Source organism: Lissotriton vulgaris, chromosome 7 (genome assembly GCF_964263255.1).
Source record: "Lissotriton vulgaris chromosome 7, aLisVul1.2, whole genome shotgun sequence".
In the NCBI taxonomy this organism is placed as follows: Eukaryota; Metazoa; Chordata; class Amphibia; order Caudata; family Salamandridae; genus Lissotriton; species Lissotriton vulgaris.
In genome coordinates this window covers 658,284,928-658,357,016 of record NC_141695.1, presented here as the reverse complement: position 1 = coordinate 658,357,016, position 72,089 = coordinate 658,284,928, and positions in this window count along the sequence as shown.

The following is a 72,089-nucleotide window of genomic DNA, read 5'->3' as shown; positions in this document are numbered from 1 at the left end:
TCACTATCAAAAGTAAGAAATGCAAATTATATCAGGACTCTGTGGAATATTTGGGACATACTGTATCCAAAGAAGGTGTGTCGCCAAAAAAGTTACTGGTGGATGCAATTTTAAAAGCACCTGCTCCTGATTCCAAGGATAAATTACTTTCATTCTCAGGACTATGTGAGTACTACAGTAAATTTATCAAAGACTTTGCTACGAAGATGGAACCATTGAGAGAATTGTTTAGGAAAAATGTTGAGTTTGTTTGGGGAAAAAGACAACAAGAAAATATAAAAGCTGAAAGGGTAGCTGCACCAACTCTTAAACCATATTGTATGAATAAGTTATGTGTGCTTACGGTTTATGCTAGTCTGTATGGTTTGGGATGTGTTTTGTCTCAACGTGCTGGAAAAGAAGAATGGAATATTGCATTCGCTTCCCGTACACTCAGCAACACGAGAGAGGCTATGCTGTAATCGAGAGGGAGTTGTTGGCGTGTGTTTGGGGAGTCGAACATTTTCACAATTATATCTGGGGAGCGAGATTTATGATAAGAACTGATCACAAACCGTTGGTTTCCATTCTTTCTTCAGGTGGTGGTTTTAGAGCTACTGCTCGCATTGCTAGATTAATGTCACATTTACAAGAGTACAGTTTTGACATAGAATATGTTCCAGGGAGAATTATTGTGAGCGCTGACTGTCTGTCCAGACTTCCTAGTTTGAGTGAAGATAAGTGAGAGAGGGAGGAAATAATTGCTGGGATAGCAGAAATAATTTCTGAAAAGTTTAGTTTCATTTCTGAAGAGATGTGGAAGAAAAGTATCGATGAAGATGAGGTGTTGAGAAAAGTCTTGGAGTATATTAGAATAGGGTGGCCTTTAAAATGTGACATTCCTGTTGATATTGTTCCTTATTGGAATGATTCTGGTGATTTGGTCACAGAAGGGGATCTTATTTTCAGAGAAGGAAAGTGTATTCCACCATCTTCAATTCGTTATGTCATTTTGTCGATGGGACTTGAAAGTCATTTAGGGATGTCGTCCATGAAAAGATTGATCAAATCGAATTTATGGTGGCCTGGTTTCGACAGGTTCATGGACAGAGTTGTTAGAGAATGTCCAGACTGCATCAGGAGTGACAAAATGTGTAAATGTGATCCTGCTCCTTAGATTCCTGTAAAAAGGCTGGATCAACCATGGCAAAAGTTAGGTCTTGACATTGCAGGCCCATTCAATTTTCTTTCGCAGGAGTGTAGGTTTGCTATTGCGGCTGTAGATTATCATTCTAAATGGCCAGAAGTCAAGTTGATACCACATCCTACCACTGAGAGTGTGATACTGTTTTTGAAAGAGATTTTTGCCAGAGACGGGAATCCAGATGGTCTTATTACGGATAATGGTGTACTATTTAAATCTAATAAGATGCTGGATTTTTTAAAATTCTATAACATAACGCACATCACAACGGCATTGCATGAGCCACAAGGAAGTAACCAGGTGGGGAGATATAATCGGGTGCTCAAACAAGACATTTTATGGGTGCGAAATTTGGGTCATCAATGGAAGGAAAAGTTAAGAAAAAAACTTTGGTTGTATTGGATTACACCCCATGCTACTACTGAGGTTTCGCCTTTCCGCTTGTTGAGCGGAAGGGATCCTGTGCCCAAATTGTGCCCTTGGTGGTTCAAAAAGAACAAAGATATTCATCAATCGGAAGTCTTGATCAGTGACATAGCTCGAAAAGTGGAAGTCAAACAGAACAAAAGAAAATGTGATTATGACATTAGGATGAAATTTAAAATACCTTCTTTTACTGTTGATGAGTGGGTAAGAATTCTCAAACCTGGGTATGTTTCAAAAGGAGAACATAAATCTGGAAAACCCATTAAAATTATTAAATCAATCGTAATAGTATTGTTGCACAAGATGGTAGAGTATGGAACGTCAGGCGTGTTACTAAATGTGTTAATAATTATACTTAATTTTCCTTAGGGGAAAAATGTGTTGCATTGTTATGTTTCTTTCTTTATAAATGCCATTTCCCTTTTTAAGTTATTATTTCTCCCTTTATACATTTCCCCTTTAATAATATGTATACTTTCAAGTATGGCACATGCTGCTCTGTGGAGAATTCCATTTAGAACTGTATTTTTCTAGCATTGACTTCTGGCATTGTAACTGGAGATCTGCAGCCTGAAGTACTGTGCTTAACTTCATTAAATCTTCATCTTTATTACATTGGATTACTTCTTCCTTTTTAAGAAAAAGGACTTTATAGCGCTGTTTTAACTTAAAAAAATAGTGGATAGTCCTTTGACTTCCAATCGGCCTGACTAATCGTATTTTCATTTGCATGTATGTCCTCTTGTGTAGGACCATCTTTTTTCTCCTTTTTAGTTGCCCCTCCTCCTTGTCCACTAGAGACCGGTTGCCCTCATTTCCATTCTCTATTACATCATTTTGTAGGGCAAGCTCTTCCTCTGGCCTTGTTCCTTCATCTGGCCACCCTTGTGGTATACTCTTCATGGCTGGACCCCTCATTCCAGACTCCTGTCTGGACTCCAGTGTATCCTCTACTGAGCTCAGAGGACTTGAAATAACCGCAGATGCGCATCTTGATTTTCAGCTATGCTCGGCTCCTGCTGAGGCTGATGCTGCCTTCTATGAGCTGTGCGGGCTTTTATTTTTTGGCTCTCCGTGGTTCAACATTGGCTGATATATTTAGGATTTTTAAAAGCATCCCCATTATGTCCAACCCCAGGCACCTCTGGGAGGGAAAAGGAACCAAACACAGTGACCCACTGCCAGGACCCTCCTCAAACGTATGAGCTCCCTTTGTTTTTTTTTTAGCTGGTGTGAAACCTGGAGGTACCCCTTCCCTTCAAATGCGATATTGCTCTTCATTAAAGCGTTGTACTTAAACTATTAGGCATGAAATCTCCTCAGGCATCGGCTCATTTAAAAGTCAAATCAAGGTGGTAGCCATACAACTTAACAAATACTAATTGATGGTGTTTAAGCAGTGTAGACTGCCATGAAACAGAATCTCCCGCTATCATTCATATATGTGATTAAGGCTCCAGCACTTATCACCTTTGTTGTGCTGTGCCTCCGTTTTATATGTTTTTTTTCTTCCAAGCCTGGTATAAGTTGATCCAGTTGCTAGGGAACAGCATGAAGGCCGGAAGGGAGCCATAACCAGGGTCTCCAAACAGTGCTTATGTTTTAAATATTCTCTCCTTTAACCAGCTGCCAGCCACTCTGAAAGGTAGCCCTGGATAACGTCGCTGAAGAATTCACTATTTGCCGCCTCCAGCTGCACTTCGACGTCCTCTGAATCACCGACAGCATTGACCCGAAAGCGGACGAGGGGGGTGGAGCAGAGTGTTCACACTAGCGGCAGAGCATGTAGGATTCACCTGCCACCATAAAAAAATGTCATTCAAGTTATCAAAATGCTAGTTATGATGAATCAAACAACGTGTCACTGTGTGATTTATACTAACTAACACAGAAAATAAGTTATTTAACTTTCTTTTCTGTAAGCCAAATCCAGTCTTCTAGCTGCTCTCTCCTGATTGGTTAGCCTCTGCCAGGCTGAGCCAAGCTGTCTTAATGAGGTGTGAATTGGCCTGTTTTGAGACAATGGGTTTCCAGTGGGTGGAGAAATATGGCTGCAGAAGCAGATGGCAGGATGAGGGGGGGTAGTCAAACTGATCGTCAAAGTGAGAATGACACTTTAGGGCAGTACAGGCTCATCCCCACATCATTCAACCCCAGCCACACAGGAGCCCCTGTAACTAGATTAGTGAAGCAAGTGGAAAGGGAGTGTTTTTGAATCTTAGACTCACCATTGGGTGGCTTAGATTGATCTCACCTTCAAGGAGGGAAATTATCGATGCTGGATTTTGGAAGAAAGGTGCTTTTTGGGACAAGAATATGCCACCCTTTGGAGGAAGTGGTCATACACCCGGGTGGCACATTGCATCCCATTGGTCAGGGGTCCTACCTTGCTTGACACTCAGAAACTGTGAATAAATATGGAAGAGCTCCATTGCATCCTGCTGCCTGAAACTACAAGGAGAAGGACTGCCCTGCTGGGGATCTGGATCTACACCCAAAGGACTGTACTCTGAAGGACTGCACCTGCTGAAAAATTTTGCAATACAGCACTAAGGATTTTTTCTTGCTTTAAGAAGGGTTAAGGAGTAGTCTCCATGCAATCTACAGGTTAAAAGAACCCACCTGCATCATTTCCACCAAGAGTCCCCATCCTGGAATGCATCACGTGTTCTTTTTCGGATTTGGCCAGGTGTATTTTGGGAACTGTATTGCAGACATCCCAAGGAATATCTAGGAGATTCTAGAGCCTTGGATTTATGTTGTGGACACGTTACACCCTCAAGAGGAGCTTCAGGAAGAAGTTACAGAAGTTTGAAAGCTCCATAAGGTAATCAACTCAATGTCGGGAGTCCAACCAGCTACCTTCGACCGTGACCCGGCCTGATTTTCACATTTGTCCTGATGAAAGCTCTGGAGTGCCAGACTTCCACGACCTGACTGAGGGCTCACCGAGAAGTAATCCAATCACGTTGCATCAAAATCAGCCAGCTAGAGGAGAGTTTGTTCTGATCAAGCGTAACGAGATGCTCCAAAGCTACGCTATATGTTTTTCAGCACTAGAAAGTGTTTATTCTTTAAAAATTCATCTCTCTGGTTCCCTACACTGGAGGTGCAGTTTGGGTGTCTATTTCTTCATAAAGGTAAAGTCTCTTTTTATAAATTGGAGTTAGATTTTCTGTTTAGTGTTATGTCTTACTTATTTAATGTATTGTTTTTTTTAAATGCTTTACACACCTGTCTCGTAAGTTAATCCTACCTGCTTGTTTTCAGCTACCAAGGGTTGAGCAAGGAAATAATTTATTGAGACCCTAACTTAACCTTTTATTGTTTTTGTGTCCTTACTAATAGTGGTAAGTTACTACTTATCACTACTAATAATGTACTTTCCAACATCTCCCTTCACTCCTTTTATACGCCAAGCTACAGCAGAGGTCGATCCTTTTCCTACCTTATGGTCAAGTCCTGGAATTACCTTCCTCTTCACCTCTAGACCTCACCCATCTGGAATATAGGAAAGGACTCAAGGCGTGGCTATTGGACTGATCCTCCTCAAGACCCTCAGTGTTTGAATGCCCACATGGGTGATAAGCTGTGCTATATAAGTCCTGTTTGATGTTGATGAAAAAGAGTTTAGGGGTGACCCTGCAGAGAGGGCCAAGTCCAACAATACATGCATGTAAAAGTACATCTACAAGAAGGCATACAATTGTAAATTGTTGGTATTCCCAATGAATGCATTTGTAATATTATACAAACATAAACAAATGTTGAACCAACCTCATTTATGTATGGAAAGCATGAGTTCAATTCAATTCAATATATACTTTATTTGGCATAAAATGCAATACCATAAAAGTACAATTTATAAAAACAATCAAATATCACAATATCAAAGGCCTAGCCCAAAAATACATATGCAAGCCGTTCGCAAATAGGGCCCCTTCTCCTCTATCAATCTTATGCAAGTCATTAATAAATATAATGGTTTTATGAGAAACGTCACCAATTAATAAGTTGGTAACACATGTAAAAAACAACCTCCTAATCAGATACACAAATAAATGATCACTTGTTTACAAAGTACCCTCACCCACCGAATTCATTGCTGGGACCTTTAACCTGCCAATACTAGTGCCCAATATAATCACCCCTCTCCTCTAGTTTTTCTAAGTCTCAGTGCTGACCTTAAAAAGTTTACAGTGCAACAAAGTGTTAAAACCTCTGCGGACAACACTCAAAAACAGTAGGGCCACCTTAGCCTGCTTATAACCAGTGTGTTTTCAAAATGCTTTATAAAAATAGCTACCTCGGGCGCGCATAGTAGGGACACAATAAACAAAGTGAAGGGTATGCTGCGAAGACCCGTGGTCGCAGCCACACGGGCCCTTTAAATCTGTGGATTTAGTGTAACCTGCCGGCAACACTAAACAATGATGTAATAGATTTAGCCTGAAGCGTGTCATTAAAAATCTGTTTTGAGCATTGTGGGTAAAAGACAAATAAGGCTCAATACCCAGACAAGATTTGGTCAAAAGGTGTGCTCTCACAGAGGGTTTGATCACCTCGCTGTCTTCCCTGCGGGAGGCCACATACTTCTGAAATTTTGAGGGGTGGTTGAAATAGTCTGCTTAACCCAGGACTGTCAGGGTTTCCCTCACATACTTCAGAGAAGGTATGTTCCTGCCTTGGTCATGAGCACTACAATCCATGATAATCTTCTTGGATAATACAGTCTCAGGGTTTGTCCAAATTTTGATCCAACATGTCATGGGTTTTAAATCTAGCCTGTCTCTAATGTGACTGACACCCAATTCCTACTAAATAAGGACGAGGTGCTCTGCGGGACTTTCAGCAGCCGCCGCAGATATTTATTCTCTTCAATTTGGAGATATTGCGATTCAATAAATCCCCAGACCTCACTACCGTAGAGTTTTTTGGCACAGCAAATCGAATTGTACAATCTCAAAATTTGTTCCTGTGACCAGCGGCCCCATCTACTCGCAAAATTCTTAATTGCACCAGAGCACCTAGCTAAAGTGTGACATTTCTCATCTATCAGGGCTTTAAAACTAAGACAGGTATCAAATAAAATCTCCAGGTATGAGAAAGTCTGTACTTTTTCCAGGCAGTGAGCGCCAATCATATATTTGTATTTCCTTTTCGGGGTTTTCCCCACCTCCATGATATATGATTTTGAAAGGTTAGCAAACAGGTCTAGACTCTCCATGAAACGGACAAAGCCATCTATCAGGCATTGTAGGCCTCGAGGGATCCACGCGAGAAGCACCGCGTAGTCCGCGTAAAGCAGAACGGGGATCCCTCTTGTTCCTATCCTTGATGAATCCACCCCAAGAGCATCCAACGCCTGCCCCAGGCCATTTATATGCAGGGTGAATAAGAAAGGTGCCTACATGCAACCCTGTCTTACCCCCCCTTGAGCAAGGAAATTGATCAGTAGTGCTCCCCTCCTCATTGTATCTGACTTGGGCGAAAGTATTCCAATGTAGTGCTCTTAAAAAATTTACTAGACCAGGGTCCACGCCAAGAGCCCCCATGAGTTCTCACAGTTACTTGCAGTTCCTCCGGTCAAAAGCTGCAGTCAAGTCCATGAAAGCCAAGTATACAGTCTCTTGACTAGCAATAGTGTAGTTGGCTGCCAATAGATATAAATTGAGGCATTGATCGGCAGTTGATCGTCCTGACCTAAACCCATACTGTGTGTCAGTGATTATATGGTGTTCCTCCACCCAATCCAGTAATCGGTTGAGGATAACCCTGCCTAAAACTTTCACTGTCACGTCAATGAGAGAAATGGGATGGTAACAAAGTGGGCTGTCCCTGTTTCCCTTTCTGAAATTGGGGACAATTGTAGCTGTGGACCAGGATGCAGGCATACCCGAATCTACTGCAGCGTTGATAACCCTGGTCAATATAGGCGCCCTAAGTTCTACCTGACTCAGAAAAAGGTCAGGGGGAACCCAATCGGGCCCTGGGGCATTATTCCTAGTCAGACCCTCAATGCCCGCCTTTATCTCTCCCAAAGAAAATGTTGTATGGGCCGCAGTCTCACCCCCTTCCTCAACTACTAGTGGATCCTCTGACATGCCATGATTATATAGGCTGTTAAAGTGCCCGTACCAAGATTCTGGCAAGATGTGATTTGCTATCCTTGGTTTATTAGCATCTTGAAAGCAGGGGTCATTAATTACCTTCCAGAAGGATATTGTGTTCTTAGACTGAATTGTTTCCCTCAGATTCTCCCATGCCGGCTGTTGCAAGGAGGTTTTGCGTCACTTTACTGCTTGTTTGTAGAGAGCCCTATATGTGGCCATCCTTGTCTTGTCCTTAGGGACTGCTGTTAGTGCTAGCTTCAGCTCCTTCGAAGCAAGGGAGCAGTCGTGGTCAAACCATTTGTGGTCCTCCTTTCCCTTTTTGTTAGAGTTAGTCCTAAGAAGACCGTCAATATGCTTGGTGACACCCTCAAAGGCTTTTACCAATTCTGCCCCGTCCACTGTTGGGTTTAGGTACTTCCACAAATACTGTTGTTCGTCCGCCATTAAGGCTCTATAAAAGGCTTCACCATCCACCTGAGACCATCTAAGCCTCCTCCCTTGATCAGTGGCGTTTATCACACCACTCTCCCCCAGTCATACAGAATGCTTAATTAAATTTGGGTCCCTAAACAACATGACCAAAGGGTTAGATGTATCTCAAAACCTAAAAGCCACAGCTTTTAAGTGTTAGAAACAAAAATAAAGTCAATAAAAGAGTCACAGCCTCTACCTTTAAAGGTTGGGTGGACCAAGCCATCCTCCCCTATTTTAGTCAGGTCCATAGTGTGTGTGAGGGTATGAGTACCTAACACCTTATTTAACTCATTTCCCTCTCTTGTGTGCTCTAAATGCAGACCCTCTTCCAGTGGGCATGAAGACCAATCCCCCTTTCTGAATTTCATATTTGGGCACATGAGGCAGTTAAAGTGGCCAAGTAACACCAACTGGGACACCCGTTCCTCATGATCTTGTATGCCTGCTAGCCTGCTCTCCAATTCATTAAATCTTATTGTGGGCTGACCCGTTAAAACAGCATTATAGAAATTAATAAAAATTAACTTATAACCCTTAATACACAATCTAATCCCCTGCATCCCAATTCGTCCCACCTCCCCTGAAGCCTCAGATCCACACATGTAATCAGGCCTCCCCTTGCTCTTCCCGCAGCTCCCTTGCGAGCCGGTACAAAATACATTTTGTAGCCCTCCAGAGAGCACATGCTACTATCCATCTCCCATGTTTCCTGGAAGCAGATAACCTGGAATTTCGTTATATAAGCTAGCCATTCTTGGTTAAATATTTTGGATGAGAGCCCAGCTATATTACATGAGATTATCTCAGTATTACCCTGACTAGAGACATCTGGGCTGTCTAATGTCGCGCAGCTAATAGGCCTGAGAGGTACAGTAGTTACTTGGGTGTTCCCTTCAGTGGCGGGCCCGCTATGGTCTCCCAAAAAAGACGGAGAAATAAACTCCTTGGCCTTTGACATGGGAATCCCTCCAATACCTGCATTGAGAGACACGCACTCCAATCTGTGGCAATCCCTGAATGGGATGCTCATGTTACGTCAATCTATATCATCTAGGGCCAAAACATAAACAATAGGGGCATACCAATTAGTTAGCGGGACCGGGGGACCCCCTTGAGCAAGTCCTACTCGCCTCCGGCTGTCATGGATATTTTCTCCCATCGTACCCCTATAAAAAAAACACAGTGGTAACATTCTAATAGTCGATCCGCCCTCCTCCTGGAAGGACCCCTTGCACTGGGTGAGAAGATCATGAATCAGCCATGGAAACCTAAAATTTAAAATCACAGTGTCTCCCGGAAAGCTCTTCCTGCTACAACCAATCCAGGACACCATTCTCGCCATTATTATGTGCCTGTGGTTTGTGATGTTAAAATTTAAATTTCTTTTCAACCAGTGGGCCGCCTTATTAATCAACATTCGTAGTGTTTCTTCTCTATTTATACTGAGGGCCGGAACCCCTGTCAAGACTATTGTGTATGGGCAGGATGCAGGCTGTAGATCTAGTACCGGTAAGCCCGCAGTACTCCTAACAAAGTCTCCTAAGGCTGGGGCAATTTCCTGTGATGCAAGTGCTAAGCCCCCTATCTCATTGGGGCATAAATCAGGGGTCAAATTCTGTACTGCGGTTCCCCCTCTCATTTGCCTAATATCTCCCCCAGTAACTCTTATTCTCGGGGGATTGTCGTCCCTGGGCCCCACCATTTGCTTTTTATCTACACCCTCCTTTGTTCCCTCCAAATGTTCACATACGTACGTCCCGCCCACTATTCTCTCTAGGCGGAATGTAACCCTTGGCGGATTGGGAACATCTATTACCCCCAAGCTATTGGCTGTGTGCCCCGTAACCACATTTGACTGGGAGCTATTCTGAGCAATCAACAGGGACACTTTTCCTTCTATCAATTTGATTTTCTCGTGTATGGGCACCAGGTGACTAATTAACATATTTTCCAGCCTAGACCACAATTCCAATTCCGGCCTGTTGTCTCTCTGTGGGAACTTCAGTATCTTTAGACCTGGTCAATTTTGGTGCACCCTTCTTCTTGGTTTGAACATTAACAGTATGACGCCCCACCCGGGTTCGCTTTGCTATCGGTGCTTCGATATCGCTTCTGTCTAATAAAGCCCTTTGGGACCGGGTAACCACCTCCCCGCCTTCCCTCTGGGCAATTTTGCACATGTTGGGGGCCGTGGCCAGTGCAGAGACTCCCTCTACCTGGCCTGTCCCACATGCTAGTACCGGGTGTGGTTCACAGCCCTACTCACTCTCTTCTACAACAATCTCTGTCAGACACAAATCAGCCTGTGCTAACTCGAGTGTTTGAATTGGCGATCGCCCCACCTGTGGTGATGCAGCAGCAGAAATCAAGCTAATTACAGTGTGACCACTTTTTGCTTTATCTTGAACTGCTGGGCTACCGACATTTGGTTACCTAGCTGTGGCTAAACCCCCCATTGACGACCTCTTCTACGACACAATAGAGTCCAATTAGAGTCTCTTCTCGGGCAACTGGATCTCATGCACTAATAGAGACTCTGCCCTCAATAAGAACGCATCGAGGTTCCCATTTACACTCCCCCCCACCAAGAAATCCTTCGCCTTCCCCTTACTCATCCAACCAGATAACCACTTTGGCTGACCTAATAGAAAGGGGACAGTCCAGATAGTTCAGAGCCTTAAAAGAAACTTGGTGAGTTCTGTTCTGAGGCCCTCTGAGTTTTCTTGGGCCTAAAATGTCTGAACTAACCTATAGCCACCACCAAATGATAGTAAGGCAAGAGACAGTGATTAAACATCTTTGCCTTGCCTCACCTCCTCTTCCAGTAAGCGGCTAGTAAGTAGCCGTGCAACAGGGCAGTCGTTCAGAGTTCTGGTGATGTTAGAGGGGTGGCCCAGCTCAGCCTCTTCCGGGCCTTGACGGGCATGGGCCAAGGGCGGGCCCAGGCTTTGACCGGGCACGCCCGCGCGCGCTCCGAGCTGCCAGAGCTTTACCCCCCTTTTCAGCACCTCCTGGCGCTCACAGTGCGGTGGGTGGAGTGCGCTCTGCACGGAATGCTGGGCGGCTGGCAACAATGGCAGTTCTCGCTCCTCTCGCGTTACATGGATTGGTGCAAGTGTCCCGGCGAGTCAAACAGCAAATGAAGATGGCCCCCAACAGCAGCTCCGGTGAGTTTTGAGATTGGGCTCAACATGAGTTAATTGCTGTGTGTCTGATTTTGTGAACACAAGTCATGAATTGTAAGGTACATGTGAAAATCCTGCAAACGTGCAGAGTACTTCCAGGACTTGATGTAGACTTAATATTGTATAGTGGAGATAAATGTTGTAAAATATTGGAGGAATAGGAAAATAACTACACCTGACTAAAATCGAATGCACCAGACAACAATAGCAATCTAAAACCATAAATAAAAGTACACTCAGTGCCCGGCCCTCTTCTCCTTGTGCCTCACATAAGTACAGCAAATGCAATACTGATTCATTGATTGTCTGAATTAATATCAGCCAATGACAATCGTGTTCCATTCCATCGTTTTTCAGCCACCATGAACACAAAGTCCTGCGCACTCAAACAAGGTATAAACAGCAATGTGAGAATAAACAAGTTCGTAAAGAAATCTGTCCATTGTCGGTTCTTGGAGTTTATGTATTTCTCCTTTTTATTTGATAATTAGATCATAGATAATTTACAGCCAGCCAACACGTGTTTCGTTGTAGCACTGTACATACACAGTTGCCACAACTCTTCAGGGCTCAATGGCTGAAATTTCAGTAGTTGGGCCCAAATCCGGTGATACTTCCAACCCTGATGGGAAACCCCGTGGAGTGGTTTGAGCCGTATATTGATAGCAGATATGCATTATAAAAAAGTCCCAATTGTCTGAGGCTGAATCGCCCACGCTTCACTGGCGTCGTCAACCCGGAAGTGTAACACTTCAGGGTTGGCGACGCCAGTGAAGCGAGGGCGATACAGCCTCAGACAATTGGGTCACACGTCCCCGTGTGTCCCAGAAGAACGAACTGGGTTTCACTAGACTGACATTTCCAAACCAAACTTGACATTTAAGGTTATGGATTAGCTGGCGCCTTTGGACTTTTTTATTTTTCATGTTAATATTGCTTGAGCCCCTACACATCCTGTATACTTAAAACCCTATTCTTGGTATTATTGTTTTTCATTCACCATGCCACTCTTGACAAAGACGCGCCTAAGGCAAACCATCCCATCCCAGCTCCGCATGTGAACAGTCCATCCAAAACAGCCTGGTGATGTCCCCTCCAGAAGTGATCTCAAGAAACACCATACCAGTTTCACCATGCCTTGGGCTCATGAGTAGGTTGTTGCTGGAGTATCTGTACCATACACATATTGACTGTCAATAAGTACAGCACACAAGAAGACACAAATTATAAAATACTCTTCGACATGGTCAGATGTTAGTAACAATTTTGAAGATATTCCAGGAAGCCACGCTCCGGTTTCACAACTAGGAGCTATCCCCAAAGTAAAAATAATTAAGAATAGTCAACTGAATAACAAAAAAGTAAGAAGAATTAAAATACCAACATTTTTATTAAATGGCTCATTGATTACAACTAAGAGGATCGAAGTATTATTACATGCTCCACATATGGGCAAATACATTAGACAAACTTTGATTTAACAAACATTCATAAACAGCAAAGCCCAGAAGAACATTAGTAACCTTAATATCTATAAAGAAAATTGATCACATGAGTTCAAGCTTATCTCGGAGTTTGTAAATGGGTAAAATGTGGTAACACCACATGGCTATTACATAATGGCAACAAATGCAACATTAAACAGCTGTATCCTAAATATCTACAGTGCTTTAGAAAATTAGACAGAGCATGTTGCACTGCATACGTAACCTATGCATGACATGGTCTATCATACTGATAGAGCGTGCAAATCACCCGACTCAGATTACCATACTCACCTGGGCCCATAAACAACATATGATGAGATTTAATCAGGTAACCTGTGCACTTACTCTAATCAGTGATTTATAAATTTTGTTTAACACCTATAACATTCGTCATCGGTACCAAAAGTCCTAAGGGATCAAAGATGTTAGAATAATAGGTAGAATAAGAACATTTGCACTCATAAAATAACTACAACTCGGGAAAGGTTTAAACTCTTTATCTAAAATCTTTAAAATGTTATAATCAAAGCATTAAACAATAGAAAATTCTCAATTAGGAAAATATGCAGAGTTTTTATAAGGCAGCTTTCACACATTTGACATTAGGGGGGAAGAGAGAAGGAAACAATACAATGACATACCCACATTGAATATTTACCTAGGACGGTGTGAAGAACTAACCCTGGCCACAGGTCCGTCTAAAGGACAAAACCCCGAAACTGCAGGCACCATAAAGGCAAGCAGGTGCAGGTCAGTATCAGGACAGGTAAAGCCAAATTGGATCAGGACAGGACTACCAAGGGCTAAGACCAGCACCCGCAGTTAAAGTTGCAATGCCTGCGTTACTCCCTTTCTGCAGCTAACAGCCAGAACCCGGTAAGAGTTATCGATTTCTCTGACACAGTGCTTCACCAGCACTTCAGCTCTCAAACCCCGATCTGGGTTTCGAACCTTCTGACAGAGTGCTCCACCAGCACCTCTGCTCCTGATCACCTATTTAGCACGTTGGGTCAGTGACAGGTCAGCTATTCGGACAAGTCGGACAAATCAACAAGCTAAGCCTACCCTAGTTATACTATTTTCTAGGTCAGTGTACCACCCCCCCCTAATGTTGCAAGTGTAAGGATCCCCAATTTTGATTGGAAAAAAGAATGAGGAGAGGTCATCACACCATACCAAAATGAAACTTTTAGAATGAATATTAATGTTTGCGTCCCACCCATCAATTTATTTTCCCATGTATGTTTTATTCCACCCAGCAATGAATGTTCCAATATTGGTTAAATTTTAGTTCATATTTTAGATCAGCTTCCTTCACAGAGGTCAGGAGTTGAACTTCCCAGGCGCATCTTGGTCAAGACTGTCCCTGGCACTCATTCAATGCCATGACTTGATGGTTTTCAGACTCTGGTGCGCAGGCTCAAAGGTTTCAATATGGAGTGCAGTGGGTTTCAAAATGGAGTATCTGGTACATGTCAGGCTCAGAAGCGTGATTACATGAAAGAATAGAAAATAAACAGTTTTAAAACAAGACTAAATGAATGCACTTTATACCACTTATCTCTACTCTATTCCCATTACATTATATTTAACTGTTGTGTTAGAGTTAAGCAGAACGAACAGCTTAGCAAAAGCATCAGTGCAAGCTTCCTGCATGTGAGGACATAGAGCACCCATCTTAGTTCTAGTGCGCAGAAGCAAAAGATTCCCTCCAAAGCAGAAAGTACGTCATGTCACGTGAGTGTGACAGATGCATGCGCAGTAAAAAATCCCGCTTAGCAGCGGCCATATTAATGCAAGCAGATTATCGTTAGTAAAAGCACATATGCAAGCTTCACTTAAATGTCAAGCAATGCAATATTAATAGGACAAAACATGTTGATTCGTATATTAACGTTATGTCGAGAGGACTGAATACAAGCAAGTCACATTACGTGCGAATCCTTGCTCCATCAATGCACATAGAATTGAAAAGTCAATCTATTGCTCTGCTTCTCCTGCTCTTACAGAGGAACATGAGGCTCTGACAAGGCATCACTGCAAGCCTCCAATACAGTGAGGTAAACCAAGTACTGGACTTCCTCTGGAGCTGGGAAGACCTTTGAGGGATATCCAGTGCATTGAGCCTAGAAAAGTGCCTGAGGTTCTATCTGTGTTTTCCACCTTCATGGACTTTCCTCTATTGTGAACCCCACCAAAGAATCTATTCTGGTGATATATTATCATATGGTTCTTCTGGCCTTGGAGCTCAGCTACCAGTTCGGTACCTGCACAGCTAAGGAACTTATGGATGGCTCTCATCTGCAATGCTAACTTCATCTTCAATTAAGATGCTGGCCACCTCTGTTCCCTCATAAGCCATTGAGGGAACACTTTAGGACGCTGAAGAGAAGGGTAGAAAATTATATCTTGTTTCAGGTATGTGTGGTCATTCAATATTACATTGATGGCTAGTTTGATGTTGATAGAGGGGGAGGAAACCCTGAAATTATTCACGCATGAACATGTAAGTGTAAGTTATGTTCTCACTTTCAAGAAGTTGGAACCAGTTAAACATACAATGAAAGTGGCAGTGTAAAATTGCACAATGTATAGGAATAAGCATGCACTGTAGACAGAATTTCTAAATGAAGTAGATGGCAGAAAATATGATTGTGAAAAGGCAAACGAAAAGGGGTAAATATTTCGGAACATAACTGTTAGTATATGTACATGTGTTTTATGAAAATAGTATTGGTTGAAATATTCATGAAATGCATTAGTGTAAATCAGACAATGGGATACGTTGATTGTATGTATTAATCAATGTATGTCCACAATTCATCATCAACTTAACACTGTCCATTCAGTCTGCCTCAACACGCAGGCATGCTGTTCTCTTAAATTCACAGACCACTTTTGGTTGCAAACATGGATACTCTGAACTGTGTTAAATGGCGTGACTGGTAGAGTTTGAATTAAATGGAGTCCCGGGTTAATGTGTGTGCCAAGTGATAAACAATATTGTGCAATCTGTTAGAGGGAAAAATGATCTTGCTGACAGCCAAAAGTGAGTACAGTAGCATTCCATGTCAATTCCCAGAGGAAACTTTGTGCCACAATAGAAAAAAGTAATCCAATTAAAAACCATAAAAGAAGACCATGGGACTAGGGAGATTGTCTCCCTTGTGGAATAGCAATTCCGACAGAAGATTCAAGAATCCTCAGTGCTCTGATTGCCAAGAAAAAAAGATATTGCTGCCCAACATAGTACACGGAGCACTGCGTTTCGAAAAAGAAAAAGAAACAGAGCATAAGGAGGCAGGTTGAATCTACTCTGATCACCAGGCTCAGGTAGGGGTCCCAAAATGGCCTCCCAGCAGCACAATTCTTATAAAAATCATATATATTTTTTATCATGAGATTGGATTTGGGAGTTTTGGATCCACCCAGGGTTTAGGATTTGTGAAGCCAGCTTGGAATTTGGAAATCCTTTAAAAACAAGTACTTATTGAACTACTCCTCTGCTTGGCCAATGGCCACACGTGAGGGTTGTCTGCATCCGACATGGTGGGAAGAGGGCCTTGCCACAGTTCATGCCCTGCTGCCAACCTGCCACAGTGCACAGCTTATGGCAGCTAGGGATGAGTGCCTGATTAGAGTTGGGTGTAGAGCCTGGCTGGAGACCAAGCCTTGTGACAAAACCTGTTGAGCACAGCCAAAGGCCATGTCCATTGGAGGTGGCCACTTGAAGAGGGTATGGAACAGGACATGGACCATCATGCCATGTAAACAGCCGAAGGTCTTGTGCAGTGAGGTTGGAAAACTGCAGTGTGTTAGCAGCCGCGGCCGGTAATGGGAGTACCGGCTGGGCGGTGATGTGGGGCGGGAGAGGGGCAGGGTGGGGGGTAGTAATGTATGGATGACGGAATGTAACAGGTAAGTAAACATATAAATAAATAAAACAAATTTTGTTACTCGCACTGCATCACATTTGGTGATGCAGCACATGCAACGAAATTCGTTTTATTTATTTATATGTTTATTTACTTGTTAAACTCCATAATCCACATGTTACTATACCCCCTGCCCCTCCCCACGTCACCGCCCGGCCGATACTCCCACTACCAGCTGCGGCTGTGTGTTAGGTTCAGAGTCTGGTAGTGTATTGAACCCCTGCTTCCTATAGCTAAGGGCCATGTGCAACAGAGTTTCAGGCAGGCTTCCGCCCAAAAGCTATGGACAGAGTTTCCCCTGCTGGCAGTAACTGAATCAGCCCGGAGGCACATGGACCAAGGCGGCACTACAGCAATTATTTTGCTGGACCTTAGTGCTGCCTTCGACACTGTGGATCACAACATCTTACTCTCACGCATAAGACACCTCAGAGTCACAGGACGAGCCCTCACCTGGCTGCAATCCTTCTTGGAAGGCTGGGTATTTCAGGTCTTGGAGGGTGCTATTCAATCCAAACCCTGGCCCCTCAACTGTGAGGTCCCCCAGGGTTCCCAACTGAGCCCAACCTTTTTCGATAGTTATATGGAGCCTTTAGCAGAGATAGTGCGCCCTTTTGGTATTGAAATTATCACTTACGCAGACGATACCCAACTGGTGGTAGCACTTAACCATCGCAAGGGCACATCAAGCAATCTGGGCAGCTGCCTGGAAGCAATATCCGAGTGGATGGCACTCTCACACTTGAAACTAAATGGAGACAAAACAGAACTGATGTTCCTGGGAAAGTCCCCATCCCCAAGAGCTACCATTGACTGTCTAAAGACCAGATCAAAAGTCTAGGAGTATGGCTAGACAACACCCTACGTTTCAATCAGCAAGCCACCAAACGTTCTGCCAACTGCTTCGGCCTAATGAGGATGCTGAGGAAAATTTTGCCTCTCTTCCTCTTTCAGGCACGGAAGATCATGGTTCAGGCTATTATCCTGTCCCGTCTCGACTACGGAAACACCCTGTATCTGGGCTCTCCAGTAAGTTCCATCAAAAAACTGCAGGTCACCCATAACTCAGCTGCCCGACTATTGCTCGGACTACCGCGGAGACAATTGGGGTCAGCCGCCTTGAGGAAACTCCATTGGCTGCCCATACAAGCCAGGATCAAATTAAAGGCGATGTGCATAGCCCATAAAGCTATGTGGCAGAAAGGCCCTGCAATGATCTGTTCCCTAGTCACCCCATATCATTCCCCGAGATCGCTTCGCTCTAGCGCACCCTTCTTGGCATCAACTAGGAAAGTTAAACGAGCTAGATAGGGGGGGCGTTCTTTCTCCCGGAACGCTGCCAACGACTGGAACTCCCTTCCCCCCACCCTACGGAGTGAACCAGATCTACTCAAGTTTTGCAAACGGCTAAAAACTTTCCTCTTTCAGTAATTCTTAGCTGCCCACCCGTCCTCAGCGCTACGAGGCCTCCAGGTAGAAGTGCGCTTTACAAAACTCCATTTCATTTCATTTCAGATTCGCTATCTAAGGAAGGTAGAGCACAGAGCCTGAGAACAGGCCTCTGGCAGCCCACAGAGAATTGGCTGCATGGCATGAACAAATGCCATGCCCTTCTCACCCCGCTGTATATGACCAAAACCCAAAAAGGCCATGCACAGTGGGTTGGCCATGCATGGAAGGTCGGGTGCATAGATCTCTTGCATGTGATATATGGTCAAAAAAGTCCCCATAAAATCTCTGACAAAACAAACTCAGGTTATGGTTAGCTTCAGTTATCATGCCTTAATGAAAGTTTAAAAAATCCTCTGAACTTCACCTAAAAACACAGTTAAAGTGCAATTCTGTGTATGGATGGCAACCAAAAGAAACACACAATGTTATTTTTAGAAGTAAAATCCTTAACTTGCACAATAGCCATCCGAACCATAACTTGCAAACCAAATGTAATGCTTATGACGTCATACTGTTTATAACATAAATAACAACACCTGAAAACTAAATGTACTTAAACAACGTCAAAAGTAAAACTATTTAATGATACTATATTCATAGCCACCCCTGTCAAAGTGGTAAGTGTAATTGCATCAGTTTCTTTAAGGGTGAGGTCCAGATCGTTGCATCTTGTGAGCACTAGCCCAGAGCTGGGCTACACTTACACCTGTTTTGACAAATATAGGGCTTTAGTAACTTTAATAGTGTTGTTGTGAATTGAATAGCAATGGTCTTGCTCTTTTGTGAGTGTATGTTTGTATTAGCATGTCACTTCTTAGACCACTCTTCCATTCTCCTTGAAAACCTCCCATTTAGTATTTGGTATTCCTCATTTTTCGGGCACACCACTTGTTCCTCCTACATATATTGAAAAAATTAATACCTACATGTGCAGAGATCTAAGCCACCTTGGTTGAGATATCTGCACAGAAAAGATAGAAGAGACAGAGGTGAAAGTCTTCAGCCATAGGTTTCTGAATAGCATTTTGTAGTACATATGTAGTACCACAAAATGTAATCTTTGTGAATAATGCAATTCTGTGGATGGTCAACACAGTAGAACCTTAAGGCCGGGAAGAAAAACTGAAAAACAAAAATGAAATGAAAGAACACTTTCTGCAATATAGCCTTACTGTTGATTACTGTTCTGCAGACACATATAGCACACGCTCTGGTTGCATGACAGCGGCACCTCGTTACTGTTCTCTTTCTAGTGCTCTTGGGTAGACCTGATACAAAAGCATGGTTCTTTAACTACACCATAGTTAGTAGTTAAACAACCAGAATCTTTTCACCACATACCCTGATTGTTATACTGCACATCAGTTGGGGTAGGGCATCTGTCGTTCTGGTAGATTCCATATAACATACACCATAGTGGTCCATTAGCTTTGCCTTCAAATTAGTTGCTCTTACGTCCTTCCTAAGTGGACTGTCCTGATCAATATTATTCAAATTGTAAGATACAGACCACTTGTAAAAAGAGGGTATGATCCTGCATTACATTTCCGGGCAATTTTACTGATCTTCCACGTAAAGCAGGAAATCCAGCAAAGTTGATGTGATGCGTTGTGTGAAAGAGCACAGAAATGCTCAAGGGTATCAAAGATAGGGATTATTTCTGCTCTCTCCTTGAACGAGTGCACTGTGAGCTGCCTAATGCTAATGAAGGCCTCCTTGCACAATAGTGCAAGGCTGCCAGCATTACAAGGTGGATCGTTTTATGCGGTAAGGAACTGTTTCCAGCGCAAACACAATCCTTGGAGGCATTGTCCTCTTTCTATGTGCTGCAAAATGTAGCACACATGAAAGAGGGAGAAATACAAATATTTCTCCTCCTTATGCCTCACAGGCAGGGCATTTTGACACATTCTTGGGTTTACTAGCTTTAGTAATTCTCAGAATGCGGCAGAATGCAGGTGAGGATGCCATGGAACTCCTCCTAGCTTGAAAGATGTTTTTACAAAGCAATGCAAAGTGGTGCAGATCACTACACGTGAGACTGTGTAAATATCACTCAAGCATTTGCGTTGTCCTTGCTTCGTCTTGTACGACGCAAAGGCAACCGAAAGGACTGCTGAATCCGGGCCATCGTTCTAAGGTGCATCATGTTTACAGGATATCTACAAATCTCACACACCTCACGCAATAGATCCACATAGGCTGCAGTGCATCTGCACCATATCAACCACACGCTCCAAAGGGAGCGCTTAGAAGCCGATGCTTTACAGCCTTGTCAGGGGAATGAAGCGCTGCATACGTTTTAATACCATACAAAACAATACTTGCAAGAGCTCCTTTTCTTAAAATACAGACTCATGAACCTTTTGAAATCTTAATGTTTATTTCATTGTAATGAGAAACTCTGGATGAAAAAATCCAAGCAATAATCACTAAAATCTAGTTAAATGACTGCGTTCCTGGATTTTCCACAATTTACCAGTTAGATTTTCTGATCTTGATAAAAAGCAGGTCAGAAAAAAATGACAGCCGGGATTTCTTTTATGTTTAAAAGCATTTTCAGTGTGGTGCGAGGCCTGTACTAGATATATCACTTTTGAGCACATCTTTGTAGGCTACAAACTCCGAGTTAATGATGCTTGTAAGCTTCCGCCAGTGAAAGCCCCCTTGGGGACGAAGGATGGGCTCGCGTCCACGGCTGTGCAGCCTGCTCCTTGCCTGTGCCGGGCTCCGCAGGACGTTTTCTATTTCAAGGCGTTAATGCCTGAGTGAACTGTGGCTCCCAAGGCTGGCCACCGCACTGAGGGAGACCTCGGAGGCGCAGGGGTTCACACAACATGTTGAAGAAGCAACACGCAAACATGACCATCTTCCTGACCTTGTTTCTTCCCGTGCTTTAGACGACTCCATCTTAGAGATTGTTCTGACCTCATAGTCGTATCAATTTACTGTGAGCTTTAAGGAGAAAGAAAATCAGCCCTTTGCCTTCATAGCAACAACGCAGAAAGTGAAATGGGTCAGCCAAAAATATTATTGAGACTTCGTATCATTGCTAGTCTGAACAGTGACTGGAAGTAATTTTATCCAATATCAAGCAAGGATTGGTTGGGGAATTCCTATGGCGAAGCGCAAATCCTCCAGCATTTCTGAGTCAGAAATGTGTAAGGATTCCGAAGTAAAATATTGATGGAGTCATTTCAAGCTTCTTTGTGACAAACATTCAGGGGTATATTTACCATGTCTCGCAGGGCAGCAAGTCACCTTGCTGGGCTGCTTGACAGTGACAGAGCAGGAATGCTCCATATTTAACATAATACAGCACGTGCCTATCTTTTTCTACTGCTGCCTAGTAGCGGCGGCAAGCTCAGGTAAGCACGGTGGGCGGGGCGGGGCCCGGCAGGGGCGGGATAGGTATGATTAAATAAATAAATAGTACCTATTATGTTGTCCGTCGGCTTCCCCCCCTGCGAGACCCTGCCCCACCCCACCCCACCCCACTGCCCTATCACGCTTACCTGAGCCGGCCGCCGCTGCTGCCTAGCGCCAACGCAGGGTGCTTGCGTTGTTAGCAGGAATGTTTCTGTGCTTGAAGATGGGCTTTCTTGAACAAAAACAATCTTGAGGCATTTCCCTCTTTCTATGTGTGCTGCTGAATGCAGCATGCAGCACACATAGAAAGAGGTAAAATCGAGGAGAAATAAACATATTTCCCCTTATTAGGCCTCACCTGGAGAGGTGCAATTTGCATTCCCAAGTGTACCAGTAATGGTAAATCTGAGAATGCACCAAAATCCATGGGTGGATGTGTTGGAACACCCACACTACCTCCATGGAACGCCTCCCCGGGGCAGAGTAATGCAATACAGCTAATTACATAACATTGCATTACTCTGATTTATCAAGCTACTCAGGAATACACAAGGTGGCATTGCATGACTTGATAATTTGCATTTAAGGGTTGCATCACTCATGGGCCCCATTGCATAGTGCCAAAGCTATGAAACCCTTTCATAAACAAGGCGCTCATTCTTTTTGAGAGATGCTCTATGGGTGCTACCAGCTGAACTCTGGAGTGTGTACTCTTAAACTTTGGAAACTGCCACGAAAAAGTAAAGCGGTAATCAGCCTTTACTGTTCGTGTTTGACCAGAATCCCATTATAATTTCAGGCCAGCTGCGATAGAGCGTCGGCCAGACATTTCACTGGGCTCATCCCGTCAAAGTTTTTACCTTCTCACTTAGTCTCTGCAATGGAACTCAAAATCCTCCAGCAGGGTAAGATTACAGGCTGTATGTGCCAAGCTTCTCCTGAAGCAAATAGCACCTGGACACTGCCCAATGAAACCTTTGGTTATGTAGGGAAAACCTCAGAGCAGGAGAAATTTAGATTTTGGAGCCACCAAAGTCCTTGTGTTGAGCAGACACTTTTTGTGCCTTTACCTAGTCAGTATCAATCAATCAGGGTGTATTTGTAGAGCGCGACTTGTCACCCGAGAGGGCATCCAGGTATTAACTGCATGTTTCAGATGAAGAGGCAGGCATTGGTCCCTTTCCTGAAGACAGTCAGTAAGGGCCCCGTGTGGAGGTGGAGGGTGTTTCATGTTTTGGCAGCGAGATGGGAGAAGGAGCATGCTCTGGTGTGGCAGTGTTATATATAGGGGTTCTGTGCAAGGGCAAGGTGTGTGGAGTGAAAGTTCCTGGGGTCGTGGAGGGTTTTGTAGACATGGGTCAGGACTTTTTACCTTCAGAACTAGGGTCAGATTAGGAGTTTGACAGAGAGGGTTCTTTGTTACAACAGCCGACATACAACTCAGAGGCCACAACAGTAATGGTTGTCTGAGGTTGTGCCATTTTTAGTGAGCCAGCAAATAGCAATTTTTTACTGTCTGTCACCGTCAGGTAACGACCTGGTGAAAAAAGGTAGTGAAAACTGCAAAATGAACCCCACTCCTAGCCAATGATGAGGGGCTTATTGTTTTGGGGTCAGTGTTAGGGATGTTTGTATATATAAATAAAACATTGAAAGCTTGATGGATGGCTTCATCATGTTAACAGAGCTGTCTGTCAAACTTTTAACACTTACAGAAACAGCTGTGAAGGCAGTTCCTGGAAATACAAGAGATGTCTGCGGGGCAGGTAGACTTTGCTAAAGTTGCCGGACAGAGAACTCTCGCTATTGCAGTCGTAAAGTCATCCACCATGGCAACAGTAAATAATCTGTCAGCCAAACTAAATCAGGATCTGAAGGTTTTTTATGAAGCTCAAAATCCCCCAGTAGGCAAGCCTGAAGCTGTATCCGGCAAAGTTACCTCAAAATTGGTCACCGTTGCCTCGTGATACAGCCGATGCCCTGGATGTTTTGGGAGTTCGAAAATGTTTCTGATTTTCTAGAAAAACTCCTCTTGGTTGCTTCTAAGGCTCACTGGCCCTCAGGTCAGCACTTTGGAGCCAGTCCAGTTACAGTTGTCACTGGTTCGATGGGCACTTCAGAAGAAAGGCCTTTTGCAGATTTTTGTATGTCTGTAGTCACAAAGGAGGTCAGCCAACTGCCCGTTGGAGTCCAGTTCTTAGTCTTGGGCCCAAGGCAAAGGAGATCCAACCTTTCAGGTCTGCTCACAAGTCACAGGTCTCAAACAGCAGGTCCAGTATTCTTCTGATTTTCTGTAGGTCCAGAGAGTGTTTTGATAAGTTGTAGGTGAAGTGCGAACTTTGTAAGGTCATGAGCCATTGAGGTGGGGAGGCTCCTGGACCCTTCCTAACCAAAGAGTACAAATTTTTCATTGGCAACCAAATCCACTTTTGCTGCATATCCTGTTTGGCCTTCAGCAAGCTATCCCACAGTGCAATATTCTGAGGCAAGTCCAAAATGACAAGATCTTTCTGCACCTGAAGAGAGCATGCGTGCCATCCAGGGGTGTGTTTTGGGAATGGAGCAGTGTCCTTCTCCTCAGCTACGCCTAACTTGTGCCAGCGATCAGCTCCACCTTTTACTGGGCTAGTGCAGAGGGAAGAGGAACATTAACTATGAATGTTTAGGCCTTACCCTGCTTCTTTTCAAGTTACTGAAATGCCTCAACGCTCCCCAGATGCCATACTGCGGGAGTTCTGCCACAGCTGCAAAGGCCCTTTGTGAATCAGGCCATGTACTTTTAATAGAAATTGAACAGCTACAACCCTATCAGTGAAAATAGCTTGTGAGGGCTAGTCACAGTAGATAGCTGCTGACATTAAATTATTGAACATACCACCTTCAAATACAAGGCACCCTAACCTGTGAGCTAAAAGGTCTTCTTAGAGGTGACTTATTTGATATTTAACCCCTTCGATGCTCATGACGAGCTCAGCTCGTTTAAAGGGAGGGTTCTTTGGGGATGAAAAGGGTTATTTTGACAGGTTTGACTGCAGATTTAAAAGCTTAAGGTGTCCCTGGAGCTATGCTTTCTTTGTAACTCTAGTCGATTAGACAATAGGTGCTGCAGTACACAGGTGAAATTTAAGTCTCAATGCCACTGGTGTATTTTTCTGCAACATATTATTATCTGTATAAGTACTATGTAATTAAATATGACGATTGGGGATAAGCCAATTTAACCATGTGTAAGGGTGTCAGAACACATACTCTGGGGTCTGCTTAGCACTGTCTCAGTATGAAGTTCAGCATTCAGCTATATACCACTCTACAAGAAATGGGGTGTCCAAGCAAAAAGAGGCATTTTCTCACACTTATATATTGACTGTGCTTTCTGTCACCGGATTGGAACCCATAGCGGTGCAAACACACAACTCATTATTCTCTAATGCACCAACTGGGATTCAATTCTGTGACTCTTTGGTTACACGCACAGACATCTGCAGTGTTTGCATTAACCAACTGAGCTTTCATACAGAAAAGAATGAATTTCCCATTGATTTGTTTAACTTGCATTTATTTTTCAGGTATGGTGCATGCATTATATTTTATATATTATATATTATGTATTATATGCAGTTAACCTGAAGATGAAAACTCAGAATCACTGTTCACACATATTTTCGAGTGCCCTTGAACTGCCACCTTTAAGTACCCTTTTTGGCTAACCATAGATCGAATTCTAAAGCCTCTGACAGAGAATACAGATGCAATTCTATGGAGCATATGTGTCTTTGTGGAAATGTGAAATGTAGGATGCAGTGAATTGCAATACTGATGTGTAGGCCTGGGCGTCAAATTCCGTTCCACTCGCGGAAATTGCGATCATTTGACATTTTTACGTTCCGCAGAGAGCACGAAAATGTCAAAATTTCTGCTATCCGCTTTGTCCCGGAATTATTTTTCTTGCTTGTGCTGTAAAAATAAGTTCTTGCGTGCGCGATCAACTTACCTGAATCCCCACGTTCTCTGACAAGTTTTCCCGATCCGGTCCCGTTCTCCACAAGATGTTGGATTGTTGGTAGCCATTTTAGCTATCTCGCGAGAGTTTGCGCCCGCAATCACGTCATTCGTCTCGCGATCACGTCATTCGTCTCGCGATCATGCACCGCGAGAGTATGAGATCTCGAACACGTCATTCTCCACAGCGAGTGAGAGCTTGAGGACGCGGCCATGTCATATCGAACCCAACAAGGAGCGAGAGAACCCGAACACATCATATCCAATGCGACAGGGAGCAAGAGAATGCGATCACGTCATTTTTTTACGTGCCATGGACATCCGCGGAAGTAATGTGAAGCTCGAGAACTCTAACATGAAAAAATGTTTAATTTGGAGAAGAATATCAGCTCTAGCAGCATGAAACCTTCTGCAAATGATGATTTGGATGAAAAAAACTCCTCAGATTGACATTTGGCTGTCCATTTTTGTGCAAGGACTGGAGTCCTTTTTTAAAAAGATGGGGAGAGGAAGGAAGTTCCACAGAATCTCCAACTTCCTGTTCCTGTCCAGCAGGCTCTTCCCAGTGCTTTGTCTATCTACTGCTCATTCTGCCTTTAGATTTTGAGCTGGAAAGATCACTCTTTTTGTCTGCTGCATCATTGCAATTGGATTTGAGGATTTTTGAATTGGATATTTTACAAGTAAGTGGTTGTTGTGTCTGTTTGATTGGGGGCATTGCAGTTGTTCAACTACAATTTAATTTTGGTAAATATCATTCCTTTCTAAAAAACAATTGTGGGTAGTAGACCAGTAGTCAGTAATAGGCCTGAGCTAGTCATGGCCTCATGGGTGTGTGCATGACGAAGCAACTGTTCCTTTGGTGTTTTTTTTAATGTATTTCATTTTCAAGCATCATTTAGGGCCTGGATGGCCTGCTTTCATCCAGTAGGCTCAGAGCAGGCAGCCACAGCTTTATTAATCAAGTGTTTCTGTGTGGTCGGTTGAATTTAGGCATCATTTAGGGCATGGATGGCGTTGGATTGAGTTGGGAAGTGTGTTTTTTTGGGGTGGGCTTTCTGATGTTGTTGGTCCTGGCCATGTGGCTGGTGGCCATTTTGAAGCCTAGGCCTGCAAGCTTGTCTGTCCTTGTCTGCCAAGAGGCCTGCTTTCATCCAGTAGGCTCAGATCAGGTAGCCACAGCTTTATTAATCAATTGTTTCTGTGTGGTTTGTTGAATTTAGACATCATTTAGGGCATGGATGGCATTGGATTGAGTTGGGAAGTGTGTTTTTTTTTGGGTGGGCTTTCTAATGTTGTTGGGCCTGGCCATGTGGCTGGTGGCCATTTCGAAGCCTAGGCCTGCAAGCTTCTCTGGTCTTGTCTGCCAACCGGCCTGCTTTCATCCAGTAGGCTCAGAGCAGGTAGCCACAGCTTTATTATTCAAGTCTTTCTGTGTAGTCTGTTGAATTTAGACATCATTTAGGTCATGGATGGCATTGGATTGAGTTGGGAACAGTTTTTCGGGGTGGGCTTTCTGATGTCGGGCGTCTTAAATACATGCCTTTTTTGTGTGTGTCTGGTGTGTGTTGGTGTGCAATGCATGCACCCTACAGACCTTTTTGAGGCCTGTGAATTTTCATATTTGCATTTTGTTGCATTAAAACGGCAGAGCAGTGTGCTTTAGCATGCATACTTTGCCTGGCTTGTATAGGCCTTTTGTCAGCTCCTGGTGTTTCCCAGTCCCCCTGCTTGTTGCTTGTGATTTGTGTGTGTCCATGTGGCTGGTGGCCTTTTTTTGTGTTGGGAGTTATTAGTGTCCTGCTTTTGCTGTATATGCCTGCATGGTTTTCCTATTGGCTTACTGCTTCCATCCATCCACCCCCTTTGCCAGCAGCAGCTCTATGAATGACGTGATGCTCAAATAATTTAATGGCAAATAGGGTCCACCCCACTTCCATTACAATTTTATTTTGGTGGTTTTTATTCTCTTTCCTATCGTGTAGTGTGTGTACACAGTAGTATAACATAGCCCTTGTTGACAAAGTCTCAGAAATGGCTAGACTATATCTTTTGTTTGAACTAGTACAGTACGTAACTGAACCACAACAACAAATGCAACATTTCACTGATGTTCTTCTCCTGGCTTATTTGCTTTTAGGTGCACAAAAAGCCAGAGGAGGAGGTGTCATCATCATCACCCGTTGTACTGCCAGCCAAACAGAAGTCCTGCTGTGCATCAAGTCCACGTGTGACCACAACTTGTTGTGCATCTGCGCCCTGCCTGACATCTGAAGAAGTTGGCTCCAAAGATAGGTACCAGGGGCCTAATTTATGAAAAGTGACGCATCGCTGCGTGAAAACAGCATCATGTTGTTATGTTATGTTATGTTAAAATAAACTTATATAGCGCACGGCTACTCTAAAAGAGTGTCCCGGCGCTTTCCACAAACGGCAAGGAGTTACAGATACGTCAGTATTTCTGACGTATCTGTTGGCGCAAAAGTGACGCAACTCCAGCAATGCTTCCTTTCACATGGGGAAAGCCCCATGTGAAAGGGCTTGCGTCAGTCTTACGTCTGCTGTGAGGCAGGCGCAAGATTTTGACGCAACAGCGTCCTAAAAGTGACGCAGTGAAATCTCATAGATTTCACTGCGTCACTATTACGAGGCTTTTTGCGGGCGAACGCCCCCTCTGCATACATTATACCTGACGCAGGTATAATGTAGCGCAGGGGTTTACAAAGTGACGCATCTGCTTAGATGCGTCACTTTGTAAATAGTGCGCATCAGGAGGCATGTTTTACACCGCCGATGCGTCACAAAAAGTGACGCATCGGAAGCGCAAAACTGACGCAAGGCCTCATAAATGAGGCCCAGGTCTAGTACCAAGAAAGTTGCCGGTGAGAAGAAGGAACAGAAAAAGGAAGTGCCATTAACCACGACTGGTGTGCCAGCCAATGTTTTTTTTGGGTCCAAAAAAGTTACGCCTGCAGAAGCCTTGTCCGGGAACCAAGCTGGGAGCAGCACCTCCGCACCAGCAGTCCAACCCCACCAACCTAGGCCCAAGCCCTTGAGTGTCGCAGAGGTAGCCAGTCTACTAACGAGCAGCGATGTTGAAATGTCATTATCGCAAAGTAGTACACAATCAATGCAGGCGGAAACTCAGCAGATAAGTGTGCAGCCACAACAGGAACAGCAGAAGGCGCAACAAGAACAGCAGCAGGCGCAACAAGAAAAGCAGCAGCCGCCGCAAGAAGAATAGCAGCAGCAGCCGCAAGAAGAACAGCAGCAGCCGCAAGAAGAACTTCTGATGACTTTGATGCCACTTGGCAGTCACCAGCTCAATCTGAGAGTGATGCATGCCACAAGACAGTGCTTCTGAAAAGGAAGGTTCCAGAAAAACTTAGAGTTATGAAGGTAGATGTAGAATAGGGGGATGATGTTGATGAAGACGAGGCAGTCATCATGCACATCACTCCCACCCCAAAGGGGATGGAGACCGACATTCTCACCCTATCCAGAAAGGCAGCTACTGAGCGGGATGTAAAAACAACTGATACCACCAACACAGGTTGCAACGCGACAGCCGCCAGCTGCCATATTTTCCAAGGCCCGGCAGGGACCTACATCCAGATCAACCATCTCAGTAGGTAGTGGTAGTAAAAGTCACAGTGTAGCTGCACAGAGTCACATTCCAAGCACACCCTCCAGGTCATCTGGTATTGAATGTAGCACATCCAGCATTGCCAGAAAGTTCTCCTCCCCAGTTTTGGACTTCCTTTATGTTAGCACCACGGAGGAGAACAGTGCTCTATGCTCAATTTGTCAACAAGGTGTTCAGCGGGGTAAGCTTGGTACAAACTATGGTACCGGAGGCCAACCAAGTCATCTCAGAATACACCACACTATTGTGTGGGAGAATCACCTACTTCACTTAAAACAAAGTAGAAAAACTCAACCCATTGAAGTTGGTGAGGAAGAATCAGGGGACAATATTATTGCGGTGGAAGATGAAGAAGAGGGAGGCATTTCTAGCCCTGTCCCCAGTAGTGTAGTGGTACAGCCCAGATCCTCCTCAGTAACATCTGTGTGGCACGGCAGTAAGAGCCATACTCAGAGTCAGGCTGAGACACCAAAGCGACTGAGTACCGCAATGAGACAAACTGCGTTGTTGAGCCTAAGTGGGTTAATGAAAACAACAGCATCACAAAGGAAAGTAATCCAGCCTACCATTGAGAGCATGCTGGGGATGGAGGGGCAGTTCCAACGCAACCACCCAACGGGTGGGTGTACAGTTGTACAATGCAAAGCTGGCTAAAATGTTAGCACTGGACCTTCTCCCTTTTTCAATTGTGGAAGGCGTGGGTTTCCTTGAATTTGTGTCAGCCATCTGCCCTAAAAGGAAGGTTCCCAGCCGTTCCTATTTCGCAAGAATTGCTGTTTCGGCACTACATCATGATGTGCTGGAATTGGTTGGACAAGCTTTGCAGCAGAGTGCTTTTCACAATATCCACCTGACAACAGACATGTGGACCAGTTGCCAAGCCACAGATTACATGTGCATCACTCCACAATGGGTCTCTTTGTGGGGGTTAGAGAAAAGCTATCTGAATGAGGTGCTGTTGACACAGCTGAGATTTTTAAAGCTAATGGGATACATGCAACTGTAACCATGTTCGCCATGAAGAAATCTCATACTGCTGTAAACATTTTGCAAAATTTTTGCAGCAAGGTTTTTGAATGGCTGCGCCCAAGAGGGCTTAGTATTTGTTTTGTTGCCACAGATAATGGCAGTAATGTACTTAAGGCCATGGACCTCGGTTCCTATGTCAGGGTTCCGTGTTTGGCGCACTGCATAAACATTATAGTTCAAGACTTTCTGAAAAAAGAACCCATAGTCAGCAACTTACTGACCATCTGCCGAAGAATATGCACTCATTTCAGCCATTCTTTTAAAGCTCGGAAGCAGCTGAGGATCATTCAACGTGAATATAAGATGCTGGTCAAAGCACTCATCCAGGAGGTGGCAACACATTGGAACTCAACATATTACATGCTTGATCGTCTGAACAGTACAGGCCACTCAATGAATATGTCATGCAAAGACTGGATGCTACTGCGAAAGGCATGACCCTTCAGATGGTCCAATGGTGCCTAGTCAAATGCCTGACTGAGATGCTTCGTCCTTTTGAGGTCTTCACACGTGAAGTCAGCAAGGAGGACTGTACAATGGGCCAAGCTATCTCATTATTACAAATGCTAGAGCATCAGCTGAAGAAGGTGTCTGAATCATACAAAGGTGTAGAGGACAAACAGGAAGCCTATGAGCTTAGCCCGTCACTTAGCTGAAAATACAAGGATGCAAAATATGATTTTGTCACAAGAACATTACATTTCTGCCACAATTCTGGATCGATGGGCAAAATTGGGACTGAAGACATTCATTCCTTTTTCAGAGATGGATGTTGCCTGCTACAAAACTTGGATAGCTGAGGCAGCGAGTCAGTTGGAAAAAGAACGGCTGCTAATTTAAAGCCCGCAAGATCAACCCACAAGAAGTACTGCAGCAGGGCATGCGGCATCAAGTAAAACTTCAGAGGCTGAGGGCAATGTGCTTTGCTTACAACACTCACCATCACTATTGACAACAGCAACTATAACTGGATCATTAGGCCCAGTAGAATTGTTCCACGATTGGTATTTACAGGTAGGCATTAATAAGCACAGTGCTGATGCACAGAGAAAAGAGCCCGAAAGGTTAGCAGCAGCACCCCTGAACATTGAACGGATGGTCCAGGCCTATCTGGACGACCCAACAGAGGTGTACATTGATCAAAACCCATTACAGTATTGGTATAGGAAAAGGGCTGAATGGCCACTGCTCATCAGGCTGGTGACAAGCTATCTAGCTTGCCCTGTCGCAAGTGTCTCTTCCGAACATGTTTTCAGTGCTGCTGGTTCCATTGTAACAGTGAGAAGGACCAGTCTCTTGCCCAAAAACGTGGAGCGGTTAACAATGATCAAAATGAATCAGCACTTCATACCACTGAATTACACAATACATGAAGCAAGCTCCCCCGCTCCATCATACTGAATCTCCGCCTAAATCCATTGCCTTCATGATGCTTGGATGATGGAAAATAGAAAAAAAAATAAACTAGTCCCGCCAAAAGAAGTGGAACATGATGACTACTATAGCTATCCTCCATTCAGAGCCGAGAGAGACTGGCCATTAATGGAACAGGTAATGATTGATGCCATGCATTGGACGCAGAGTCGCAGACTGAGTGATTTTGTTGTTGTTTGTTGTGCATGAAGTTATGTCATTGTGCACTAATCATCTTGCTACAGTACACACTAAACGTAACTCAAGGCAATTTTCCCCTTCTTGCAAATAAGAAATGTGTACTTCTACTGCAGCTTGATACTTTTCTTTTGATTGAATACAGGAAGGGGATTCAATCTGCACACTGAGTATGACAACAGCACCGTCCATGATGATGATGGTCGAAAAAGACGGCCCGTTAACTTAAGATGAGAAGGAACAGGTATTGAAAATTATTGGCATGCATTGGACACCTGACTCTGAGAGATTGTTTTTTGTGTTTTTGTTGTTTGTTTGTTGTGCATGAAGTGAAGTCAAAGTGTACTAGTAGTCTTACTGTACACACTAAAGAGTGACTCAGTCAATAATATTTCTACTTTTTGTGTAATAACAAAATTTTACTTCTACTGCAAACCGATATGACAACAACCACAACCACAGCAGACCGAAATGTCTGTGTGGAAGTGGAGTCGAGTGTAGCGGTGGGAAGACTGCGGTGCATTAATTTACTAACTTAAATTGTAAAATGCTATGTTTGGAATGGATATGTGCTTTGTCCAACTTTTTTTAAAAAAAAGTACTCTAAACGGAAGATGTGCTAAGCAATATGCTGTCACTGTGGGCCTGCTCTGTCCTGTTGTTGTTGAAGGTCAATGCTGGAAACAGACTAGAGTAGAGATGATGCATACAAGCCGCCTCGGAAAGTGTTCTTGTTGCACTACACCATAACTTGTGCATTTGTTTCAACTTTGTTTCTCAATATCCCCTTTTGTTTTTCCATCTACAATTACAGGCCGGGCCTTGCCCTACACTTGGTAAAACATTACAATGCACACTTACCTTACCAATAAATATACATTTTTTTCCAGGCGGGCAATGGCAATTGGCGAGTGGTGACACCCAAGATTGATGGACGAGAGGACCAAGAGGAATGCCGAGATGCAAGTCCAGTCTATATTTTTGACCAGGATAACACAGTAACAGTATCAACTTTCATCTTCTTTTAAATACTTTGATTCATTTTTTTGTCTACAATCTTCACAACAGTGCGTTCTTCTTATTGTTGTTATTATCATTAGGGTTGCTCTCTGTTTATGATTCATCCCTACCAATATTTAAAAATTGTATTTGCTATCTGTAAAAGTATTAAGCCCGGAACAACTGAACACGAAGTGTGCGTAATTCGGGTCTCCTTATCAATCATCATCATGCATGCATTTCCTTTTTCTCCCTTAACATATTGATATGGATATGGTAGTCTACAACGATTGTTGTTTGTTGTTTGTACATGTGTCCTGTTTTTCACTGTCAAATCTTTCCCCAAACCCCCTTCCCATCCATTCAACAAACCCTAACCCTCTTCCCCCGGGCTGTGTGACTTATTGAGGTGTGACACGCTTGCTGGGGCGGATGTGGTGAAAGCAACAGTACTTCAATTTCAAGGCAGAGCGATGATCTACTTCTGCTTGCCCACCCATGAGCAGTATACTTCAGAGGTGATTTTTTACAAAGGAACATATAACTCAGCATTAATTGCCGGCATTGATTTGATTTCTTGTCATCCTCATACACAGCACTAACTGTTACTCTGTAGGCCTAGTCAAGTGACTCGACACAATTATAGTTTGTAACTCTGTCTAGTAGGCTATCCCCACCACCATTACGTTTTGTTGTACAATATTTTTGCATATTATTGTTGCTCGGCAAGTTCTGTACTGTACTTCATTCTACTACTCCTCGAACAGTCTCTCACAGATGACTGACTGTCTCATTTTCTTTTTTTGCAAATTATGCTGCCCTGCCAGTGTCTAATACTACTACTACCACCACCACCACAATCAAGTAATGTTAGAAAAAGGAGAGCATCATTCAGCCATCGCTGTGCCTAAGTTAAACATCAAGCGAAGGTAAGAGAAGTTTGGGGGAGGCAAAATTAATAATGGACATGTTTTCAATCAATTCACACACCCCTTTAAGTCCAGATAAAGAATGCGTAGACTAGAAGAGAGAGACTGACAGTACTAGCAGGACAACTCAATCAGTGAGGGGTGTCGCATCTATCTGTTTGTGTCTTACACAGTCAGCCAATTATTTAAATCTAACACTGGCTATGGGCGGACCTGCACCAGCAAGGAAAAAGTGTGATGTAAAATAGTAACCCCCACCTACAAAACATTGACAACATTGTATGTAAAGTAGAAATATAGATTTAATATAACCCTAACAAAAATAAACTATGTAAAGAAAACCACAAAAGCTGACCCACCCCCCTCCCTAACCCCAACCAATGTCCGTAACCGTAATGAGAAAGTCCATATGTCCAAATTTCGAACGCCAAATTCCCACCCACCAAAATAAGAATTAAAAAAGGGGAAATAGACAGAGTCTATGTGTGGCGGGATTGTCTCTGTAGGATGCGTCGCATTTCCTCCCCTTGTTTGGCAACGTGGCGCTTTAGAGCATGGCAGTTGCAGCCACAGTGGGGGGCACCAGAGATGGTAAGGTGGCGGCAGGCAGCCGCCAGACGGTGGTGTTTTACCCCTGTAGGGCGGTGGCTGGGGCCCGAGGCACTGGAGGAGGCTTCAGCTGCTGCCGCCTCTACCTCTTCCTCTTCCTCTTCGAAGACCACCAGCTGCCGATATTCTAGTCAGATTGCCTCCAGCTTGTGGCGCCCTGCCTTGGCGGCCAACTCCTTCCGATCTGGTTTGGAAGGAGTAGCTGTATATCAAAAAGAAAAAACAAGACAATTGTAAAATATACTCTTAGAAAAACAGTAAGACAAGTTCATTATACACATTGTGGCATGGTAGCACTATAAAGAACAGTACATAACATTTGTGGTATGTATCTATCCTCCCACTTGCTTGGGCTTTAACATTTGCAGGATTTTTTCAGGCATTCAACCAACTATGCATCAGATTCTTTACTATCAGCCACCTTTGCAATTTGCATGCTTGCATCACACATATCCTTCTCTTTGTCAGTCATAAATATTAAATCTTGCCCGTCCTTATTCCTTCCACCCGTCTTTCACTTTTTAGTTCAACACCAGGTAATCTGATCTGACTTTTAGTCTTCTCTATAACACTTTCAAAGCGGAGTTGAAATCACAGATAGATGACGCCATTGGTTACTCAACACTCCCGCCCCTAATGCCTTTACTAATGCCAATTAAAGGGTGTCAAACGTTCACAACAACTCTTACTTACTGTTAGGGCATCATTAGGATAGCAGGCTGACTTTGTCTGCCCGCCATCCTCAACCTAAAAGGGACCGGCCTCCATAAGGGAGGGGGTCCCTTTGGGGTAATTAGAATGCGCCCGCCACAGTGGCGGGCGCATCCCATATTTTAAACATTGTGGCGGGGTCGCAGAAAGTACCGCCCGCCGCAATGCTAAAATTACATGTTGTGCTTTTCCAAGCACAACGTGACAGGCACCGTGAGGTGCCTGCCACGTTGAGCTTTGAAAGGCAGGGGGTACCGTAGGTACCCTCCATGGGGGCCCGCAATGGGTCCCCCAAGCATACTCTCAATTCCTTATCGCTGCCACGGAAAGGCATTCCAAAATGCACATTATATGGCTGGCGGGTGTGTTTCAGACATCGCCACCATATTGAACCCTTTTTTGCCCGGTCGACATGTCGACAGTGCGGAAAATCGGCGGACGGTCTTTCTATCCGCCGCGGACCCCCAGCCATTTTAATATGGCGGGGGTCTTTTCTACAGGAATGGCAGGCAGTTTGCCCCTGCCGGGCCAGCCGTGACTACCGCCGGCCCAGATGGGGCAATCCACCCGCCATCCTAATGGGGCCCTAAGTCTCAACAGTACAGTATACATGCAGTACACCCTTTCAGTGAGTGTAATGGCAATAGTTAAGGATTATAAATATAACTTACCACGCTTGCGCTGGTGCTGGCACTCCCCCTACCGCTCTATCGGCATCGGAAACTGCCGCATCCTCTCTCTCCACGTCGCCTTCACCGCTGGCTCCGGCAATGGTGGTCGGTAGTGTGCCTAGAAAACATAACACATTTTTTAGGCGTCATATACACCTCCCCCTATTGGTCAGTAGCAAGATTAAAAAAATGTATTAATAGTATACAACATACATCACTAGTACAAATCAGGTAGTAGTAGAGTAGACACTAGTAGTTATATATGGTCCCTAGGGTCATTCTAGCCTTTGCTTAGTTAGCCCGAGCCATGCAACCATTTTATCTTTGTGTCGTTTATTTTTGCACATGTGACGTTACCTTGCAGCCTGTTGTATAAGACACCTTTGAGCCCACATGACCTCATACTGCTACTGTCTAAGCGCAGCGTACATCGGTCAACCAAAACATTAACAAGCCACTTTTTTATGAAGTTCTGGTGTACTATTAGTCCTCATTGCTTATCCATAAATGCTACACTTTTTGGCACATAAGTACGTATATGGTGGTCAGGTTCTATGGATTCAAGTCAAGAATTAATCATGAGTTAATTATTCAGAAAAAAGGTTATTTCGCAGAAACTCCCAAAGTGTAGTACACAAAAACATTTATTTCAACATTGTTACGACATTGTGATTCACACTAATGCACTCGCAAACACAGACATTAAAGGAAAGGAAGGACCAATTACTTCATTGGATCAAATGAGGACTGACGGACATAAGTCTCAAAATTTTCATATATAGTAACGTTCATGTGGAGGCGATTCTTTAGAATACAATATTTGTGAAGTATTTACATATTGCGCTCAAAGTGACAAAGAAAGGGAGACAGTTAGGTAGGTTGGGGGTGGTTGGGTAGATGTGAGGACTGGGTAAAGGGTGTTGTGACCTTATTACAATCACAGTGGTTTGAAAAGCAACCTTTACAGACTAATTTAGTTCATTAGTTCCGTTCAAGTCTTTAACATAGGATCCTACACTACCATGGAACCGACGCAGGTCCATCACCTATAGGCCACTGGACGGCCTTATTTGAAGTAAGAAGCCCATTTTCTCAAGTGAGCCCTTGTGTAGTAACACAGAACCTTGGTTAACTACAGCTTTGATATAGTTCCTTTTTTAAAACAATATATTAATTTTTAGGCGCTCCAGCTCCTTTTTGTCCTGAAGAAGACCCCAGCTTGAGGCTCCAATCAACCCTTAATCCAGGGGTCGAAACGTAGACTGGATTGCATCTGATTTTCTTAACATAGGAAGCAACCCATGGATTGATACGGATCCTATGTTAAAGACTTGAACGGAACTAATGAACTAAATTAGTCTGTAAAGGTTGCTTTTCAAACCACTGTGATTGTAATAAGGTCACAACACCCTTTACCCAGTCCTCACATCTACCCAACCACCCCCAACCTACCTAACTGTCTCCCTTTCTTTGTCACTTTGAGCGCAATATGTAAATACTTGACAAATATTGTATTCTAAAGAATCGCCTCCACATGAACGTTACTATATATGAAAATTTTGAGACTTATGTCCGTCAGTCCTCATTTGATCCAATGAAGTAATTGGTCCTTCCTTTCCTTTAATGTCTGTGTTTGCGAGTGCATTAGTGTGAATCACAATGTCGTAACAATGTTGAAATAAATGTTTTTGTGTACTACACTTTGGGAGTTTCTGCGAAATAACCTTTTTTCTGAATAATTAACTCATGATTAATTCTTGACTTGAATCCATAGAACCTGACCACCATATACGTACTTATGTGAACTGACCGAGGTCAGAGAGTTCTTAGGGTATACCCCATAGTTAACTCACTACACTTTTTGGCACGGCTGAGAAATGCTTGCAATATACTAACGTGCACCATTTCATTTTCCACAATACAGACGGAAGATTCCCTTCTACGAATCAGAGCTTTGCAGAGCTTATGATGCGACAACTACCAGTACTAGGTTCTTCTAAGGTGAGGGGTCCCCAGAATTCACTCATAGATCTTCATTTATAAATTTATATAAACTATATTCCTACCTAGGGGATGGTGGTGCTTCCACCACTGTTCAGTTATCATGATTTATTTCCCAACTGTAAGTAAGTTCAACAATGTTTATTGTTTTAATGTTATTGATGTTCATGTTGGGATTGCATTATAGAACAACGTACAGAGCTTGTCAATTCAAAATAAAAATTTTGAACTTACATAGACTTGGTGGTATTTGGTGTGGACTCACACATGTGAGCGAGCGAAAGGAAGGGTGTGCATGTGCATTGCTTCCACGACTGAGAGGTTGGGTGTGTTATGTTCTGGGTTGTCTACTTGTTGGGTATCTTGGGGGAGGGTTCGGAGAGCTAATAGTTATGACAAGACACTACTATAACTAGTCGGGCAAGGGATTGTGGTGAGTTCTGACCTTCTGAATCAGGAGTGTGAGGAAGATCCAACCTCCCATCACCAACATCCTATTTTCTTGTGCAAATTTCTGTATGTGCAAAATCCCTACAATAGTAGTAGTATGTCCTATCATATCAAAATATAAATACATCTGGTTGGGCATTTGTTGGTGTGAATTGTCAAAGCCTCAAGATTAACAAAGACTCAAGATCAATAAGACTAGAAGTTGTAATAGAGGACAACCCAAAGGACTGGACTCAATGGCTAGAGCTACTGGTGAATCTGAGTTTTACTTAAAACCTTTTAAATAAAGAGTGGCCACCTGGGCAAGCTTAGCTACTACAGTACAGACAGATTAATAGTAGTAGTAGTACTGAGAGTCATCATTGCAGAGGCAGGGATAACAAGATTTTGCAAAGAGTACAGATCGAAGGATAATTGTTGGTAAAAATAGCATGACGAAACGGAAACAATAGTTCTGGAAAAATATGGTGCAGTAAAAGTTATGGAATAAGAATTATTATTAAAAACAAGAAGACTTACTAGGGCCAGAAGAAGAGCCTGCGTTGGTGTCCTCCTCTTGATGTTGGCATTGGTATCCCGCCGACTGCGCCCCTGTTTGCCAGCCCCTGGGTGCTGAAAAGGAAAGATATAAGAATGAGACAAACATTGATGGATGGTGTCAAACAAAAAAAAAAATTTCAAGAACAGTCAAAAAACACTTATGTAAACAACAAATGCAATAACTAAATTGACCGTTCTCATCTGGTCAACAAATAGTATCAGGGGATTCGCAGATCAACTGCTTATTATTTATCAACACTAATCCAGTCTTCCATTCTGATTCCAGAATACTAACTAAGACTAAGTACGACGTACCTCCTGACCTAGCCCACCTATTCCAGGCATGGACTGGGCCTCTCGCACTAAGTACTAAGTAACAAAATGTGTCTTTTTAAAAAAACTTGAAAAGCTTAAACATGTAACGTTGATCTACGGGCCTAATAATACATTTAAATATTCCTATATTATTCAAAATGGAAGAGGATTCAGAGAAATCATTAGCTGTTCTTCATAAAAACAGCCAATTGTCTGTAAGTATCGAAAAATATCGCACTAATGGTATAACCCTGATTAAATTATACATGTATGTACGAGATGTTCAGGGTGGAAGAACCACTAGGACCTAAACATTAATCACAGTGAACCTTAAAGTTGAACCACTAGAGTAACATCATCACTAGTGCAGATAAACTATGTTGATAAATAATGGTGTTCAGTTACATATAGGAAGGTGAAATAAGTGGATTTATGCCTTCACTTTTCAGAATCATACAATGAAAAAGCCTACCAAAGTAAAAAGGGTGATGATTAATCGAGGCACCAGTAAATAAAATATCTGGTGTTCCGAACACATGAGCATGCAGCGATAGGTGAGCCCACTAGTTCCCTTAGTTGACAGTAGCTAATAAAAATAGAAATATGAGGTCCTAAAACGTGCTTTGTCTGTTTTTGTTTTGCTTACTAGGGAATACAACTCAATTTGAATCCACTAAAAAAAATGAATCCACTAAACAGGGAACAGATATTGATTTCCTTTGCCAAATGTAGTAGCCTGAATGGGATCGGCACAAAAGATCTGAGGCAGGTGGGCTTCATAAAGAATAAACATGGCAAGAAAATAACAAAAGTTTTACTTAACTCAGACCTGGTAAAAATGGCAATAATAAAAGCATCTAGGGAGATAACTCAAGTAGGAATAAGGATAATACCAGAAAAAGAACTAAACGGCACCCCAGGAAGTAATTTCCTGAAGTGCCATGCAAGTCTAGGGAGGAGACAAGTGAAGTTATCAAGAGATAACGAAGAAGATGTCAGCTGCCTGAATATAGTGGTAAATAATACAAGAAAGGATGATTCATGGGATAACTGGAGTCAAAGCAGTTATGTAGGAGAATGCTCTGAGAGATACACTGAGGGAAGGATTGAAGATGGTGGTCTAAGCGAGGTAGAATAGGATGGGGGGTGTTACAGAGTCTAAGTCTCTTGACATGGAACGTAAATGGTTTTGGCAATGAGACAAAACAAGAACATATAAAGGAAGTAGTAAATAAAATGGAAATTGTATGCCTACAAGAGACTTGGATATGCGACGAAACCCCATTCATCGAGGGCTACCTACAATTAAACCGACTAGCAAGGAGAAAAAGATTTGGTTGACCATCTGGGGGGATAATGACCCTTGTTTCAACAAAAGTAATAAGAGAAGTAACACCTATAAAAACGAAATGTAAATGGCTATTGGCTTGTAGACTAGAACTATTGACATCGGGAAAGAAACATAAAATGCTGATTGTTGTAAATGTTTATATGCAGTGGGACAATGTTGCAGAGTATGCTATCGAGGTGGAAAATTTCAAAAAGGATATTGACTGTTTATTAAATAAATATGTATCAGATGTATTGATAATCATGGGGGATTTCAATCATAAGTTATACCCTAAGAAGGTTGATATCTGGAATAGAGATTTATTGGATGTTTATGGAATAAGCTATGCCAGTTTTCCCTCGAAACAGGATATGGAGTTAGTAAAATTTCTAGGAGAAAGGGGTCTTCTCTGCCTATAAGGCAGAACCAAAACAAATTGCCCAGCAGGAAAGACCTTTAAAATAGGCTCACAAAAATGTCTGATTGACTACATGTTTATGTTAGCCTGGAACTTTCACCTAGTACAGGAATTTAAGATATATCAAAGTGAAATTAGTGACCATACTCCACTGCATCTATCATTACTAGGGGGAGAAAGGTATATAGAGATAAAGTGATTGGATTAGAAGTTGAGTACCCCAAACGTGTGACGACAAGACTAACGGAGGGGTCTCAGGAAAAATTAAAGGCCTTTCAACAGAAATCTGAACCAGAAGACTTCGGGAGTAGGGGCTTGGATTGGTATATAGAGAAACTAGCCCAAGTTTTTCAGTGCTTAAGAATAGACTTAAAAAAGGATAAAAGAAAAAGAGCAAAAACCCCGGTTTGTCGAGTGAAATGGTTCTCTAGTGATTGCTTATCTAAAAAAAGGGAGATACGGGCAGTGCAAAGAAGACAAAGAAAAAAATTCACCCAAGAGAGAGAAGAATATTTAAATAAGTTGAAAATTGATTTTAAAAAAATGGTCTCTGATGCAAAAAGGTTATATAAAGAGAAATGTTGGTTAAACTTGTTGGTATCAATTGAAGATAAAAACCTGAGGCAATTCTGGAAAATGGTAAAAGCAGCGTCCGGTCCAACTGATGGAGAAATGAAATGTGATGTTAGTGAGGCAGCTTGGGAAGAGTACCTAAGGGAATTGTATAGGGCACGAGATCCCCAAGAGTACACAGAGCCCCAACCCTGGCAGGAAATATCGGATAATTTTAAATTAGATTTCCATGAACAGCAAGTGGAAAACATAATAAGAGAACTGAAACTAACCTGTGCGGCAGGCCCGACAATCTTCCTGCAATAATAATAAAATCAGAGATAAAGTGGTGGACAAGATTCTTTGCCCAGATGTTTCGTGTAATACTTCTAGAAGGCATAATGCCACCGAACAGGAAAGGCGCAGTAATCAGGCCAATCCATAAAAAAGGCAGCATGGATATACCATAAAACTACAGACTGATCAACCTTCTAGATGTAGGAGAGAAGGTATTCTCAAAAATTGTGCTAAACCGACTAAATGCATGGGTCGAGGAGTTTTCAATTGTACCCACCGAACAGGGAGGGTTCAGAGAGGGGCACTCCACGATAGATCACGGTTTCGCACTATGGGCAATGGGAAAGAAGTCAGCGGGACAAAACGGCAAGCTGTGCTGCTGTTTCGTTGACTTCCGAGCAGCATTTGACTCAGTAGATCGGGACTGCTTGTGGGAAACTCTCATAAAGAGAAATATCCCTAAAGACCTTTTGACAATAATAAAAGAATTACATTGAGGTAATTGGGCTCAGATAATCAGAGACACAGAGGGGTCATTAACACAAAAAATACCAATTGCAAACGGCCTGAGACAGGGCTGTGTTTTGGCCCCACAGCTATTCTCCATATTCCTGTCAGATCTACCCGCCTGTTTAGAGGTTGAGGGTAGTGCAAGCCCCAGAATGGATGGAAAAATGGTGCCCTGCCTTTTATATGCAGACAACTTGGTAATAATAGACCAGACAGAGATTGGCCTCCAAAGAAAGTTGAAATCTTTTAATGAATATTGTGTTAGGAAATTTTTAATAGTAAACTTAGACAAAACGAAAATTGTATGCTTTGGTAAAAAGGCAATTAAGTTTAACTGGTTCTTAGGTGATCTAAAATTGGAAACAGTCAACGAATATCGTTACCTAGGTATATGGTTTGATAAAACATTAAACTGGCATACTCATCTGGAAGCCCAAAAAGCAAAAGCACATACATCAATCTGTGGATTAAAAATGTTCAATCGGGAGTATGGGGATATGTCACACCGTCCATTATTAAAAACCTTTAATGCAATGATACCCCCACAAATCCTCTATGGCGCAGCAATCCTTTATTTGAGCGGTAAAGGAGTCTGGGACCTAGAGGAAGGGAAATGCATGAAAAGCCTCTTATCCCTACCCCAATCCTCAATGGTCCAAGCAATAAGAATGGAAATAGGAACTAAGTCTTGGGGGGTAGAAGTACCACTTGCGTTAATTAGATTCTGGAAACGATTGGAAAATACAAAAGGGCAAAAAATTGCACAGTGGTGTAGGAAAGAGATCGAAACCAGTGACCTAAAATGGGCAAAGGCTTGTAGGGAAAGAATGGTGCAGGCTTGTGAAGGGCTAAAGGTGGAGATGTGCCAAAAGACCCAACAAATAGTGTGTACTAAGAGCGACCTGACAATTAACGGGCTAGAAGTATCCAGAAAGACTGATATGGGATACCTTGCAAAGAAAAAATCTGTAGAATTTATGATGAACTCATGGTCGATGGGAAACTGGTTCCCCTACTTAGACATTCTACCAAATCGCTGGTATAGACAGGAGATATTAAGGATGCGAATTGGGATCAACCCGTGGCTAATAAATAAAGATTTTAAATTAAAAATGTTAGATCATAAAGGGTGCTGCAGGTGTAATTTGGGCACCAAAGGAGATCTGTTGCATATCATTCTTGACTGCCTAACAATATTAGAAGAGCGTAAATTGTGGCTGCGCCCAATAATTCTAAAATATGCTATAAGAACAAGGGCACAGGCGGTCAACCTTCTAACAGAAATGCCCACAATTGAAATTGCCATTGCCTTAGGGAAATACATAAAAGTAATCCAGAATCCCCAAAATAGCCTGGAGTAATTTAAAGAAATTTTATAATATCTTAAAATATTTTATAAAAACTTGTCTAAGAGAAAAAAGGTTGTTTTTAATAACTGTTTTATAAGAGATGTATAAAATATGTGTAAGTCTTTTTCTAAATTCTAGTGGAATATTGTTATTTGTAATGATTTTTATTACCTTTTTGTGAGAAGTTGGCCTGGTATATAATGCTCACTAATTCTAGTGATCACTTTGTACCATGCCAAGCAACCCTTATGATGATTGGTTGTAATTCAACCTTGTAGACCAGTTATCCTAGTGGTAACATGGACAAAGCAGTCTTAGGCTAAACTCTGAAAGGCATGTGAAGCCAGCTGTTATACCATACACAACCCCCTTGAATACCAAATGAAAGGGACACCACACAGATATATATTGAAAATATATATTGATTTATTAACTATAAAATCCCCTGGACTCTTTATGAGCACAGAAGCACAAGCGTTAAATCACAAGACAGTTTAAAATACACAAAAGTTACACAATATGGATGAGCCCTAGGGGCCACCTAAACCATATACTAAGAAAGTGGTATAAGAGATACCAGGAGGAAAGTGAAGAGGCCTAGGGCCTTGGGAATCGCTGGAGCTATTCGAGACTGGCAATGACTAAGTCGGGAAAGGCCCACGGGACTCGGGTGCAGTGTTCAAAGTGCACGCACTTTTCAATACAAAGTCTATGGTGCGTAAAAAGCACAAAGTTAGAAAGTTAGGAACCTTCCGAGTGACCGACGGAGCTGAAACTTAAAACACAGGCCCTTGGGATGTGTACCAGTGCAGGAGCACCGGCGGAGCTGAGTTACCTCACCCACAGGAAGCGGGTGCACAGGGTCGAAGCTGTGTCGGGTTTCGTCACGCTGGTCGATGGTGCTTGGAGCTGAAGATGCTGCAGGCGGCTCGATGAGAAGAGTTCCGGTGGATCCAAGGGTGGATCTGAAGATGTGAAGACCTGAAAGCAGAGGGGACAGTGTTCAAAGTCACTAGCCAGTGACTACCGTGGAACCAGATTGGAACCAGGCGATGTCGGGTGCAAACAGGCGTTGTCGGGTAGTTTCTTTCTGCAGCCACGCGGATACCCGGGGTCGAGGACGTCCAGGAGTCGGTCACGAGCTGTCCCACGTAGGCTTCTCGCTGTTGGCGGTGTCGGCGACCTGATCGGAGCAAACAGGCCTTGGCAAATGCAAGCCACGCAGAAGTCGAAAGATGCTGTTCACTCGGACCAGCAAGGTCAGAGCGGGTGCTCCTTTTCACAGGAGCTTCGGTAGGTCTGGAGCAACCAGACCTGCTGTGTAAATCTTCGGGTTCGTCACCAAGATGGCCGCTGACCACGTGGCTAGTGGCCGGGATGGCGCGTCGAGTGGCACAATGCAAAAGGGCCCCACGCAGATCGTGGAGGTGCTGGAGGGCTGATCTTCGGTGCAAGGGCTGCTCGGTGGTGGGGGTTCTCAATCCCCAAAGCACAACGTCCAGGATGCCTCAGAAGCTGCGCAGTCAGCTTTTCGAGTGTCTTTCAAGAGGTCCGGTCCCACGTCACTCGGTGCCTCCACGGGTCCCTTCTTCGCAGGGACTGTGGATCGGGCTCTGAGAGGTCTGGGAGTCTGGTTCTTGTCGGGCTCTGGGCTCGGTCTCCGGCGGGAGGCGGCGGCAAAGCAGACGTCGAGTTGCTGGTTGGTACCTGTGTTCACAGGGTGGCCACTCCGAGGCCACAAGGGAGATTCTCTTCAGTCTTCTGTGCAGCAGAATGTCGAAGTCCAGTCTTCTTCTTGTTTAAAGTTGATTTCAGGATGATCTGCTGTGCAATGGCACTGCTCCCCCTCTTATTCCCAAACTGGGGGTGGATCACCTACTAGGTCCCTCCTCTGGGAGGAACCAGGAAGGGGGGCGGTTACACCCCCTTTCCTTTGTCCAGCTCCGCGCCAGGACTGGGGCTGGAAGGCCCCAGAACCGGTTTGGACTGGCCTATGCACGGGGACACCTTGTGTGCCCCGGGCATGTCTGATTCTATTCAGCCCTGTCCTACCCAATACACAAAATCCTGTCTGGGGTGGTGCTCGCACCTCCCAAGGCAGGAAACCCTTTGTCCAGGCCACCATCTGCCGAGTTTCGGTCAGCAGCAGGAGGCCAGACTTGTGTCTGTGGTGGCAGCGTCCATTTTGTGAAGCTGAGGCTCTGTTTAACTTTAACCGGGGTTAAGGCTACGCACATGTCGTGTCCCTCTAGAAGGGTGGAATGCTATCCCCGTCGCCAGAATTGGCGAGGGGATAGTATTCCAATTCGTATGACACCTTACTCGACATGTTTTGATAAAGCCAAACCAAAGATAGCATTTAACCGCAAGGATTATAATGCACTTAAGAGTATATGGTATGGCAATATCCCGGAACAGCTTAGGGAGTTGTTCCCGACAGCGGCAGACAGGCTCAGCTCATGCTAGAGCACCATCTTACATATTTCCAAGCACTCTGCCTCCAGGATTGATGAGGCCTTCCATAGGAGTGGCTGATAGGAACATATGTGTCCAGTTTAGGGTTAGGCACAGACATACTGTACCTAAGTAAGAGGTGGTTACACCGACTTACCCCAGCTGAGTGATCAGCCAGTTGTGTCAAATATGGAGGCCAGGCCAGGGGTGGCATAATACATGCTGCAGCCCCTGGTAGGCCTTGGATACACCTATGCCCTGGGCACCTAGGGTGCACTAATACAGGGGCTCATAAGGTGAACCAGTTCCAATTCGTAATGCACCTAAAGTGCATTGGCATCAATTTAGAGAGAGAACAGCAGGCTGTGGGTCTGATTAGCAGGCCCACAGCCACGTTAAGTCAGAAACCAGTGAAGCACAAAGCAAAAATTTGGGGTGACCATAGGATAGTAGACCCTACTCTCCTACATAACCCCCCCCCCCAAACGCAGGGACATTAGACTAACCTTGACCAGTTGTGTCTTCATGTTCTAAGTGGAAGTACCTGGAGAGACCATCTGCGTTGCCATGGTCAGTCCCTGGGCGGTGCTCCACTGTAAAGTCCATCCCCTGTAGGGAAATGGACCACCTGAGTAGTTTGGGGTTTTCACCCTTCATCTGATTCAGCCATAGGAGGGGCTTATGGTCGGTCTGAATCTTGAAGTGAGTGCCAAATAAGTATGGTCTCAACTTCTTCAGGGCCCACACCACAGCAAAGGCCTCCCTCTCTATAGCTGACCAACGTTTCTCTCTGGGGGTCAGCCTTCTGCTAATGAAAGCAATGGGCTGGTCCTGGCCATCTACATTAAGCTGTGAAAGCACTGCTCCCACTCCCAACTCAGAAGCATCTGTTTGGACAATGAACTCTCTTGAGTAGTCAGGACTCTTCAGGATAGGTGCAGAGCACATGGCCTTCTTCAGGTCATCAAATGCCTTTTGACAGATTTCTGTCCACTGAACCTTTTTGGGCATCTTCTTGGATGTCAGATCATTAAGAGGAGTCACAATGGACCCATAGTTCTTAACAAACTTCCTGTAGTACCCAGTCAGGCCCAAGAAAGCTCTGACCTGAGTCTGGGTAGTTGGAGGGGACCAGTCCTTGATGGTCTGGATCTTACTCTCCAGTGGTTGAACTTGGCCTCCACCTACAAGGTGGCCCAGGTATACAACCTTACTCTGCCCTATCTGGCACTTTGTTGCCTTGATAGTGAGGCCTGCCTTCTGCAGAGCCTCAAGCACTTCCTTCAGGTGGACCAGGTGATCCTCCCAGGTGGAGCTAAAGACAGCAATATCGTCCAGATAAGCTGCACAAAAGTCATCCAACCCAGTGAGGACTTGATTCACCAACCTTTGGAAGGTGGCAGGTGCATTTTTCAAACCAAAGGGCATCACCACAAACTGATAATGCCCACTAGGGGTAGAAAATGCTGTCTTGGCTTTAGACTCCTCAGCTAACCTGATTTTCCAGTAGCCAGCTGTCAAGTCAAATGTGCTCAAATATTTGGCAGAAGCCAACTTGTCAATGAGCTCATCTGCCCTTGGAATAGGGTGTGCATCTGTCCTGGTGACAGCATTGAGTCCTCTGTAATCCACACAGAACCTCATCTCTCTCTTGCCATCTTTGGTGTGAGGTTTGGGGACCAGAACCACTGGGCTAGCCCAGGGGCTCTCTGAAGGCTCAATGACACCTAATTCCAGCATCTTTTGCACCTCAGTCTTTATACAGTCCCTGACGTGGTCAGGTTGCCTGTAAATTTTGCTCTTTACAGGAAGACTGTCACCAGTGTCCACCACATGTGTACACCAGTTAGTTTGACTGGGTGTCAATGAGAACATATGCCTGTATGCCTGTAGAACTTGTCTGCAGTCATGTTGCTGATGTTCAGTGAGGCTGCCACCTAAGGCCACACCATCAACTGAGCCATCCTCAGGGTTCTGAGTGAGCAGGTCTGGGAGAGGGTCACTCTCTTCCTCCTGTCCCTCATCTGTAGCCATGAGCAAGCCCATGTCTGCCCTGCTGACATATGCCTTCAATCTGTTCACATGGAGCACCCTGTGGGGGCTCCTGGGAGTTCCTAGGTCCACCAAGTAGGTAACCTCTCCCTTCTTCTCCAGAATTGTATGGGGTCCAGACCATTTGTCTTGGAGTGCTGCTGGGGCCACTGGCTCCAACACCCATACCTTCTGTCCAGGCTGAAATTCAACAAGGACAGCCTTTTGGTCATGCCAAGCTTTTTGTAATTCTTGGCTAGCCTCAAGGTTTTTTGATGCGGTTTCCATGTACTGTGCCATCCTGGAGCAGAGACCAAGTACATAGTCCACTATGTCCTGTTTAGGCTTTTTGAGAGGTAACTCCCATCCTTCCTTCACTAGACACAGGGGTCCTCTTACAGGGTGCCCAAATAACAATTCAAAGGGGCTGAAGCCAACCCCCTTTTGTGGGACCTCTCTGTAAGCGAACAAAAGGCAGGGCAGAAGGATGTCCCATCTTCGCCTGAGCTTTTCAGGTAATCCTTTAATCATGCCCTTTAGGGTCTTGTTAAATCTCTCAACAAGCCCATTGCACTGTGGGTGATAAGGAGTGGTGAACTTGTAGTTGACACCACATTCCTTCCACATAGCTGTCAAATATCCAGACATGAAGTTGGCACCTCTATCTGATATTACCTCCTTAGGAAACCCCACTCTGGAGAAAACTCCAAGTAAGGCCCTGGCCACAACAGGAGCTGTTGTGGTCCTAAGGGGAATTGCCTCTGGGTACCTGGTGGCATGATCCACTACCACCAGTATGAATCTGTGCCCAGATGCTGTAGGGGGATCCATTGGACCAACAATATCAATCCCCACTCTCTCAAAGGGAACCCCCACCACAGGTAGTGGTATTAGGGGGGCCTTTGTTGTTCCACCTGCTTTACCACTGGCTTGGCAGGTTTCACAGGAGCGACAAAACTCCTTGGTGTCTTCAGACATGTGAGGCCAGTGAAAGTGAGGGACAAGCCTGTCCCAAGTCTTGTTCTGGCCTAGGTGTCCTGCTAAAGGAATATCATGGGCCAAGGTGAGTAGGAAGCCCCTAAATTGCAGAGGTATAACCAACCTCCTGGTAGCACCAGGCTTGGGGTCTCTAGCCTCTGAATAAAGGAGTCCATCGTCCCAATATACTTTATGGGCACCTTGAGCATTCCCAGCAGCCTCAGCAGCAGCCTGCTGTCTGAGGGGTTCAAGAGAAGGACAGGTTAACTGAGCCTGCCCCAAGTCTGCCCTAGAAGGTCCCCCTGTCCCCAGAAACTCAACCTGATCAGGTTCAAGTTCTTCAGGGACAGTTCCTTCAAGGGTCTCCAGATCAGTTTCCTGTGAAGCCTGATCCTCACTTGTAGGCAGTTGGGAAGGCGCAGCCTTAACCCTCCTGTTCTTCTTCTTGGGAGGTACTTGGTCCATTGTTCCAGGATCCAAGACCTGAGGTTCAGAGAGGCACTTTTTGGCCTGTGACCTGGTCACAGCAAGGACATGTGATGATATCCCTAACATCTCTGCATGAGTCCTGTACTCAACTTCTGACCATAGAGAGTTCTCCAGGTCATTGCCCAACAAACATTCTACTGGGAGATCAGCACTAACCACAACTTTCTTTAGGCCAGTTACCCCTCCCCAGGAAAAGTTAACAAGTGCCACACTATGTGACTATGTGTAGTAGTGACATTGCTGGCATTGGTCACCAGGTAATCATCGCCTGGCATGTATTGTCCAGGGTCCACAAAGTTAGGTGTCACCATAGTGACACTGGCACATGTGTCCCTGTAAGCTTGAGCCACTTTGTTGTTAATCAAAGGTGTCTGTCTGTATTTGCCCAGGTTACTGGGACTTATGCCAGGGGTCAAATCTATGTCCCCTTCACAAACCAGAACAGCCTGTGTAAGAGTTCTGACTAGGTCAGAATCTCCTTCAGTTCCCAAAGTGATTCCCACTAATACCTTGGCTTGAGGACCAGCACTGCTAACTGTACTAGTGGGTGCAGGTGCCTTAGGGGCTGCAGTGCTGGGGGCTCCACCCTTTTTACACTCACTTGTCCAGTGAGAGGTGTTCTTACAAGTTTTACACCAGGGTTTCTTCTGACCTTCTTTCTTCTTCTTCTTGGAAGTTTGGGACCCACCCTCTGTCTCAGTTTGGGGCCCTGTTGAAGACTTCTGGTCTTTAGCTTTCTGCTCCCCACCCTTCTGGTCTGTTTTCTTCTGGTCACCACCCTGGTTCTGGTTCTGGTTCTTTTGCTTAACTCTGGTTCTTACCCATTTATCTGCCCTCTTTCCCAATTCTTGGGGAGAGGTCAAATCTGAGTCAACCAAATGTTGATGCAACTGCTGGTTCTGACAATTATTTAAAATGTGTTCTCTCATCAGCAAATTATACAATCCTATATAGTCTGTAACCTTGCTTCCCAGCAACCATCCCTCCAGAGCCTTAGTGGCACACTCAACAAATTCAGACCAGTCCTGAGTCTGTGTCTTCTGGGTATCTCTGAACATTAACCTGTACTGTTCAGTGGTTAAGCCTAACCCATCAATCAGAGCACTCTTCAGGACCAGGTAGTTTCTAGAATCCCCATCACTGACTGTGAGGAGTCTGTCTCGGCCTCTACCTTCAAAGGAGAGCCACAAGATTGCTGCCCACTGCTCCTGAGGGATCTGCTGTACTCTGCAGGCTCTCTCCATTGCAGTAATCCATTTATGGATATCATACCCAGCTTTGTAGGGGGGCACAATCTTACTCAGGTTTCTATTATCAAAAGACCTGTCTTTATCCTTGTGGATATTGCTGCCACCAGTGGGTTCTATTACCCCACTCTCTCTAGGCTGTCTTGCTCTAGCAAGTTTCTCCTTAGCCAGGGCAACCTCTAACTCTTGCCTCTGGATCCTAAGCTCAGCCTCTCTCATCTTGGCCTCATGTTCCCTTCTCTGAGGGCTAGTCATCTCCTTTCTGGAGTGACCATGAGAGCCTCTAGAGACATGGGAGGTATTGGATTCACCTGAGTGATGCCTCCTCCTCCTATGGCCCTGGTTAAGTCCACCTGGGGGTCTGAATGGGTTGCTACCTGATTCATTCCCAAGTTGACTTAAGTTAGCCTGGTTCAGTCTACTGACCAGCACCTGACTATCTCTGTCATCATCTGACTCACTGCTTTCCACCTCCTCCTCCTCTTCTTCTTCCTCTATATCTACCTGAGGAGCTCCAGTGGTGGAGGCTTCCTCATCTACCAGGATGATAGGGGCAGGGGTGTCTACAGTGTCATCCTCTGAAGGATGGCCTCCTTCAGCATCCCCTGTGGGGTTTGCTTTAGAGGTCTTTAGAGCCTCAGACTGATCCAAGAGCTCTCTTAGGTGGTCTGTAGTAGGGGAAGGCCCTGTCTTCAGACCCCTTAAGACACAAAGCTGTCTTAATTCCTTAAAGGGAAAAATAGCAAATTGGGATGGTGCCCTTGGAGGGTCACTCTCAACAGGAGTAAGTCCACTGGACCCCTCTGTTCCAGACATTGCTCTAGTGTGGGTGGATGTGTTGCAATCTACCTACACTGGTGTTTACCTACTAAACCTATCTAGTAGTTGTAGCTAGGGTGTGCTACTCCCTTTGCTCTACAACAACTAAGTTCAGTAGAACTTAAGTATACTAGTCTTGTTTTATATGTACCTAGCAGGTACCTGTATGATCTTTCAAATGATAATCTCAAAGATTGTAATGGTAAAACAACAGCAAGCTCAGATCCCAATCCGCTGCTCACCAATGTGAGAAGTTGGCCTGGTATATAATGCTCACTAATTCTAGTGATCACTTTGTACCATGCCAAGCAACCCTTATGATGATTGGTTGTAATTCAACCTTGTAGACCAGTTATCCTAGTGGTAACGTGGACAAAGCAGTCTTAGGCTAAACTCTGAAAGGCATGTGAAGCCAGCTGTTATACCATACACAACCCCCTTGAATACCAAATGAAAGGGACACCACACAGATATATATTGAAAATATATATTGATTTATTAACTATAAAATCCCCTGGACTCTTTATGAGCACAGAAGCACAAGCGTTAAATCACAAGACAGTTTAAAATACACAAAAGTTGCACAATATGGATGAGCCCTAGGGGCCATCTAAACCATATACTAAGAAAGTGGTATAAGAGATACCAGGAGGAAAGTGAAGAGGCCTAGGGCCTTGGGAATCGCTGGAGCTATTCGAGACTGGCAATGACTAAGTCGGGAAAGGCCCACGGGACTCGGGTGCAGTGTTCAAAGTGCACGCACTTTTCAATACAAAGTCTATGGTGCGTAAAAAGCACAAAGTTAGAAAGTTAGGAACCTTCCGAGTGACCGACGGAGCTGAAACTTAAAACACAGGCCCTTGGGATGTGTACCAGTGCAGGAGCACCGGCGGAGCTGAGTTACCTCACCCACAGGAAGCGGGTGCACAGGGTAGAAGCTGTGTCGGGTTTCGTCACGCTGGTCGATGGTGCTTGGAGCTGAAGATGCTGCAGGCGGCTCGATGAGAAGAGTTCCGGTGGATCCAAGGGTGGATCTGAAGATGTGAAGACCTGAAAGCAGAGGTGACAGTGTTCAAAGTCACTAGCCAGTGACTACCGTGGAACCAGATTGGAACCAGGCGATGTCGGGTGCAAACAGGCGTTGTCGGGTAGCTTCTTTCTGCAGCCACGCGGATACCCGGGGTCGAGGACGTCCAGGAGTCGGTCACGAGCTGTCCCACGTAGGCTTCTCGCTGTTGGCGGTGTCGGCGACCTGATCAGAGCAAACAGGCCTTGGCAAATGCAAGCCACGCAGAAGTCGAAAGATGCTGTTCACTCGGACCAGCAAGGTCAGAGCGGGTGCTCCTTTTCACAGGAGCTTGGGTAGGTCTGGAGCAACCAGACCTGCTGTGTAAATCTTCGGGTTCGTCGCCAAGATGGCCGCTGACCACGTGGCTAGTGGCCGGGATGGCGCGTCGAGTGGCACAATGCAAAAGGGCCCCACGCAGATCGTGGAGGTGCTGGAGGGCTGATCTTCGGTGCAAGGGCTGCTCGGTGGTGGGGGTTCTCAATCCCCAAAGCACAACATCCAGGATGCCTCAGAAGCTGCGCAGTCAGCTTTTCGAGTGTCTTTCAAGAGGTCCGGTCCCACGTCACTCGGTGCCTCCACGGGTCCCTTCTTCGCAGGGACTGTGGATCGGGCTCTGAGAGGTCTGGGAGTCTGGTTCTTGTCGGGCTCTGGGCTCGGTCTCCGGCGGGAGGCGGCGGCAAAGCAGACGTCGAGTTGCTGGTTGGTACCTGTGTTCACAGGGTGGCCACTCCTAGGCCACAAGGGAGATTCTCTTCAGTCTTCTGTGCAGCAGAATGTCGAAGTCCAGTCTTCTTCTTGTTTAAAGTTGATTTCAGGATGATCTGCTGTGCAATGGCACTGCTCCCCCTCTTATTCCCAAACTGGGGGTGGATCACCTACTAGGTCCCTCCTCTGGGAGGAACCAGGAAGGGGGGCGGTTACACCCCCTTTCCTTTGTCCAGCTCCGCGCCAGGACTGGGGCTGGAAGGCCCCAGAACCGGTTTGGACTGGCCTATGCACGGGGACACCTTGTGTGCCCCGGGCATGTCTGATTCTATTCAGCCCTGTCCTACCCAATACACAAAATCCTGTCTGGGGTGGTGCTCGCACCTCCCAAGGCAGGAAACCCTTTGTCCAGGCCACCATCTGCCGAGTTTCGGTCAGCAGCAGGAGGCCAGACTTGTGTCTGTGGTGGCAGCGTCCATTTTGTGAAGCTGAGGCTCTGTTTAACTTTAACCGGGGTTAAGGCTACGCACATGTCGTGTCCCTCTAGAAGGGTGGAATGCTATCCCCGTCGCCAGAATTGGCGAGGGGATAGTATTCCAATTCGTATGACACCTTACTCGACATGTTTTGATAAAGCCAAACCAAAGATAGCATTTAACCGCGAGGATTATAATGCACTTAAGAGTATATGGTATGGCAATATCCCGGAACAGCTTAGGGAGTTGTTCCTGACAGCGGCAGACAGGCTCAGCTCATGCTAGAGCACCATCTCACATATTTCCAAGCACTCTGCCTCCAGGATTGATGAGGCCTTCCATAGGAGTGGCTGATAGGAACATATGTGTCCAGTTTAGGGTTAGGCACAGACATACTGTACCTAAGTAAGAGGTGGTTACACCGACTTACCCCAGCTGAGTGATCAGCCAGTTGTGTCAAATATGGAGGCCAGGCCAGGGGTGGCATAATACATGCTGCAGCCCCTGGTAGGCCTTGGATACACCTATGCCCTGGGCACCTAGGGTGCACTAATACAGGGGCTCATAAGGTGAACCAGTTCCAATTCGTAATGCACCTAAAGTGCATTGGCATCAATTTAGAGAGAGAACAGCAGGCTGTGGGTCTGATTAGCAGGCCCACAGCCACGTTAAGTCAGAAACCAGTGAAGCAAAAAGCAAAAATTTGGGGTGACCATAGGATAGCAGACCCTACTCTCCTACACTTTTTGTAGAACATTTTTAATCATGCAGCTATGCCTTCACACTTGTTTAAAGATTTTTTATCTAAATAAACAAAATCTTTTGACTTGACTTGAATTCAATTTTAATGAAAAAAGGAACCACGCTAAAAATGTAAAGTTTAGCACGATTTAAGCAGGGTAAGTGCAAAGTGCTTGAATGTAAACCATTGATAAATGTAACAAAAGAAGGGAATATAAACATCATATTTTTGTTCTAGAACAAGAGTGCTGAGTAACCCACGGATTCCCAAGATTTCATGCAGGGATACTACTCTTTGTTTTTACGGTACAAGTATTGACCTTTAGAGTGAGCCATCTCCAGGTTTTGCGTGAGGCCCAGGAGAGAGGGAGCGGGAAACAGGCGAAGCAGTGGAGCAGCGGCGGCAGCGGCTCGGACCCGAGAACCACTTGTTGGAATCAGCCGGGAAAACTGCCTGTGTCCTGCATAGCCAAGTCCTGCTGTGAGCACCCAACTTGTGTTGGAAGCGGCCGGAGACGCTAGACTGCGTCCTGCACACTCAAGTCCTGCGGTAAGCGCCTAGGCGGTGTTGGAAGCACTAGACTGCAGAGCAGAGACCGCGATTTTCACTTCTAGGGGCGGGTGAGTCACCGTGAGGCGCAGTAGCAGAGGCTGGTGTTCAAAGGCAGCGGGGGCCTCGAGGGCTGACTTCAATACGTGTCAGAGGGAACAGGATTTCCAAAGCGGCAGGAGCCGCGAATTTTAACTTTAAACAGTGGTAGAAGCCGCAAACAACATTATTTACAAAGCGGCTGATGCTCTGCATATGCTGATAACTCCTTCGGCGGCACTTGGAACCTAAATTGATTGTGCGGAGCCAATAGGCAGTAGTAGCAAGTGCCAGAGAACTAGTGTGGGCGCCGCCTGGAAAATGTGAATGCTACAGTGAGTATCCACAAGGCGGCGGGATCTGATCCAGGGTGTGCTGTTGAGAGTGAGTCTGGAAACTTACTTGGGGTGATTCCGGGGCAGTGGAAGGCGCTGCTGGTCCTGCACTAAACCCTCCAAAGGCTACAGTCAACTCACGGGTGTTTGTCTCCCCCCCTCCTGCCGCCGCAGCCAAGACCTTTGCGGCCGCAGTGCGGAGGAGGGGACTACACCCCCCATAACCCTCAGCGGCGGCAGCGGAAGCCGCGCACAGCCATCGGCGCCCGGAGGCGCATAAAGCCCCACCTCCGCGTCGCGGGACGCGCGCGGGCGTCACCGGGCTGAGCCCGGGCAGAGGGCGGGCCGTCTGTGGCCAACTGTGGACGGGCCACAAATCTTGGCTTTTCTGAAAAGACACGCTCACCCCAGGTACTGACTAAGGGATAAGCAGAGGGTGGAAAAACAGCTAGCGGTTAGTGAAACACCGACCAGACCACTGTTACAGAAAGGCGCACACAATCGCAACAGAATCCACCATGGCTGCAAAGCCCAAAACCCGTTCTACTAAAAATAAACTAGGCACACCTGCAGGATCCAAGAAGGCAGGGGTTGAAGATGCTAACTCAGCACCACTCAAGGGTGCACCAACTGCAATAGACTTAATGCTAAAAAAGGTGGCGGGGGAGATAGAGCGAACGGAAAGACGCATATCCATGTCATTAATACCAGTGCCACTCTCACCCACGCAGTCGAGGGACGGGAACCACAGCCAGATTTCCAATAGGGACACACAAAATGATCCAAGTGACGAGGTCCCATGTGCCCAGTTACCCAGGGAGGACGAATCACTGTTAAGCATAGAGGAAACCTTATCAATGAGGAAGGATGCGAGAAAAGGGGGGACGAAAAAGATACAAAGACGACGCCTGAAGCTCCCTGCCAGGAGCAGCAAATTAAGAGTTAGGGAGGATGTGCCCTCTACTCCAGTACCTAGTGCCCACTTTGTTCCACCAGGCTGGGTGAACGATATAGTTCTAGATCTGCAAAAGCACCTAGAAACCTTCATAGTTAATCAAATTAAACCTTTGATTAGTAGACTGGATAAAATACCACATGAAATCCAGAAGCAGGGAAAGGCTAAGGACACACAAACCGCAAACCAACCAGTCAATCCCAGATTAGATTCCACTGCTCCACCACAACAACCCCGACAGATAAATAATTGCGTGAGCAATGCCCAATGCAGCATTGCACAGGTACATACTGAGCCGAATGCACCATCAAATAGGGATCAGAAGGAAGCAAGGAATGCGCAGGGTACTGGGGGTAATGACATAACACCAATCCAGGGAAAACCTGTGTCTAGGCCACAAGGACCCCTCCCTACACTAAATCACGACTTTGAACACTACGATAGACACCAAGCCCATCTTCCATATGTCAACCTCCCGCCGGAAGCAAGCCATTTTGCGGTGATATTCACAGGGGTCCCTGAACTCAGAATAGGGCAAAGAGAATCCCAGATGGAACTAAAGGGGAAAATTGCTAATTGGTTAAACTTTCATAGACCATTGCAGGCTGAAGAGGAGGGGGAAATCCTACATGTCAGAAGGGTAAGTTGGGTGGGCAGTAGACGAAAAGACAGAGAAGGCAACTGCGTTATTGCAAATTTTAAGAATCCAAACTTAGTACAGTATATACTGGAGAATCACAATAGAAACACCACAAGTACAATCAGGACAATGCCATTAGGTTTTTTCTACCCCAGAAAACCGGTTGCCTATCCCCCAAACCCCAAACAGGGGACTAGAGGAAGGATTGTGGACGACCACTGGGTAAGGCATAATGATAGCAGTGCGCAGTACCTCTCATATCAAGTAGACCCCCAGTGGACCAATAGATTTACCCCCCTTTACACGCTAGACGGAAATGAATGACTAGGGCTGCCATGCAGGGCTGAATTGGGCATAGACAATAGGGGGAGGACCAAGGATCTGGCACCTATGGAGCCAAGAAATTCCCTAAGAATGGAAGCTTCAGTGGGCCCTGAACCTAATACTAGAAGGGAGGGGATTGGGTCACAGGCTAGTCCACCGCACCAGGGTCCAATTGAAAGTGATGCCCGGGATGGCAATATAAGAATTATTTCCTGGAATATAGCAGGGATAGCGGGTAAATTTGAAGACCCAGATTGGAGAAAGAACTTCAGGGCTATAGCATACTAGCCTTCCAAGAAACCTGGGCAGTAGACCCGGCACTGTACCAACTAGAAGGTTTCAAGTGCTTTGCTGTCCCAGCACAGGAAAGTAGAGCAGGGAGAGCGAGAGGAGGGTTATCCATTTATGTTGACATAACTCTAGAAGGCAAATGGATAGTCACATCCTGGACGTCGCATACCCTGCAGGCACTCAGTTATAAAGATAGAGGGCAGAAAATCCAGTTGTTCAACCTTTATAACCCAGGGCCCTCAGAAGGGGAACACGTAGCACTACTGGAATTAAGCAATAGATTAAGGGAAGAGACGGAACAGAGAAGCAAGGGGGGGGGATTCAATCATTGTATTATTGGGTGACTTTAATTGTCACCTCTGCCCAAATATTTCCACTACACAAGTAGATTGGGATGCCTGCCCACTACGAAAGGGGTCACATTTTGAGCACACACAGGAGGGCACGTTACTATCCACTATGCTAGATACCTACTCACTAGTCCACACTTTGGACATGGTAGCTCAGGAGAGGGAGGATTCATATGTTCCTACATTCAAAGGTAGAGGTTGCTCCTCAACGATTGACTACATAATCATCTCTTCTTTTGCTCTGTCCAAAGTTAAGAAGGTAATAACAAAATGGAGCCCCTTTAGTGATCACAACCCACTAACCATAGATTTAAACCACAGGGGCCGTAGAACTAATAGCAACAAAAGGGAGGGCAGGTTGCAGCCTGTAGTCCAAGGAAGGCACCTTAAGTGGACAAAAGTAAACCCGCAGGAATTCTATAAAACACTAATAGTGGAAGGCGGGAAATATGTGGAGGAATGTTTGGATCTCCAAATAAAAGGCTTAGACCTAGTAGCCTCTTTTGAATCCCTAACAAAACTAGCGGATAAATTGCTGGAAATAAAAGGCCCCATTAAGAAATCAACTCACCCACATTGGTTCGACACAAGTTGCTCCAAAGCACTAAGGAACCTAAAAAAAGCCCTCAAAGACAAACCAAGGGACACGGCACTAGTGGCCAATTGTAGACTAATTTACAAAGCCAAAACAAAGGAGAGGAAGCTGGTACTACAGGCAGAGGTATGGGCGGACCTGAGAGAGGCAGGTGAAAACAGGGATTATTCTGAATTTTGGAGAATCGTGAATAGGTCCTGTTTTCAGGATAACATTACTCCAGTTATTGGCGCAAATATCCCCCCTGACCAGTGGGTTAGACATTTTGAGGGCCTGTATAATAACACCAAGGGGCCCACACAAGAGGGACTGTGGGAAGGTGACAGGAGTGTAGACCTAGCCTTTACACTTGAAGAACTCAAACTAGCGATACAAGGGCTCACACCCAACAAAGCACCAGGCCCCGATGGAACACCACCGGATCTATATAGAAGCAACATAGACCTATGGGCACCTATCCTAACAAGGGTCTTAAATGCGGCGGTTTGGTCTGGCCTGCCACGGTCCTGGTCCACCGCACTGATAGTACCCATTTTCAAGAAAGGGAGCCGAGAAGATCCCAAATGCTACAGGCCGATTTCCTTAATCGATGTTTCAGCAAAAATACTAGGGAGGGTGATATTAAATCGGCTAATGGAGTGGACCGCGGAACACCATACCCTAGTGGACACCCAGTATGGTTTTAGAGGTGGTAGATCAACTATCGACCAGTGTTTGAACCTATATCTGTTAACTGCTAAATATACCAAAGCCAGCAAGGACACTGTTTATATGGGATTTATGGACCTGGCAGCCGCATTCGACAATGTCAACAGAAGTAAACTTAGGGCGATGATGGTCACGATGGGCATGGAAGTGGAGCTCATCAACATCCTAGGAGAGCTCCATTGGAACAATACTGCTAAAGTGAGATTTAGCCCAGAGGGGGGACGTATGGAAGCCTTTCCTTGCTCAGGAGGAGTAAGGCAAGGTTGCATCCTTGCTCCGTTTCTTTTTTCGTTATATATCAATGGACTAGAAAGTTCCCTCATCTCCCTTGCCCTGGATTGCCCAAGAGTAGGATCACGTCAAATCCCAGTACTTTTGTACGCGGACGACGCGGTGCTGCTGGCCCGCACACCGAGGAGCCTACAACACCTGGTAAACGGTTTCGTGGACTTTATGGCTAACCTGGACCTTGCAGTAAATCTAAAAAAGTCTTTTGTCATGGTGCCCGGCAAAAAACCAGCCAAGAAGCCAGTGTTCAAGATAGGGACACGTACTCTTGAAAAGGTTAACACCTTTCCCTATTTGGGCCTTTTGTTGGATAGTGACATGCACTTTAAATCGCTAGTGGAAGAACATTGCTCAAAGCTTATATCCTCCAATGGGGCAATTTTAAGTTTTGCGAATACACTTGGCCGGTGGTGTCCTGAACAAATAATGATGCTCTATGGTTCAATCACCACGTCAAAAGCAGTATATGGAGCTGAGGTGTGGGGATTCAAGGACCCGATAAAACTACAAATTGAAGAAGATAAGTTCTTCCGTAGAATCCTCAAAATTCCAAAATCTACCCCCTCAGTCATTGTACACCAAGAATTGGGGATGGGATACATCTCGGAAGAGGTGAAGATTAGGCCTATCACCGCTTGGATTAGAATATGGACTAATCCAGAGGCTGAATTAACCAGGGAAATTGTAAAAGACTGCCTGCTAAGGGACAATGCACTCCAAATCCCCTGGTTGAAATATGTTAATGTTACTCTGACAACTATTCACCAGTCTCATTTGTTTCTTGACCACGCGCTGATCACAAATAATTGTAAAAGGACAGTGAAGAAACTGTTATTAGAAAGCTTTGCAGCTGCTAGACTAAAAGTGGGGATACTTAAAAGATCAGTAACAGCACATAGCCTAGTAGACAATGGGGTGGGTATGGAACCCTATCTGTTTTTAATGTATAATCAACAGGACAGATTTTTAATGTGTCGTTTTAGGCTCAATATTTTACCTAATATTTTAGCCTATCCTTCTATTTTATCAATTGCCTAGGCGTCGATTTCTGGTACACATACTTAAAAGCCAGAAAATACGCCATGCGAAAGCAGCCCTGTTGTTTCTACAAAAAGCTAATCATACATATACCCTAATTTTTAGCACGAACTTCAGCGTCGAATTATGATCCATGTACAATGTGCCCAGTCAATGTTTTAATTTTTTTTAAATAGTCGTAATGTTCAGAAATGTAATTTAATAACATTTTATGCACTGTTTCCCATGTATTTTTATGATGATTTTTAATTATCGAAATAAAAACGAACTGAACTGAACTGAGTAATAGAGATACCTTGGCCATAGAATTTGAGCAATAGACTGTCAGAATGAGAGATGGTCTGTATACTGTCTGATAGGATAAGAGAGTAAGTTGATGGACTGAGGACTATAAATTATTAAGGGGTATAGATGGCTATTAGAGTTTATAACACTGACAATGTATTTAAAGCGTAAAGATATTATAAAATGTACACAATGTAGAAAGTAATGGACATGAGAATGTAATAGTAAATATGATATTTGTCATGTTTATTCGCAGAACATACTATTTATTTATTTTAAAACTCTTTTTATTCAGAATATAGGCTCTCATGAAAATGGCATTATACATTGCAGGTAATGGTAGGTGGACATGCATATAGCAGACAAATACATACCAATCAATATGAACATCATGATTCAACAGAGACAGTTCGGATGTCATACAAAAGCCTCAGGGTTGTAATGAGGCAGCCTGGGTGTCCCACACTTCCCCTCTGTACCTCCTCCACACCCCCATATCTTTTCCCATTTCCTAGGACACCCCCTGCTCTTATAAATCACTCTTTCCGCCCTTTGGCACCAATCCAGGTTAAGTTCCCATTCTTCCACAGTCGGTAGGAGATCGTTACCCCACAGGTGGGCTTTGTTTCTATTGGCGACCATGCTTGCCAGCGCCAGCCAGATCTTATCCCATTTCGGCCAGGTGATGTCATTCGTAACTCCTAAGATATGCCATTTGGCCTCCACCGGGACCTCCATCCCAATCACCTCAGACATTATGGCAGCCAGTTTAGACCAGTATGCCCAGATTCTGGGACAGTCCCATAGGATGTGGAAACAGGAGTCCTCCTCCCCACTACCTCGCAGACAGAACCTGGAGTCATCATACCCAATACGTTATTGTATTGTGCGGGGAGTGTAAGAGCGGTGCAGGATGCGCAGTTGGACCAATCTAAACCGTGCCCAGATTGCTACTTCCCTAGGGCTCTGCAGCACCTCCTGCCAGTCATGCTCCTCCAACAGCCCTACGTCAGACTCCCATTTTTCTCAGATCGGTTCCAGGGGATCAGGGATGTTATTAATGAGCTTCTTGTATGTGAGTGAGATGGCCTTATCTATCATCGGGTCCAGCAGCAATCTGTCTTCTAGCGGGGCATATTATGGTAGCTGATCCCCCTCTGGAGATGCTGCAGGACCGTATGCTGGACTTGCTGATAGTGTAGGTACGCCCCTCCTCCCATCTGGAATTCCTCTTGCAAAGCAGCGAACCCTAGCACATCTCCTCTTTTCCAGAGGTCTCCGAGCACGTCAATACCTATCAGGCTCCACCGGCCGAGGCCCTTCAGTTTCGTCACTTCGGGAAGATAGTCCCCGACCTATAGCTGAGTCTGAGCCGCGAGTTTCGCTTCCCAACCCAGCCGTTTTGACGCCTTCCTCCAGGCTCCCACCACTGCAGTCGTCTGAGGCAGCGGGGGCAATCTACGTCTACCCTTCCGATAGAGCGCGTCCATGTAGGTAAAACTCCCCAGAACCAAGCGGTCTACTCTGTAGGCTGGTTCTTCCATCGGGGCGAACACCCACCCATTAACATTCACCAACTGAGCCGCCCAGTAGTAAAGTCTAATATCAGGGACAGCCAGCCCCCCCCGTATACCCCTCTCTGGAGCTTCCTCAGCGCGATCCTAGGGCAACCACCTCCCCGAAGCAGGGTACGGATCTCTGAATCTATCACCCGGAAAATCTTCTCTGGGACCAGGAAGGGGGCACTCTGCAGTACATATAGGAGGTAGGGAGAGGCCATCATTTTAAAGAGGACGGCTCGACCCATCAGAGAGAGCGGGAGAGTCCTCCAATGCGCCACATCGCCATGCAGGCGCTCCAACTGAGTCTGTATTAAGCATGAGCGAATTTTGCGGATCTCGCGTTCGCGAATTTTGCGGATTTGCGGATTCGCAATCCGCAAAATCCGCGAATTCCCGCGAATTTGCGGATTTTTTTTTTTTTTGTGTTCGCCCGTGTTTCTGCCAGTTCGCGAGGGTTTTGTACACTTTCGCAAATTGCGAACTTACCTGTCGGGTCGCAAGTTTCGCGAACTTGTTGTTTCTACGTGTCCAGCCTGTTTGGGACACTCTTCTTCATCACTGCCACTCTCTGTCACCACTGCCACTCTCTGACTACTCATGCCACCCTCTGGCCCACCCATGCCACCCTCTGTTTCATCACCACACCCTCTGGTTGTCCAGTGTACATTATTTTCGGCAAAGCAAAGCACACCTTCCCTGCCTCAAGTGACCTGAATTAATTTGGGGCTGATTCATGTGTCACAGAATATTTTTTTAGCTGGCACCTGCTTCCTTAGTGCGCCCTGATTAGTGATCTTTTGCACTTGCTAAGTGCTTTCATTGTTGCAAAATTAGTTACAACACCTGCCCTGCCCCAACTGACAATAATGAATTAGGGGCTGATTAATGGATTTTAACTTCCAGCCTGGCTCCTGCTTGTCTCCCTTAGCTGTAATTCAGGACCTTTGTGGCATATGTGTAACTATTCTGAGGTTCAGAGCAGGGTCACATAATAGTTTCAACTGGCAACTGAACTCTGGAGGGGCCCCTCAGGAAGCACTCCAGGAAATGGCTACTAATGATGAGCCTGAACTTTTGAACCTGGTAAGTAGTTACTTTCAGTTTTGCTAAGATCGTATTTCTGCAATTTTGCACTTATTCGCGGGGCGCGAACTCACGCGAACAGTGCGAGCAGTGCGAGCAAAATCCGCTGCTCGCGGATTTGCGGATTTTGCGGGAAATTCGCAAATCTCGCGGATTGCGGATTTCCCGAAAATCCGCAAAATCCGCGAGCGGAACGGATTTTCCGCCCACGCCTAGTCTGTATATTCAAACGTGTGAACTCCGCCTCTGACGTCGTAATCCAGATGCCCAGATATCAAGCGGTGTCCTTCCAGACCAGCCCGTCGTAGACCCCACCCAGATCCAGGGGAGGCCCTGGCAGCCAATACCCCAGAGATTTACCCCAGTTGATACGGTATCCAGAATGATCCCCTAACAATTGCAAGAGTAACATCAGGCGCGGAATGGAGACCGCTGGCTCCTGTACATACAGTAACACATCATCTGCGTATAACGAGATTCGCTCCTCCCAGCCGCCCCCTAAGTCAATGCCTCGAAGTATGGGATCAGCTCTCACCCAGGCCACCAGTGGCTCAAGGGCCAGAGCAAATAGCGTCGGAGAGAGCAGACAACCCTGCCACGTCCCACGCGTCAGTTCAAACTCCCTGGAGAGGACACTATTAACCCGGACCCTTGCAAGCGGTGCCGTGTATAGGAGTCTCACCCACGCTTGCAAGGTGTCTCCAAAGCCCATTCTGTTCAAGACCACATAGATGTAGTGCCATTCCATACTGTCAAAGGCCATGTGGGCATCTAATGACAGGAGAGCCGCCGGCACCGCTGGACGAATGGGCATTGACTGGAGTATCCCAAACAGCCGCCATAAATTTAGCCTGGTATTCCTGTGGGGCATGAAACCCGACTGGTCCGGGTGGATCAGGGATTGGATTACCGTCTCCTAATCGAGTGGCCAAAACTTTGCTGAGGACCTTGGTTTCAAAGTTAAGGAAGGAGATGGGCCTGTAGGAGCTACATAAATCTAGTGGTTTGCCCGATTTATGTATCACGACTATCGTTGCCGCCCGGAGATCCTTCTGGATCAACCCGTCTTCCCTAGCAGCGTTAAACATATGCAACATGTGAGTGGCCACCCGCCCGACACACACCGGAACGCCTCCGCGGGGAACCCGTTGGGGCACGGAGCCTTCCCTGCTTGTACATCACCCAAGGCTGCCTCCACCTCTTCCACTGAGATGTCTGAGTCTTAAAGGTCCCTATCTTCTGGTGCTAAGCCAGAGAGGGGTATATCTCCTAAGAAGGCAGTGCTTTCCCACTCCTGTTTCTCAGTGTGCGGTTGATAGACGGATTCATAGTACTGTGCAAACACCTCAGCAATTTCCGCCCCGGCTTCCCTCGTGGCCCCGTCAACCTGCTGAATACCCGGAACCCAATTGCGGTCCCTGTCCCTCTTCTCAAGCCAGGCTATCATCCTATTTGCTTTGTCCCCCAAATCATATACACGACGTTGCGTTGCAAGAGCATGCGACCGAGCCTGGTCAGTCAACACATCCCTTAATTCCTTTTCTTTTAGGCGTATTGTGTGTAGAATGTAGCTCTCTTGCTCCCGGGTCCCCTGTCTAGCACTTTCCAGGGCCTGAATCTCCGATTCTAAACCAATGACCTGGGCCTGGTTCTCCTTCCTCCTCTTCCCAGTTTCTGCCTGCACAAAATCCCTTGCCGCAGTCTTGAATGCCTCCCAAACGATACCGGGGGACCTAACCGAACCCACGTTCTCATCAAAGTAGAGATCCACACGGTCTCCGAACCGTTCCCAGAAGTCCTGGTATTTAAACAGGAAAGCATCCAGTCTAGGAGGTGTGGACCAATCTCGCCTGGGACCCCGCATCTGTACTTCCACCGGGGAGTGTTCAGATATACCTCTGGCTTTATGACAGCTACTGTGGAAGCGCCCTATCTATTCCACCTGCGAGAAGAGGTAGTCGATTCTGGACCCTGAACTATGTGCGGCTGATATGTGTGTATATTGCCAAAGGTGGGGGTTGTGCACCCTCCAGAGGTCCGCCAAGCCATTTGTCCAGAGGAAAGTGGGGCATAAAAGGCAGTAACCACCGAAACGCGATGACACACGCAAAACCCCTTTATCTTGGGGTTTGAATTTGGGCTTTGAATTTGGACACATATATAAAACTGTACTTTTTACTGCACTTTAAAAATAAGGTGATTTTAAATTGTTGATGAATGAAAAGTTTCTTCTGAAGTTTTGAAATTGAATTCGTACACAAAATTGTGTTTTTTAACTGCATCTCATGATTTTGTTTGTTATCAGGATATATTAATGTTGGAAAGTGCAAACACTCACAATGATTGTCTCTCTTGATATTCAAGATTCATTTTTCAATATATTTTAAATAAAAAATGTTTTGTGTAAACGCAATATACATTGTCAGGTTAATATTTCAAGTATATTTAGTTCCATCTAGGTTAATCCGGAAACTGATACAGGGTCCTCGTGGTGTGAATTTCGTTTGCCTAATTTTAACTGAATGATAGGGAACGCTTGGCAAATAGCTCCTAAAGATAGTGTGAGCAGTATTAGTATGCAGGTTGAATGTAAGGTAATGTAAGGTAGATAGCTCTCTAGTCAGTGGAAGCATCAGAAAAATCAGGACAGGGGAACAATCTTTTGGTTGTACTGCATATTCACCCAGTCCCCTCTCGGGTTATAAGGGTCACTATCTTCTTATTGAACTGTAGGTAAGGAGTACAGGAATTCTTGCCAACTTTTCAAAGCTTAGGAACAGGGTGGGGTAGCATTTGCAGGTCTCAAGTGCAATCTGACATCTCTTCCTTGTAAATCTGCCTTACCATTGCTTTATGGTAGTAATGAGCTTGTTCCAGCTAATGATACTGGAAACCAGGCTAATACCAGATTTCCCTGGAAGGGTCTTGCAAGTAGTTAATGTATGGCAACCCTTCCTAAAACTCTCAAATTAGTTATCATGATGTGCCTACTCTTATATACACCCAGAACAATTTCCACACTGATGCGAACCCAAATACTACACTCTCACTGAACGAATATGAATAGGCAGTTCAAATATACTTAATCATATCCCCCTTTTCACCTCTCAAAACCAAGACACTGAATACATACTACATCACAGCTCATCAGGAGTGTTGTGCAACTCACAGCTATTATTGCAAACACCAACATAAAATGTGTACAGTCACAATTCAACAATTACAAGTTCTTGGCTCGTACAACAATCCCTCACATCTTTGATATCCTAATTCCATGAGGAGACAGTATCAACATATTAGTTACCCACACAAGACAGTAGTTGCTGATGCAATCAATACATAGTCCACATGGACACACATATTGTGTGAACAGGCCTCAATCAAACCTTCAAAATGTCTTGCATGCTGGTTGCCACTATGTGCAGCCCACAGCTCAATCTCCAATCTTATGAGTTCATTATCAATCAACTAGCGTAACAATATTTTCCTAAGGAACTTTGCAATCCCTGCTAATGCAACCACAAACATTGTGAAAGAAGTGAAGTTGAAGACCTCATATATTTCAAAATATTTGGGGTTACAACTGCAGCAGGATCATTCCTGTTGCTGGTCTGGGAGACAAGCATGTAAACTTGCTTACCATTGCTTTTATTGAAACAGTGTACCTATCCTTTTCCTGCCATGAGAAGTCTTTCAGGTTTAGGGAAGATGATGTAAAGTGCCACCTTTTGTGTTTTCTAAAATTAAAGGCTTGAACACCATGGAAAAACGAACTTTCCTGAAATCTGTCCCTTCAATGTTAAGTAAGACATCCAGTTGACAAAATGGGTTCCGCAATTTGGGGAATTTTCCACTTCTTCATGAATTGCAAAGTTCCCCTTCTTCACCTGACTTCAAAGGTGAAGGATTTGACATCACCCAACATGGACAGGAGAATTCCTCAGTCTCCTGAAATAAAACACATTAGTCAACATATCTCACAGTCAGTTTACCTCAATGACAACACTTCTGGCCTTGTCGTCTATTCCGTACCCAGCCTTTTCGCCCACATCTAGACCTGACCTGGATAGATCACACCACTATCCCCATTTATGTCATTCATTTTAGATCAGAATATCTGGTAAGTCAAAGCTTCGTATAGAGTGGTCCCACCAATTCATCAGATCCCTTGTGAGATGTCAACCAGAAAACAACAATTGCAGCAGCATACTCAGCACCTACAAAGAGTCCTCCAATCTCAATGTTAATGTTAATGTCAATGTTAGTGGTATTTGTAGAGCGCAGCTGCTACCTGAAGGTGTCCTGGCGCTATGTGAAGGACTACTATGGGCTGGAGGGGATTGAGAGTTTTTAGAAAAGCCAAGTTTTCAATGCTTTCCTGAAGGCCATAAGACTGGACATTTTTCTCATGGATAACGGGGGAGAATTCCAGGATTTAGCCACATTAACAACGAAGCTTCTGCTGCCCCAGTTAGCTTTTTTTACCCCGGGTACCCTCACTAGTTTTCCGTCAGAGGAGCGCAGTGCTCTTTTTGGTGTGTACCAGCAGAGACGTAATTTTAGGAATTCTTGTCCAATTCCCAGTAGATCCTTGAACACCTGACAGAGAGACTTAAATAGATTCTTTTTCCTGACTAGCAACCATGGAGTTTTTTTTATTTTGGCTGAGATAGACTTGTACTTTGGTGTATCAGAAAGCAGCCTGGCTGCAGCGTTCTGCAAGATCTATAGTTTGTTTACTGTACTCTTGTGGATCATGAGATAAAGGCTATTACAGTAGTCCAATCTGGACATTACAAGTGCAGTAACCACTGTTTGTTGTGCATCTTTTGGAAGGAGTGGCATAATTGTTTTGCAAGATTTCAGGATGAAAGATGAAGATGATATAACTGTGTTGATCTGGTCCCTGAAACTTAGTTTGTCATCTATCCAGATTACAAGATTTTTCACCTTCCTAATAGGAGTCAGTAGGGGACCCATATCTTCAGCACAGCATCTAGGAGTCCAGAAGGTAGGCTTGTTCCCACGGCTTGCATGCAGTCCCGCAACCTTGAAGTTGTTTCCTGAATAACGTCTGGTAACAAGGTCACCACAAGTTGGGTATCATCTGCATAGGAAGTCAGGGTGTACCCAAAGGACTCAATTAGGGGTGCTACTGAAGATACATCAACATTAAAAAGTGTTAGGCTCAAGGATGATCCCTGGGGCACCCCACATGGCAAGGAGAAGGATTCGGCTTCAAATTCACTGAAAGCCACTGTTTGCCTTCTGTCAGCTAGAAACGATTTAATGAGCTTCCAGGCTTTACCCCTGACCCCTAGCTCATCCAATCTGTCCATCAGCAAAGTATGATGGACCTTGTCAAACGCTGCGACAGGTCCAACATGATCAATTTGGCCTTCCCTCTTTTGTCCAGGATGGTCCTAATTTCTTCTGTGGATTTCAGGAGTGCCGTTTCTATGCTGTGACCCGCTCTAAACCTGTACTGAGTTGGGTCAACGGCCTGGGCATCCTGCAGAAATTTATTGAGTTGGGCATTCATATTTTTTTCAATTATTTTTTCTGGGAGTGGAAGTCTTGATATTGGTCTAAAATGATTAGGATCATTAGCGTCCAGGTTGGGTTTCTTCAGAAGGGGAAGGATTGATGCATGTTTCCAGTCTTTGGGAAAGTATCCTTCTTAGTAGATTGTGTTAATAATGGGGGTCAATGTCAGAGAGGCTGTCTCTGCTGCCATTTATACTACAGTACATGGACAGGGATCATAAGGAGAGACAGACTTCACTTTCTCCAATAAATTATAGGTGTCTGATTCTATTAAGGGAGCAACATTATTTAGCTGTGGTCTGTCTAGAGATGATTTTATCAGGTCTGTGATCACATCGGGATCCATTTTGGGAGATGAAACTGAGAAGGTTGAGAAAATACAATTTACTTTATCAAAAAGGAACTCAGCAATTTTATTACACAGCTACTGAGTTGCTGAGATATTTTGTACACCGGGATGTGCTAGGGAGTTTACAATGTTGAAAAGTTCCTTAGCCGAGCTTTTGGCCAGGTTGATTCTTTTTTTTAAATAGGTTTGTTTTGCACTTTTCAGAAACTGTTTAAAGAGTGTGAGTCTAGCTTTATATTCCCTTATGTCCTCATCTTTGTATCCCTTCCTCCAATTTCTTTCCAGGAGTTTGCAGGCCAGCTTTTGGTCCCGCCGTTCTTTGGAATACCAAGGTGAGGAAGGTTGTCGTCTAGTATGGCTAAGGCATTTTAAAGGTGCAAGTCCATTCCCTGCCACTTCCAACCTTCTGGTATATGATCTAGTTGCCTCATCTAGATTGCAAGGTATCAAGAAGATCAGCTCAACAGAGCCAATCCTCCTCTGCATCTTAGCCCACCCAAGAGAATGCACACAGCAAATGCTTCACCTGAAGTTAAAAGAAGTGGTGAAAGTCACAGCGTCACATAGATCTCAAGATTCTATAATGACTTTACACTATGCACCAACACCTAACTTCCACACCCAAAAAACTATTATGCTAACATAATCAATACAAACACAAATAGATGCAGAATATTGTTCATGGCTGTCAACATTACCTTTTTTTTCATTACCAGAAATTGCACCATTGTAATTGGTTTCTTTTCACTGAGAAGCTCAAATGGTTCACAGCAGAAACAAAGTTTTTATAAACCACCCAAAATCAAGCCCCACAATGCACCCAAATGGAGATATTTCAATACCATCATCCACAACTTGACTAGCCTTCTAAACTTTCTTGAGTTCATATTCTAGTTCATATTCTAGAAAAAAATTAAACCATCAATAGAAGCCAACATTAAATGTTGTTAATATCGTCCTCACACAGGGTGTCAGTACTGACACTCTTACAACTTCACTGATTCATGCTCTATGAAGAAGTCCACAATAGCCCCCATGACAGCTCCATCTATCACACAATCACCCCACTTTCCTATACTTGGTCCTCAAGAAATCAGTCACAAATCACCCTTCTTCAAGTTAGCCAGATAAGAATGTGTCTATAATGACAGCCAACCTCTTTGGATTGCTCTGGTTGCGGGTGCCTGAGGAGACCTTCTACCTGCCACGGGATCTCTGCCTATCATCACCGCACCGACCTGCGACTTGCCGGACCCGCTGCGCGGGTCCCGCTGCGCCTGTGAACTCCCTGTGTGGCGCTAGTGGGGAGCCCTAACTTGAAAAACTTACTGGTCCACCGGTAGGGCTGCGAGCAGCCTAGCAGGGACTCCATTGTCCAGGAGTCCCTGCGTGCTTCACCTGTGGCCGCTCTCCCTGCCGGCAAAGCCCCCTGCCCTCCACCATATCTTAGGGCGGAGCATCTGCTGCGCGGGAGCGACCGGGGCGAAGACCGGGCAAAGAGCGGGCCGTTTGAGGCCGTTCGAGTACGGCAGAGTCCGGCCTAGGCCCACCCCCCCTGGCCGATCGGAGAGCCTTAAGGTAGGCGGCGGTCTTCGCCACTCCAACTCCTGCTCTCTGGTGTAACAAAGACAGTCTAAAACTACTGTGAGATTCAATCCTACGTTCCCCTTGCAATGCCGTTACGGTCAGGCAAAGAACGATCAGTGCAAATCCACACTACTAAGGGAGTCGTATCAGGCCCCCTTGATGCTTTTATTTCACGGGCTACGGGGATCCTGGAGAAGGAAATTTCTATGGTCGAGAAAAGACTCTCAATTGACCTTATTAGTGGAAAGCGCTCATCACTGGGGGGAATAGCTACTATTACCTCCCCTACACCACATGCAGCCTTTAACTGCGTTCATACCTCTTCCACGGACGCTATCGTCCATTTAGAAAGTGTGGGGGTGAGTCCATCAGCCTCTATCTTGAAGGAAGAAGGGAACAGTATAGATGTCTCACAAGTTAGCCAGGGGGATGATTCACAGTATAGTGGGGGGCTCGAGCCTAGCCAGTTATCTGGATACCTTCCCCTTAACAACTCTAATCCTGCCGAAACTACAAACCACCCTGTGCCCAATACTAGTCCCAACGTCAAAAAGAGAAAGTTGGATCTCAGACTGTCGGGGGAGAGAGAACGGAAAATCCCTAAAACAAATGTGAGTCAGGGGTCTGAGCCTCCCCCTGACACTCTAAACCCTCCTGTACTTGCCAATATGCTGTGCCCTTCTCTCTTGCCCTTGGGTTCTTCTAGCACTTGCCCCATGTGCCTTAATAGCGATGAAGTTTTGTTAGTAAAAATGGAGGCCATGTTCAAAACTCTATTACTACCTGTTTTGGAGCGGACAAGGCTCATGACTTTAACTACAACTAAATCAAACCATGCTATGCTACAATCTTTACTTGGCACTAATCACACGGGTCCCAGTAAAACACAACCAGCTACCAAGGACCCTGTTAGTAATAATTTGGCAAGGAGTATACCACCGCATAACAAAACCTCAGGGCCAAA